The following is a 52,199-nucleotide window of genomic DNA, read 5'->3' as shown; positions in this document are numbered from 1 at the left end:
ACCACCATGCCACCATAAACATAATCATTTAAGGGTAATTAAATAATGAATGTAAACCATATTGGTGATTTCAAGTACACTCTAACACTGTACACTGCAACTATATACACTCACCTAAAGGATTATTAGGAACACCATACTAATACTGTGTTTGACCCCCTTTCGCCTTCTACCATCTGAATGTCTCAACAGAAATCGAGACTCATCAGACCAGGCAACATTTTTCCAGTCTTCAACTGTCCAATTTTGGTGAGCTTGTGCAAATTGTAGCCTCTTTTTCCTATTTGTAGTGGAGATGAGTGGTACCCGGTGGGGTCTTCTGCTGTTGTAGCCCATCCGCCTCAAGGTTGTACGTGTTGTGGCTTCACAAATGCTTTGCTGCATACTTCGGTTGTAAAGAGTGGTTATTTCAGTCAAAGTTGCTCTCCTATCAGCTTGAATCAGTCAGCCCATTCTCCTCTGACCTCTAGCATCAACAAGGCATTTTCGCCCACAGGACTGCCGCATACTGGATGTTTTTCCCTTTTCACACCATTCTTTGTAAACCCTAGAAATGGCTGTGTGTGAAAATCCCAGTAACTGAGCAGATTGTGAAATACTCAGACCGGCCCGTCTGGCACCAACAACCATGCCACGCTCAAAATTGCTTAAATCACCTTTCTTTCCCATTCAGACATTCAGTTTGGAGTTCAGGAGATTGTCTTGACCAGGACCACACCCCTAAATGCATTGAAGCAACTGCCATGTGATTGGTTGATTAGATAATTGCATTAATGAGAAATTGAACAGGTGTTCCTAATAATCCTTTAGGTGAGTGTATATCCCAGTACAGCAGGGATCCATTACTGCAGTTGAACCAGTGAGACTGGTAGAAAGATGAGATCTTGCAAAAGGTCAGTGTCATTTTTAGCATGTCAAGTTGGACAGTCCCTATGATGTCAATATTTTCTAGTGGTTGGGGCATTCTGTAACGTTGTGTCCCCTTGGTGAGATCAGTGTCTGACTGCATTAGACACAGTGAGACAGTGTTGAACACACAAACTGATGAACACACAAATACATCTTGACATACACTCATGCATACTTGACAAACAGATTCTGATGCACACTAATACACAAACATTAATGCACAGACATGCACACTGAAGCACAAACACACTAGTCCACACACACACACACACACACAGATGCACAAATGCAGACAGACCGGCGCCAATACACACACTCACTATAAACAGATGCTCCTGTCTGTTTAGAAGATTGTATTACCGCAGTGTGCATTACTTGTCTTGTGTGTGCCTGTGTTGTTGTGCGTGTCTGTGTGAGACTCTCTTTGTGCGTATGAGTCTGTGTGTGGGATTGTGTGTAACTTTGTGTGAGTGTGTGGTTCTCTCAGGGCTTTCATCACTTTCTGGTTCTCCCTGTCCATTTTCCTGAGAGAGAGAGAGCAAGAGGGGAGGGGGTGGGAGGGAGAGAGAGAGAGAGAGGCAATACTTGTGTGTAAACATTTCATGCCAATAAAGCTTGTTTTGAATTTGAATTTGAGAGAGGTTTTAAGAACACAGGCAGACAGAGAAGGAGAGAGATGGGAAAGAAAGGGGGAGAGAGAGAATTAGAGATGAGAGAGAGAATGAGATTGTTATTAGAGATTAAAAGATGAGAGAGAAGGGGGATAGATTGTTATTAGAGATTAGAGAGGAAAAGAGAGAGAGTTGAGTTTCAGAAGCAGAGAGTACAGAGGGAGAATCAGAGAGAGTCGGGAGAGGAAGCGAGAGAGAGGAAGAGATTGTACATGTGAAAATCAAAAAGGGAAAGGGTGGCAGAGAGGGGGACTGAGTAACTGGGCCTAATACATTTGATTGGGGAGAGACATAGAGAGGGCTGGCAGGGGGAGACGGGGGGGAGGGAGCAAGAAGGAGATGGTGAGAGAGAGAGGGAGAGGCAGGCTGAGCACTCTGGGTCCATGACACTAAGCATACATTGCATGCAACCATTAATATCTCAATACTGTTTGTATTGTCCCCCATTGCTCCTGTTCCTGAGCACTTGGCATGTCTGTCAATACTTATTGGTGCCAAAAAAGCTTTTCTAAATAAATCAGAGGAAACAGACTGACAGATACAGGAATCAGGCAAATGGATGCTAAGACAGGCAGACAGGAAAATGGACACACAGTCAGAGGTACAGACAGGTAGGCATACAGACAGAGTGGACAGACAGAAAGAAAATCAGACACACGGACACCCAGACAGAGGAACACTGAGTCAGGCAGACACACACACAGAGGATGGGACACACAAACCATCAGACAGATGCGGACAGTGGGCCTGACAGACAGACAGACACAAGTAAGACAAGCCATTCACAGGGACATACAACTTGGAAAGCCAGTCCAGGACCCTTGCCTCATCTGGGTGGACAACCAGCATCGCTTTCTATGTTCCTTCACGCATTGTAGCTTCTAGTTGGTCAGCCACAGATATCACAGTCCTATGGAAACTGACGCTTTTCTTGGCACCTTCAGAGACGGCTAGGGTGGGGGGGGGGCTGCTCAGGAGGTGAAAGTGTGAGAATCAATACTTGAGAGTCCTGGAGAGCTACTGTACAGCAGAGTCTCCAGCCCTGGTCCTGGAGTTTTAGCTCTAAATTCCAGTTCACTACAGTACAGACTGTGAAACACCATCTGCTCATTTAAAGACAGTTAGTCGAGTGCACTCTGCGATTTAATACAGAAAGCTAAGATTATTTCCTTTGTTTCTTCTCCATCTAGTGATGGACATTTGTAACTGCAATTGGGGAATCCATGTGGCTCAGTCCCTGGACTGGTGTGACTGAACTAGTTGAGGCAGTGGATTTTTGGGTGGAGTGCCCATAACCTTATATCCATGTCTCTGTGGACAAAAGCATCTGATGATATCAATAAAAACTAATAATTATAACAAAATAAGTGATAATGACGAGTAAGAAAATAGTTATGAAATAGTCTGGACAGTACCAAAAAATAGGCACCTGTGTCTCTGACTTTTCAGATGTGTTTGTATCTCTGAATCATCACTGGCATCCTATGAATGATTAATTTTCGCAGACCCTTGCAGTGACCAATCAGAGTCACACCTGTTGCCTGGGCACTGAGAATGAACAATAACAATGTGCAGAAATATCAATTAATACTGATTTGGGGATTTGTAAATAAAGAAGACTGATTTTAATTGGAAGATTTTTTTGTATTATTTATTTATTTATTATGAAGAGACATACAGAGACTTGCTTAAAATTAAATAAAATTACAAATAAAGCAAAACAAAACAAAAAAAATCTTTAGAACTCTATCCATATTTATATATGTACATAGTTGGTGGTCCCTCTCTCTCTCTCTCTCTCTCTCTCTCTCTCTCTCTCTCCCCCTTTCATCCCTCCATCTTCTAGTGCTGGCGTTTGGGTTTAAAGTGCACATGTGAACCATCAGCTCTATATGGGTGCAAACTTCTTGGCCTGAGCTCTGACTCTCTTCTCATACTCCATCCTGTTCTGACTGGAGGACAGAGAGAAATACAGTCAGTCAGTTGGTTGGTTTATTAGTGTGTCAGTCAGTTCATCAATGTGCCAGTCAGTGTTTCACTCAGCGTGTTCGTGTGTCAGTCAGTGCGTCGGTGTGTCTGACCAGGTCTCACCAGTATATAGTGTATGCCTCTGCCTGTGCTGGGTCCTGGATGTTTGGTTCATTCAGCAGCTCCTGGACTCCCAATAGGATCTGCAACAACAGCACACCATCTCACTGCAGTCCTGCACACTGTATACTGCACCCCCTCACTTTTTCTCTGCCACCCACCCTCTCCCTCTCTCACTCCCCCAAACTCCTCCCCCACTCCCTCCACACCTGTTTGATTGTGATGGCAGGTCTCCAGTCTTTGTCCTCCTCCAGGATGGACAGACAAACAGTGCCGGACGGATAGACGTTGGGGTGGAAGATGGGAGGCTCGAATTTACCTGCAAATCAACACAACGGCAAGAACTGTGCTGTAAGACACTGTAGCGAGACACACATTTAAACTGTAGTAGGAGCTATACTAACACATTGCAATACACATCCACACACACCTCACCACCACCCTAGACCAGCACTCACATTTGGGCGGTGACGAGGGGTAATCATCCTTAAACAGCATCCTGAGTTTGTACTGCCCTCCCTCCCACAGAGTCTGTGGAGACAAGAGACCATGAATGAGCCAGCACTGTATAGATTAAAGTGCAGTATAGTATGGGGGCCCAGTCTCGAGCCAGTGCTGTGTGGACTATAGTATTGTTTAGTATAGGGCCTAGTTGGACAGATACTCACCCCTTTCTTGCCTGGAATGGCACATTCCCAGTTCATAAGATTCAGGGTGCCATCAGCATTCTTGGTGGGCACTGCCACAAACCCCTAGGGTAGGTACACAACAAGTAATTACAGGGGCTCAGTTGGTCTCAGTGTTACAGTGTTACAGTATAGTCAGACACACAGAGATACAAAGCCTTAGAAAGACAAAGATACAGGCAGTGACAGAAAGAGAGAGAGACTCACAAAGGGATGGTCCTTGCGCCAGGCTTTGCGTTCCTGCGCCAGTCTGCTGAGAGCAATCCCGGACATTGCTGCTCATCCACACCCCCTGCTGGACAGACAAATACAGCACAGCAACACTTAAAAATGTGCTCTGTCTGAGGTAAAGGTAAAGCCTATGGGATTACAGCCCAGCATCAGTCAATGGGCCTGGACTGATAGGCATTGCTGTAGGTACTAATACACACTCACACATTATCATGGACACATACATATACACACATATACACACACACGTTGGTGCCGCTATCATTATGAGGACTCTCCCTAGACATAATGATTTTTATACTGTACAAACTATAGATTCTATCCCCTAACCCTAACATACATAAAAAGATTTCTGCATTTTTACATTTTCAAAAAAAACATAATTTAGTATGTTTTTTAAGCGATTTGATTTATGGGGACATTGGCAATGTCCTCATAAACCACCGTTTTTGCATAATAATCTTGTAATTACCAGATTGTAACCTCGTAAACCACATAACCCCGCCCACACACACACTTGGTATGTACCATTATTACATATTACTTAAATGTAATTAATATTTTAATCATGCATAATATTACTACTACCGTTAATAGTATTATTAGAATGCATGGTGTTAATATAACACTTTTATTATTATGGCTATTTTGAATTGAGCGCTTTTTCTGACGTCACACACCCCTCATTCTCCCCCTCTCTCTAATCACGAAGCTCAAAACGCTTTCGTGTGCCTTTACAACAGCGCTGACCATTCGCGTCCATCGACACTGGCGAGAAATATATAGATTTTTCGGCGTTTATTCACTGTACAGCTTCCCGTCACTTGAAAAGTATTTTAAAGCAGTGTTGATGGAGAATAAGGGAGAAGAAAATACATTTCACTTAAATTAGAGGGATACAGTCAATAAAAGTAAATACACGAGACGTGTTAATTAACAAAACGTAGACTAATAATAATGAAACCACGCGATTCATTTTAAGAATGCACTGCACTCGTAGGAACGGTTGCAGGCGTATTGTTACTTCGTATCTTAGCACTTACCTTAAAAATCCGAAATCTAATATTTAAGATAAATAAAAGTTAAACAGACAAGCTATACTGTCGCAAAGGTCTCCACCCTCCTTTGTTCCCTCTCTATGTCTTCTGGCCGATTCTCTATCTCTCTTTCACTCCCGCTCTCTTTCGTGTGACAGTACTGAAACTAGTTAAGAGCGATCGCTGCTGTCAAATTGCTCCGGGGCTGGAAAGGGGGGAAAGTGTTCATAACAATATGGCGTACGCTAGGACCTCCTCGGTTTGTTTTCCTCGAAGGACCTTCAGGCACTGGCCGTGGACAGCACCGGGGTGGATGCCTGGCGGCCATCTTGAGTGTGTCACAATTCAGGAAGCACTATTATTATTATTATTACTACTACTACTACTACTACTACTACTACTACTACTACTACTACTACTACTGTTATTGTTTATTAGCATTCATGTACAAAACATGAGAGCATTAGTATAGACGAGGTTAATGTGTGTATTTGATCGTTATTTAAGTCCCACTAAAACACTTTAAAAAAATAATTATTATGTGGTGTGCATGCGCCACACTCAAGATGGCGCAAGGTCTACCCCGCGCTCTCCCCCCGCTACCTGTACGACGGCCGCTGAGGCGAACGTCGATTCGCGCTAGATTTTAAACTTGTAAACAAGAGGAAGGCGAGAGTTTTCTCTGGTGTTTCTCACACATTTCACAATACAGACCACAATCACCGAACAAAACTCAAAATAGTAACCGGGGCGAGAGTGAGGACAATTCGAGAAATATCACTCTAACAATCCAATCAGGCTTCTTTTGGGCTTCCTAAAACCAACTCTCAAACTGGCCTGAACCGGTTTAGGGGTGGGGGCGGGGAGTACTCGGAAGTCGGTTTTCAATTAAATTCACACACGGAATCATTAGCAGAACACTGACTTATTACAGTTGCGTTGGGTTTTATGTTGATAGGTGGAGGATAGATTTATGCGGGGTAATAGACGTTGCCGTGTTCTGGAATGTTCTTGGAGTGACGTCATCGACGGTGCAGCCCAGTCTGTTAAAGCAGCAGGCGCGATGCTGTTACAGAAGAGGGGTTGAGTGGGTTTTGTAATGGGTGGTTGTGTAGTATCTCTTAATAATTACAATCACACAGAAGTCATGTTAGACACATGCCAAAATAACATATTACTATATACTATACAATACTACACTATACCATTCTACATTACACAACTATACTAAACTATAATCAATTACACTGCACTATACTATGCGTTCCATTCCCATCTATGTCAGTGGTTCTCAACCTTCTCAATTTGACAAATTAAGTAATTGAGGACTCCATTGGAACAAAAACCAGCATACACATGGCCCTCCAGGAATTGAGTTTGAGACCCCTGCAATAGAGCAACTTTTGAATCTGAATTGAATCGAGTGAGTATGTGTGAGAGAGTGAGAGTGTGAGAGGAGTGACTGGATGACTCTACATTACACTATAGTACAGTACACAGAAATGTACTACCACAATATTCTACCCCAAAAATAAAGATGTACAGGGTGATTTTCTTTCTTCTTTCCAGTCTCTTCCATCCTCCTCACCTTGGCAGTCTCCCTGAAGCCCTGTTTCTAGCAGACAGGAGGTACCTATGAGGACAGCCCCCCCCCCTCCCCCCTCCAACACAGATGGTAAAACAGGTGTGTGCAGACAGGTTTGTGTATTAGGAAGAGATGAACTGGTTCAATGTGTAAAAAGAGAATAACTCTTTCCAGGAATAGAGCCCTGCTTAATGCAAAGTGTACTTGTGGAGGTATGCACTGTGAGCAGCCCAGACCAAAATAAAAGCAACATTTTTGACAATACATTTTTTAAAACAATCTTTATTATACCATGAGAGGGCCAGAAATAAAAGACTGCCTTCTTCCACACACTCATACCAAAGACATAACCTAACACATCAGTTTCGGTGTTGATCTGGGGTTCTATTATCATGCTCCTTATTAATTTTGTTATTATCCTGGTTTAGAAGACCCAGAGAGAGAGAGAGAGAGAGAGAGTGTGTGTGAGTGAGAGTGTGAGTGTGTGTGCTGGAGCTACACCAGCAGACCTTTGCTGCTGAAAGTGATGCGATTGGGCATGCAGTTGCGATTGTGTGATCAGTGTTACAAAGCGGAGGCCTGTCGCTGCTCCTGACCCCCCAGCACAGCACTCATGCCTTCTTCATGCAGGCTTCAAATCCCATGGATCCCAACAGCCTAATTGTAATCACTCATAGCAGGGCAGGGGAGGCCACTCTGACCGGCCAAACCCTGGCGACCAAAGCTGACAGTCTCCCCTTTAAGATGTATCACATTCAGTTCTTCAGTCACACAAAACATTGATAATACTACATACAACATACATACAATTTTACAGTGGGTGTTTGCAGCTTTCCCTGCTAACTGACCAACTCTGAGAAGTGCCTTAACTGGGAGAATACAATGTGAGATGGGGGTGTGGGGAAGAATATTAGTGTTACACACACTGTGGCAAAGGGTTTGCAAGACTTTAAATGCCCCCCTCCCAACCAAAATACACACACACACTCTCGACTCACTCACTCACCCCCACCCCACATTCCTCTTCTCGGTACCTCCAGGAATTAATATGGAAAAAACTAAAAATCCTTTTACATTAGATCAGTCTGAATCCCTAACTGTCCTGCTACCACCCCCGCCTCCTAACCTACCCCAAACTAAAAACCTAATGTTGCAGCCCAGTCATCCACATTCTTAGGGAACATGCATACAGCTATGCAATAATCTTTCCCATACAGAACTGACCCCCCCCCTCAAACTAAATCTGATTAAAATAAGAGGTAATTTTGTAATACTGTACACAAAGGAAACACTCCTGTATTCCACACACAGGTGAGTGTGTACCAATAAGGTTGTGAGATGCAGGAGACATGGAGGCAGATGGCAATGATTCCAGGAGCTGCTCAAGGAGGGCCTCTCGCTCTCTCCTTCCCCCCCCTTCTCCCTCTTCCTCCATTCTCCTCAACCCCTATTTCCCCTGTGCCATCTCTCTTCTCCTCCCTCTCCCCCACCTTTCTCAGTTGTAAGACTAGGGTCTGGTCATCTAAGGGGGCAGTGGTTGAGAATGGGAGCGCTGGGGCAAATCAGTCAGGGGTGGGGGGACAGTGCAGGCCGGCTCAGTCAGCGTCCAGCAGGCTCTCGGGGTCGGACAAGGCGCAGTACAGGGTGTAGCCCAGCTCGTCCACCTCCTGGGCGGTGAGCTCCAAGAACAGGTCCACGGCAGGACGCAGGCAGCAGGGCAGCCGGCCGGCCTCCAGGTGGCCCACCAGCTCCCGCAGCAGCTGCTGGAAGCGCTCTGCCAGGCTCTCCTCGGCCCAGTCGCTCTCCCTCTGGCTCAGCAGCAGCACCACGTTGACCAGCTGCCCCGAGTCCAGCTGTGAGAGGGCAGGCCGCAGCCTGCACGCGGCCTTCAGCACCTTGAGGCACACTGTTCGGCAGCCCCCATCTTCCTGGTCCAGGCTACGCAGACGGGTCACCTGGGCGGCCCTCACGCTCTCCCGCCACAGGTGCTGGTGCTGCTCCGCCAGCCGGTGGGGCCGGGCGATCAGGGTGGAGCCGTCGGGGGTGGCAACCAGGGGCAGCAGGTCTAGGAACAGTGTGCGGTCCAGCCCATACTGCACCTCCAGGGAGAGGGAGAGGCTCCCCGGCACAGCGGGCCGGATTACATAGCCCAGCACGCTGCCAATTGCAGGCCAGTTGATTGAGCCACACAGCACCTGGGGATGCATACATTTCACTTCATTACAACAAGTCAAGGTAACAGACACTCACTAACTAACTGACAGACACTCTCACCGATACACTGACTGTGTTTGAAACACTGACACTGACCAAAACACTTAAAAACGTACATACTGACCGGCAAACAGACTGACTGAATGACTGATATACATTATATACATTATCCTTATACACCAACCCTGTCTCTCCCTCACCCCACCCCACCCCAAACACACATTCGCACACACCTTCTCAAAGGCATCCAGCACAGCATGGGGGGACAGGTACCCCCCCACTACGCAGCGGTCCCAGTAGCTGCCCCCCCGGGGAAAGTACTCCAGGTTCTCCCGGCGCAGGAGCCAGAACCCTGGCAGGTTGTGGATAGTATCCTCCCCTCTCACTGGGCCCCACAGGTTCCTCTCCAGCACTAGGGGCACCATCAGCTGGGCATGGTCTGCCCGCACCACCTAAGGCATTGGGGAGAGTGGGAAGGTGGAGGAGAGAGTGAAGAGGGGGAGCAGGGCTAAAAGCCTACTGAGCTCTCCATCTCAGTCTCCTCTTCCTTCCTGCCCAATCCCCCTCTCCAGGGGAGGGGGCACAAATATACATACACAATATATACATCATATTTTGGAATGGTATTATAATGTAGTTTATGGAAATACAGTACTGTGCAAAAGTTTTAGGCAGGTGTGATGCTGTTTTGAAGGCAAAGGGTGGTCACACCAAATATTTATTGATTTAGATTTTCATTCTCTTCACTCACTTTGCATTTAGTTAAATGATAAATATAATCTATTAAAATGTCTATTTTTGAAAGCATTCTTACTTTACAGCATTAAAAGTTATGCACAGTACTGTAGATTTTTTTTTTATGTTAATACTAGGGTTTGGAGCTTTAATCGCATATTCATCTGCAGATTTCAACAGACTCTCGATGTCCATTTCCAGATGCTTTTTCTTTTTTCTGAGCTCATCAAGTCCAATCAGTTTTGAGCTGCGCTTCTCCTGTACTTGTCACTCACTCCTCTCACTTTCAAGATGGGACATGTATCTTTCCCTCACACCAGACGCATACTGCACAAGTTCGTTTGTGATCTTTACATTGAGATATTTAATGTGACCAACAATAATTAATTGTGACATTAAAGATTCCTTACACACATTTTCAATTTCCATCTCCGTGTTGATGGAAGAACCACGCTCCAGTCGCGTGAGATATGAAAAATGCAAACTATCTGCATACGAGACATTACTAGTCATGCGATCATGTAAAAGCACATTGACCTGATCACTGGGAACAAAGTCTCTGAATTCGAAACATTGATTATCGTAATAAACCATAAGTGCTTTTGCACACTTTACTCACACTCAACAAAGGAAAGTTTCTCTACTCTTCAAAATATCACGCAGTTTGGCATTCTACTAGCACATAGTCGCACAACATCATTCAACGCTCTGACCGACCAATAACAGCTTACGAGTTGTGATGTTTTTTCAAAAGAATTTGTCAACGAAGTATTAATCAAATCCATCCATTTAAGTAAACCTGCACAACGCACACACCTTAGAATCTCATTCCGACCCTAGAGAGATTGAGCGATTACAGTATTTTACTTAACAATCTCACAATCAGAACGTGGGGGACATCGCATTAAGATATTGGATACATTTATATTCAAGGATTTTTCAAGCACTTAACCACAAAGGGGGTGTTTTTCCATGTATTTCAGTTATATTTCTGCGACCCAAATTCAAGCATTTTAAGCACTTCAAGGACCTTATGCGAACACTGCTCCCCTCCCGCAACCCATCTCACCTGCAGGTCGTCATACAGACTGCCACTCAGGTACATGTCCTTGAGGGGCATGTCTGGGAGGCGGTTGGTGAGATGGTGCCTGATCTCAGCGCAGACCTCCAGTGCGGCACGCCGGGCCAGGTCCTGCTCCTCGGGCGGCACCACTGCCCGGCGCCCGTAGAACCGCCACAGCCGTTGCTGCAGGGAGAAGCGGCGCCGTGTCTTCTGCAAGTCTGCCCCGGCCACCCCCCCTGCCCCTCCCTGTCGTCGGCCCCCAACCACAGCACCGGAGACAAGAGCGGAGCTACGCAGCGAGTCTGAGATAGAGACAGAGAGTGTGGGGGGGGGGGGGTAAGAGAATTTCCCCTCAATGAATTAAACTTTAGCACACTGCTACTCCAGGTGTAATCTGGACTGGTCTTATTCCACAACTGGAACAGACCACCATTAGGATATATATGGACACTCAGTAACCCACACAGACAACACACTGTCACAGAGACAGTACACACAACATTGACAACATACACACAATACCCCTCAAACACATGCTCCAGACTACACACTGGCACCACACACACCGGATTACATAAATGTACATACAATCTCACATATACTATAGACCCCACACGGACAACACACACACTGATCACACTGACACACTCATTGACACCAAAAACTACTGGGATCTTCCCAAGTCAGAACCCAGAGTGGTAATGACAGAGGGCTGATACACAAACAGGTGAGGGAGTGAAGGAGGAATGAGGGAGGGAGCGAGGCAAGAAGATGGCGGGGGGGCAAATAAACATCACAAGGAAACCAAATCTATCTATTGGTATTGGGGAGAAGGAACTGACACCAATTGAACTGTCACCCACTATAGAGCAGGAATAGCCAGCCAGGTGCCTGCGTGTCTGTGAACAGAGAGAGTGCAGTGTAAGACTAGGGGACAGCACAGGACAGTGCGTCTCAGGGGCACGTGGTATTAGAACACTGTGTGACTGTGTTGTGGTTTCCAAGGGGGAAGCCGAGTACATTGTATGTATTGCCTGAGTGTGTATGTATACATTGTGTGTTGTATGTTAAAAATAATAAAATTAATTTCATAGGGCCCTAGAAGCGGGCAGCATTGTGCGTGTTGTGTTACCTGGCTCGTTGCTGGAGGTGGGCAGTGTCTGCAGTGACCGGCTCACACTACTTTTCATGTCCCGGCTCAGTAACCGCGGAGACGATCCCAGCCAGCTAGGCTCCTCCCAGCTCCTCTTCCCCGATTGGTCCATCATCTTGGTGGGGCTGGTGGGGGCGCTGATGGCTCGGTCGTACATCTGCGAAGCGACTGGACAGTTGACAGGAACCCACACAAAAACAGTATCCCTTACACATCGAGCCACACACTGACACACACCCTGCCACCAACTCACAGCTCACTCACCCTCTTGACAGCCAGTGTGGCAATCCCCAGCATGGCGGCCCCGCCTACACCCAGCACCAGTTTAGCATTGGACAGCACAAAGTCGATGGCCCCACCCAGTCCATTGTCATCCTTCTTGCCCCTCCTCTCGCTGCCACCAACACCAGCCATGGCCCCACCTGAACTCAGCCCTGTGTACACACACAGATACAAACATAAAGATATACAGAAACAGAGAGAGAGAGAGAGAGAGAGAGAGAGAGAGAGAGAGAGAGAGAGAGAGAGAGAGATGCACAGATTAATAGGCTTGAAGGCTTTCAGACTTTCTGCTTGGCTTTAAACTTTATTAACCTGCTGATGAAAGGGGACCAGAAGACAGAGCAGCACACCTGTCATAGTATTAACTAGTAACTCTTACTGACAGACTGACTGACTGACAGACACACTGATTTTACTTTACCCCCTCAGCTTCCAAGTGCTCTGCAGTCCCGGTCAAAGGCGTTTCATCCTATGTCCCAAGGCTCAGTGCTGTCAGCATGTCAGTGTATCTGCAAACCTTAAAACACACCCAAATCCCAACCACAAGCTTGGGGGAGATGTGGGGTTCAAGAAGAATCCAGAGCAGGCTTCCTTGTTGAAAATGTCCCACGGAAAAAAAAAAAAAAAAATCAGAAAGTTGCCTCTGTAACTGTGTTCTGTTTCTATCTGTGGATGATCACCATTATCAGGACTTTTACTGGCACATTTCACTGGTTTCCAGGGTTAAGGGAGTAAGGGCTCCGGGGACTTACCAATGTGGACCAACAAAAAACAAATAATAATCAGCTATAGTAATGTGGCCCCTGTTCCACTCAAGAAAGAAGCATGTTCCCAAAAGCTCTATATGTTCAAGGAAAGTCTATGCGTTCCAGAAGACCCCCCAAGTTCCTGAAGACTCTGTGTTCCAGGAGAGAGCGTGGTATCAAGAAAGGTCTGTGTGTTGCCCCAAGACACTGTGCGTTCAGAAGACCCTGAGACTTCCCAGGGACTGTGTTCTAGAAGAGACTCGGGGGGGTGGAGGGTTAGAAGTGTCTGTGGGTCCTGGCAGACTATGTGTTCCAGAAGATCTCTAGTGCAGTCAGCTTGTGTTCTAGACCAGACCACCCAACCCACTGTTCAGGAAGAACTGGCCCCTTTGCAGCGCCCGCTCCTTGTCGCCAAGGGCACTGAGGCCCTGGCAACGACGGAACTCCCTGGCGATGGCACGGCGGTAGAAGTTGCGGTCGGTGTGCTGCAGGTGGCACCCGGCACGCAGCAGGGCTCGGTAGAGCTGGAGCACCGCACCCCGTGACCAGCCGCCCATCGAGGAATGCCACCAGAGAGAGAGAGAGATAGAGGAAGAGAGGAGGAGAGCAATCACAGCGACCTGCCAACACGCACAGAGACACAGGGAGAGAGGGGAAGAGATTAATTACTTCACTGTACTTCATTGGACTACACTACACTATACAACCATTTTCTCGATGGGTCCGGAGGGGTCTGAGTAGGTTGCCCATCTTTCCTGATGTCTAAACACATTTGTAGAGTAAGTTTAAAGTTAAAAAAACATGAACAGCACAAGTCGGCACTGTGCATTTGTATTATTGCATCCTGCCTGCACTGCTCACTCATTCCTGTTAACTGTCAGAAGACAAAATGGTGTCAAAATGGACCTTGCTATCTAGTTTCTTGAAACGAGGGTTTAATTTCATATTGATGAACATTGAAAGACTTGTCTCTAATTGTGACTAACAAGTCTTTCACTGTTCATTAATATGAAATATTAAATTAAACCCTCATTTCAAGATGACTTGTTAGTCACTAGAGTACAGAATAGAGCTTTACCATGCCTGGCCTGAAAACTGCAAGCTAAATCTCCAGTGTCAGTCTCCCACTCAACATTGTCATAAGGACATACAGGTCTTAAATACCAACAGTCAGGTTAAGATGAAGATATAAACTATAAGAAACCTTATTATTATGAACAAAAACAAAAAAAACAATATTCAATGCACAGGAGCATTTGCCGGAGGGATATTAAGTTCTTAGGAGACACCATTTTGCAGGTCGACTTTTCACAACATACACTAACCATACAGTGAAGTCCCAGGTATGTGCCAAAGGGAGTGATAGGCATACGAGAAGCTGCAATAAAACTATAGAAGTGCTAACAATACATAATTACACGGGAGCATAAGAAAGAATAGTTCAATTAAAAATAGTGCATAGGAGCGAGAGCGCCCAGCCCAGCATTCAAAGCAATAAATGCACAACGTAAAAAGCATGGGGTAGATAGAGCCACTGCGAAAGTTACTGTTCTGATGTGGGAAGGGTCCATTTACATTACAACACAGATTACATCACCGTGCTGCCAGTATGAGCAGAAATGGTGCCTTGACGTTACATTTAAATACATATGCATTAGTTAAATACGAAGACATCGAGCGGAAGATATAATCCATCTGCATGTGTGTTTAATGTAAACATAACTGACATTGTGCTTTTGCCAGTTCTAATGTAAATGTATGCAAAACTCTTAACGGGCGCCTGAAAGAGAGAACAGGACTTTGCTCTTTAACACCCCAAGCACACACTATCACGTACCGCGATTAAATGTATTAACATTTAATACACCCCTATCAAGTTCCATTAAAGGGGCAGAAAATATATGCGAAATATTCGTCAAAGACGTGAACACACCTACAGGGACATGTCTTTCAGTTTAAAGTTATTGATTTCATGATGAAAGTAATCACATATAATATAGTCACATAGTCGCAAAGCAAAAAGGGGAACTATCAGTTCAACACCAGAGTGACCTTAGGCAAGGCGAAACCATTTCCGAAATTATACACTCACTGGAGCGACACTGGCTAAAAAGTCTCGAAAATATTGTCGTCTGTAGGGATTAAATTGATGACACACACGTACCTGGAAAAACTAATCAAAAATCGTCCTTTTTCTCTCCCAACCCAGCATTAAAGCATTTTCCTCGTCTCGGGGTAGGGAGAGGGGGGTGGCGCTGGGTCAACGAAGAGAGAGGAAGTACATGCGTGGTTCCTTTCCGGAGGGGAAGAGCGTATCCGGGTCAATTTCCCTCGCCATAATAGATATCGAAACAAAAACTATTCAATTATACAAATATATCTATGGTTCGTCATCGGTATACACCCGTATCTTCTAGGGCTGCGTCCCAAACTGCACACTTGCTCCCTCGTTCCCTTCCCTTGCGGGGCGGACGTACTACGGTGGCCATCTTAAGGGGTGTCCCAGGCCCTTAGGTAGTGAGTGAAGTAGCCTAATCGAGCTGTTTGTATTCCTTCAGTGCTCCCTTCGGCGGAGTGTACAAAAGAGCGCACTTATGCGGAAGTGTTTTAGCGCTGAAGTCCCAGGACTCGTTGCGTTAAAGTAAATTGGGAAAATATGGCAGCGGCGGGTGCATATACATGTAATGTAATGCTAGGTAGACAGTTGTAGGAATTGTTAAATTATCAAGGAAATTATAATACATAGATAGATATATATATATATATATATATATATATATATATATATATATATATATATATATATATATATATATATATATATATATAAAATCATGATTTAAATATATGATTAGAAAGTTTCGGCACTTATCAATTAATTAATTACTGAAGTAGTATCCTATAAAACTAGGAAGTGAAATTAACGAACAATGTATTTCAAAATTATTATTATTATTATTATTATTATTATTATTATTATTATTTACTACTACTACTACTACTATTTTAATTAAATACAGAGACAAGAAAAGTCTGCGTAGGTACTTTTTCGGTCAAAGGCAAAGGCGCTGAATGCTGGCGCTGAAGTGCGTCCCATTGAGTGCTTTTAGCTTCACCTGCACCCTCCTCACTCAAGTGGACACTCTGTGACGTCAGCACAACGTCACGCGAAGTGTACACTTGTCGAAGTGTGCGATTTGGGATGCAGCCTAGGACTATAGTTCAGAGCAGTGTGAAGCCAGTATAGACATATAGAAGCCAGCATTTAAGCAACATTAGTGGCTTCCGGTGGTAAAACTAACTTCAGGAAGTGTAGATATTTATTTTAAATTAAAGTCCCATTAGTTTCCCTGGGTTCCAAAAGTGACTAATAGGCCTAATACAACTTGAATAATAATACTAATAGTTATTATGAATTATATCGTGATATGTAATTGCATACATGTTTATATTCATTATTCATGGGATAAGTTAAATAGGCCTATGTCCCTAAAGAATAGCATCTCTATGTTCAGATTAGTCACCTTGTTTTCTCTGTGTTCTTTAATAATAATAGGCCTATTGTAACATCCTGATGAATTTCAGCCTTAGCCATGCCAGATCCACAGGGGATCACCACAAGATGACACACCACTGTCCGTCTCTTCTGGTTGAAGACGTGACGTGTGACACTACACGACCATCGGTAGCGGGGAAGCTCCCCGACCAGGCTGCTTGTCGTGACGATCTGTGCCGATTTGTCGCGAGGGCCAAATCGGGCTCAAAGCGGCTTAACATCGTGTAGTGTGACCCCAGCATAAGACATTGCAGGACATTTATCTTCCTTTTTTAAAGCTGTTGCTTGGTTGATTTGACTGTGTGCTGTTAATAAAAAACGGTAACGATGGGACTACCTATTGACTAAATTGCATATAACCTCTTAGCAGCAGCGTTCGACTGAGTATAGCAATGCGCCAGTAGCACAAAACATCAGCTATTGTCTGTGTTACTGTCAAAGTACGACTGCGCCGGGTGCTATTGGCAATGTACGGCTCAATTATTAGATAAATTATACCTTGCAGACAGTACGAACGTTTATGCACAGATTCGGATACTTTGAGTTAGCCTGCGCTAGATCAGGTTTAAAATTAATGATGTGTTGCTATGGTAACTTACTCAGCTGGACTTGAACCTTGCTTCGAGGATCGAAAAAAGCCAGACTTCTGTCAAGTTATCCTGAAGTTATCAGTTAGCCAGCTACGAGCAACGGGGCCCAGAGCTATGGAGGATAATTAATGCAAAAATAAAAAATAAATACAGAGAGAAAATAATACATAAATACATAACTAAATTAAAACATGTTTAAATAAATAAATCAATGTTGAAATAAATGCATTAATAAATGTCGAAATAAATAAATACATGGACATTTATTGATGCATTTCTGTATTTATTTCAAAATTTATTTATTTATGTATTTATTCGTCTAGGGCGAATTGTGCTGTGCCCCCTCGGACCCACCCTCCGAGTGCCGTTGTTCTGCTCCATAATCCGGGGTGGGGGTGCCCTGCCCCTGCAGTGTCTCTGCACGTCCCTGGTATTGACAACTTTTGTAATTGAACTACTCATAACTCGATTCAAAAGCACACATCTTTTTACATATAAAATGCATTTAAGTTTTTGTTTTTGGCATTGACAACGTATTTGTAATTTATGAATAACGGTAAATGCTCTGGTGTATATTGATTAACTTAAAAAAAATTAATACAAACAAAAAGATAACCAATGTGCAAATTGTCGGTTGAAAGGTTTTAATAAATACTATGCAATAACAGAGAATATAGGGTATTGAAAGTTCTACAGGAATTATTATCCAGCTGGAATTGTAATGCAATATTATAGGAATCATGTGAAGTTATATATAATAGTGGGTATGTAACCTTTAGCCAACTTAGTATATTAGTATATTAGATCTGGATAAGAGCGTCAGCTAAATTACAATAATAATAATAATAATAATAATAATAATAATAATAATAATAATAATAATAATAATAATAATAATAATAATAATAATAATAATAATAATAATATGCCAATGTTGTAAGTATTATACCGCGGCAGCGCTGTGGCTCAGCGCTTAGAGCGCCAGCTCTGGACCGCAGCTATTGCGGCGGTGTGGGTGGTGCCGGGTCCGAACCTCCACCTTTCTCCGTTATTTTCTTTAAAATAATTCAGACCAATGTCGTATTAAATGTTTAGTGTGGATAATAGATTTGGGTCTGGTTTGCGAGAAAAAAGTGCAATGGGAAATAGCCAACTTAAATTCATAGCACTGCTGCCGTGTGAAAAACACGAAAACAAGCTCATTAGAATCCAGCTGATTGGATCTGAACTGAATTAAACCGGATGGAGCCTGAAAGAGGACAAAAGTGCAGTAAAAGTGAAGCTCCCATGCGCAGCGCGTGAGAATGACAAAGCCGCAAATGTAAAGTGGCTGCCCGATTGGATGGTTTTTCCCGGCTGCCAATCAGCTCAATAGTGCACGGTCTGTATATAAATCCTCAGGGGTACCCTTAATGGTCATTCCACTTATTGATTGTGAATGGTATTAATGATGGTGTTTAGAAAGTTGTATATGGAGAGCCTGGGCTTTTTGGTTGTGTGGCTGCTGTGTGGGTCAGTTCACACTCAGCTGACCGATGTTGATGAAAGTTATGTGGGTGGTGTTGGCCATGAGGATGAGGAATATGACTACAGGCCTGGTACACCTTCAGAAGTGGATGGAGAGGGAGGCTATGATTTTGATACAGATGGCTTCTGGAAAGTGCAAGATGGGGATGATTATGAAAATGGGGAGGGTAATGGTGGAAGGCGTATGGAGGGTGTTGATTATGGGGAGGATGTTGATGAGGATGAAAAGTGGTCTAGTCATGCATTTCTTCACAAGTATGGCTTCCCAGATGACTTTGAGACTGACACTGACTCAGTCTGGAGGGATCCGAGTCGAGGAAAGCGTGAGTCTGGCATCTGCCTGCTTTTCATTGTTTGGGGGGGGGGGCTCTAACACTGGAGCTGTCTCAAGGCCTCTTGGAAAGCACTGGGTTTCCTGAATCTGCCTGGAATTGTACTGTCCATTATGGGGATCTACTTCAATCTTGAATCCTGCAGTTTACGGCAGACTGGTAGTTCCAAAGGGGTCAACTCCATTGGCTGTCCAGATCAGAGCTGGAGAGCCTGTTTCAGATAATGGAGAATCCTCAGTGTACAGTACCCACACCAGGTTTGACTACTGGAAAGCAGCTGGGCTATAATTGGCTCTGCTACTGTGACCCTTTGGAAGACTTGTGGCCTGTCAGCATCCCAACAAGGTCCACTGGACACTGTCCTTACTTGTGTAACTTCTCTTGCAGCTGAGTCTGAGTGGGAGGAGCCAGAGAAACCAGAGGTAGATGTTGAAGATGCACAGGAGTTGGAGAACCCAGAATTGCAGTTGAAGTCATGGGGGGAGCAGTTGGAGAACACCAATGAGGGGGAGCTGGAAGAGGAGCAATCAGAAAATCCAGAGGTGGATTTGCAGGAGGAATCTAATGTAGAGGTGAATAAGATGACGTTGGAACGTGAGGATATGGAGGAGCCAGTAGAAGAGGATGGGTCAGAGGAGGTGGAGAGGGAGAAACTGGAGCAACTTGATCCTCCAGAGCATGTCAAGTTAGTGGAAGATGAGGAGGAGCACTCTCTCCCAGATGACTATGATAACATGTCCTTCTACCAGAAGGACAGCAGTGTCCCACCCACCTTAGTAGCCCGGCCTGCAGCCCACCCCCCCAGGGCTGACTGTGGCAATGATAGCATGCTGATTCACCTGCCCCTCAAGAGTTACAGCCAAGTGTTCCTGCAGAGAGGTGAGGCTTGACTGCTCACTCTAGTTGCACACTAGATGTTTCTGCATACCCTATAGTTAACTATAGTTTATGCCACTTGTGTACTTAATGGGGGTGGGGGGTGGGTTATTAGTTGCTCTCCAGATTTTGATGTACTTCTCTATTTGCTGCACTGCCTCTTCACTCTAACTGACTCTAGCCTTGGTAGGGTTATGGCTTCCTGCATGCTGCTTCCAGCTAAGCTGTAACTTGACTGAACCCTTAACTGTCATGTCTAACCACTTGCTCTGGTCCCGATTGCTCACTGCTCCAACTTTATTGCACCGACTCCTAGCTCTTACTAGGTTCTATTGCCCTGCCTGTCATTACTGTAACCTCTTGCAGCTTTTGTAGCTGTGCTGTGGCTGTAACATTTCAGTGGGGGGTGGGACTCTTGCCGACTTTTTTGCTCTTTCAGCCAAGATGGCACTGCTGCCAGTGTTGAAGCTGCCCAGGACCTGTCAGCACACAGTGAGAAGGATCCGGGGGAAGGTGCTCCTAATTGCATCCTTTCGTGGCTGCTACGTGTGGAAATTGGTGAGGAGGGAGTCCAGTAGGATTGTGGGGAGATGAGGGATGTTGAGAGGCATTGCAGTGGTGGGGATTTGAAGAGATGGGGTGGGCTGTGGGACTTGTCAGTGGAAAGGCACTGTAGTGGGATTGTGGAGGCCTGAAGAGCTAGATTGCTGTAGTCCCTACATTGCTATCTGAAGCTCAAGGCTTGACCCTCTGGGTCCTGATCCTGCAGCAGGACACCAAACTGAAGCTGTGGCCTATTTTTAATGAAATTGTGCAACTCTTGCCCCCTGTGCCCCTACAGGAGAAGGATGGCAGGCTGTATGCTGCCCTGACTATACGCTACTATGACCTTATCCTGAAGATGACCCAGGTGGCCACTGTGTCCTGCCCACTGAAAACAACCCAGCCACAGCTACCCAAGGGGCTGTCCATCTCATGCAGTGAAGTCTGCATGACTGTACACCTGCCCACTGGGCCCCTGTCTGCTGTCCAGATCCTGGGTGAGTGGGGGAAGTGCTGGGAGTCTGTAGACCATCCCAGAACTGAGTAGACGGGCTGTTTGTAATGCTATAGCTGTGTTGAACTTTTTTTGGGGGTTGACTTGGTAACCATTGCTAGTCTCATGGCTTTTGTCCCTCCCTCCCGCCAACTTCTAGACTCCTCCAAAGCACTGGTCCCAGTGCTGCAGATGCCCAAGTCCTGTGGCTACTCCCTGGTCAGGGGCCAGGGCAAGAATGTACTGACCATCCCCTACACTGCCTGTGACATCAAGATTATGGTGAGCCCCCCCCCCCCCTCCCCCAGTCTATATGCAACTTCTGGGGCCTGCCTACAGTAATGATACTTGGATTTAGTTGCCTATTCATTGCTTGGTTAATATGGTCCTAAATCCTGAAGTTCTTATTCAGTATGAAGTGCTTTAAATGCAAAACCTCTGGTTGCCTTCAGGCTCCTCCCCGAAGCCTGGTCCCCACTGGGACTCCAGAGGTGGCTCCTGGTTCAATCCCATCTGCCCAGAGCTGGGTGTCTGTCAGTGTCGCTCTAGGCATGTCTGGTATCATGTGGACTTGTCTTGGCCTCCTTGCAAACCCCAGGCATTGCTTTCCCTCCTGTTCCCCTTTCAAACTGCTTTCTCTTCCTCCCTCTGTGCTTTCAGGAGCAGCGGTACACAATCCAGGTGGTGTACATGACTGCAGCAGGGGAGAGAGCAGAGATCCAGGTGTCCTGCCCCTACCGCAAACTACAGCCCCGGCAGGGTGAGGCCTGTGCTGCTCAACCAAACCACTGTACTGCCCCTGTGCTTCTCCACTGAGGGATCACTTGCTCCTTACTGTCCCATCTCTGCTGTACTTGTAAAATCAAAAGATGTGTTGGTGATCCTGCTCAAACTTGTGGTCCCCTTTTGTAGAATGCTCATTGTCCTTTTGTTGTAGAATGGTTCTCTGAAGTATAGAGGGAGATCTTGCTCAGTTTTTTTTTTTTTTTTTTTTTTTTTTTTAATACTGCTTGATCCTCACTGACTGTCCACCCCCAACCCCTCTCCCCAGGTTGCCACATTCCCAAGAGCCAGCAAGTCTCCTGTGGGCCCAAAAGTGTTCGTGCGACAGCGTGTTTGGCCATTGGCTGCTGTGTGGACCCTGAGACTGCGCACTGCTACTACCCTCTGGAGGGTAAGGACCGCATCCCACCCCTTCCCAACTGCTTAACTGAATGGCTTCAATTAAGTGCTTAGGGATGGGGTGGACGCAATGCTTGATGTCTTGGCTTCAATGTCCTGCCAGTGTACTCTGCTGGGAATTGGATATGTCCAGTGTTTTATACTGGTATTACACCAAGCCAGACAAAATGGTCAAGGAAGATGGACTGATTTTGGACTGCCTAAGAGGCCTTGGTCAAGGTTTTCAGTTGGTCTGCTTCAATGCATTGTTCAGAGGTGGGCACAATGCTTTGGTATTTTGACTTTAATGTCCTGCCAGCCTACACTGCCAGTAATATGAAGTATCCAGTGTTAAAGGAGTGCTGTGTAATTTGGTATGGCAGCACAAATGCTCAATATTGCTAAACTTGAGGGATCTAGTGTAAATGGACACAATCTCCTGTCCATAGTCCCTGAGGTATGTACAGGGGGTCCTCACAATTTAAAGTTTGTAGTATTGCAGTCGTTGCTAATGAAAACATTCCCATGCTCAATTAATTGCTTTTCACCTGTCCTCACAGGGTTTGATGTCTGGTCGAAGCATCATCCCAGGATGGTGGCAAGCAGATTATAAAATGTATGCAATTACAGTATGAAGAAACTGGAGCAATTGATTTGAGCTGCTCCTCATTAAATCTTTTGAACTCCTTTTGGTCTCTCCAGTCTCTGTACTTGGAGAAAATAATGGGAAGGTACAATAACTATTTTACAGTCTTAACTGCTGGACTCCCACTCCAATTATCCCACAATGTTGTGTTCTAAGCCTGTAAACTGATCCTGTGTGGTTAATGAACTTTAAGTTTCACACCATCTTATTCTCTTAGATTTAATATGGAGATGGCCTAAGTGGTTTAGAAACTGTACAGTAAAGTTGGGTTAATTCACCTAAGGTCATACAGTATGGAAACTTGTCAAATTATTTCAAATTGGTTTATGGTAAGAAATTTGGATGTTTTTTGGAACACCCCTAGGGCTACTCCCACTATTTTATGCATATCAATTCCCCTTAATTTGTAGTTTCCCAATTTGTCAATCTTTAAGAACCCATCCCTGATTTGAGGACCCCCTGTACATGTATTCCATGGTTTCCAGTACAATGGAATATAAAATTACTGACCTAGTGCCTTGCTTGGCTTCAAACTAAAAATTAAGTGAAATTTAAACTAGTACAATTTATGGTTTTAATCCAGTTTTTGCTCTTTGCATTGAACTTGCACTTCAGCTGACATAATGGACATTTTAGGGTTTTTCCCGAAATGGTGTGGGTTTTCACTGCACTTTCTTCCTCCAGAATGTACATCTGACAAGCAGTTTGTCTTTGCTGTCCACCGTACCCTTACTGCCCCCCCTGTGGACCCATCCTCTCTGGCCATTGCTGGCAACAAGTCCTGCACCCCTGTCATCTGCACCCCTGATTTTGCGGTCTTCAAGTTCCCAGTGACTGGCTGTGGGACCCATGCCTTTGTGAGTTGGACCTGTGGAGTTGACCTAGTGGAGGAGCTGCTTAGTTGGGAGTGGTGGAATATATGGAGGGGTATATTAACTGCATTCCTGGTACACTATGCATAACCTATCCACTGCATACAAAACTGTGGTGGACACTGCACACCAATACAAAACTGCCCTCCAATAACATGCACCTACTCTCCTAACTGGAGTAGGGTTACATTGTGTGCTTTTGAGTTTCTACTGGGCTTAAGTGGATATTTTCTTGAATGGGCAGGGGGTGGTGTAGAACTGCTGCATCTGCAAGTGTTAAAGGTAGATGAGAAAAGTGGCTGCTGTTCCTGTCCTGCTTGCCTACTCTTCTGATCCCTCCCCTGCACCCAGGTGGTGGGCGAGACCACTATCTACTTGGCAGAGGTGATGGCCATGGCACGACGCAACCATCTGAACTATGGTGTGATCACCAGAGACAGCCCTTTCAGGTGAGGCCACTTGCATGCCTGATGCCCTTACCAGCAGTGCCATGATACCCACAAAGGGGCATATGGTCCTTCACCCCAAAACATCTTGCTCCACTGGCAGGTTCAGACCAATTATGCCTCTTGCACTATTAGTGTCAATTGATCTAATGGGCACCTAGGATTCTACAATGCCAGTACAATATGAGGTAACCATACAGAGGAGTGAACAGTAGATGTGACCTGTCTTCCTGTTTGGACTAATTTCTGTCCTATGTGCAGGTTGCTGGTTGAGTGTCGCTATGCAGAGGATAACCTGGTCAGCACTGGCTACCTGGTAAAGAGCCCCTACCTACCCAGCACTATCCTGTCCCCTGGGGTGTTTGGGGTGCAACTCAGAATTGCTACTGGTAAGTACTCAGGCCTTCCTGCTTCACCCTTGGCAAGAGCCTACAGGGTAGCTTGGAGTAGGTGGTGGTGGTCCTCTCCGGTTTTAGAATAGTTAAATGTGCCCCCTGCTGACTTGCAGCTTTAAAAGCAGGTAGAGCATAACTAAGAAAGAAAGGCGAGATCACAAACCTATACCAATGAACCAAGCTTAATTGCATTCATGGTTGCAGCCTTGAAGGTAGGTAGGTGAGGCAACAATCCAAATATATCAAGCATATTTTTATTAATCAGTCTACTGAACACCTACTCCTTTTAAAGTAATGGGCAGGTCTAAATTTGATTTTCACCCCCTTCGTCTTTCTCAGATGACAGCTACAGCCGCTTCTACCCTCAATACCACAGACCTCTGTGGCTGCTCCTGGGCCACCCTGTGTATCTGGAAGTGCGGTTGCTTAGCTCGCCAGACCCTAACCTGCTGCTGCTGGTGCACTACTGTGTCGCCTACCCCCGCTCTGCCCGTGCTGTCTGGGTGCTGCTGTATGAAGGGTGAGTCCTCCCTCCCTACTCAACTCTCTGGGAGTGCTGATTTTTAACCCTCACCCCTTTCTGCAGCTGCCCTAACCCCCTGGACTATGGCCATACCTCGACCCTGCATGTCAACAACCAGCTGCCCCTGCCCAGACAGCACCGCCGCTTCCACATCACCACCTTCCAATTCATGGATCGCACGGTGCAGGCGTACCTGGATGAGGAGGTGGATGAGGGAGGGGGAGTGGAAGGGATGCAGAAGAACGTGGGGAAGGGAGGATGGGGTAAAGGGTTGGAGACTGGGGTGGGAGTTGACAGGAGGTGGGGCAGCAAGGAGTCTGCTTATACCTCTGATCTTCCTGCAGATCTACTTCATGTGCTCCACTGAGGTGTGCTCTCCGACCATGAAGACCTGTGTGGAGGGCTGCTTTGATGGGCGCAGTGAGTTGGCCTTAACATGCAGCTGGGGGAGGGATGTTGCCCTTCTGGTGCCTACCATGAATTGAGGGGGGCTGAGAGATGGCAAAGTCTAGATAGGGGGGGGGGGGGGCGGGGAAACAATCTCTGCTCTGCTGTGTGGTAATTGAGCGAGTATTTCCAAGATGTGTATAATATGTAAATTTGTAGAATGCAGAAGCCTGACTGGTTTCCCACTCTCTCCCTGCAGAGATCCCAGTAGTACCAGACCCCAACACAGATGCCCGCTGTCTCAGGAAGCCCTGTCCAGGAGGCAAGACCAAGAGATCTGTGAGGCTGCCATTGCAGTGACTGGGGTCAGGTGAGAACTTGACCAGTGGCTGCCAGCCCTGGTCCCACAGAGTCACTCTGTCCTGGCTCTTGATCCAGCTGCACTCTGTAGCCTGAATTGAACTACTTGTTTTCAAAAGGATGCCATTTTAGGTCAAAAGGGTTTGGTTTGTTTGCCTGTGCCTTATTCTGTTCTGCTGGCTCTCGTTCAATTGGGAGCTCTGTGTGCCAGTTTTAAGGTCACCTCTTAGCTGGAACAAACCTGCAGGGCCCTGTGGCCCCAGGGTTAGGGCTGAGAACCTGGAACCTCTATTGTGCTCTGCATGCCTTCACATGCTGTGCCTTGGCATCAGTACCCAGCTTTCTTAAATCTATCCCACTCATTCACTTAACCTTTTTATAGATATGGCTGGTAACTATTTTTCTTTCTCTCAGGGCAGTGCTGGACCCTGGGGGTGTCCCTGCTCTCCACCCTCCTGCGGGCTTTGTGCTGTGGTCTCTAATCGCTGATGCCTGCTATTGACTGAATAAACTGCTTGTTGAAATGATCTCGTCTGTGCTGCCATCTTGACTCTCTCCTCTGAAACCTGTCTGCAGTGTGGCTTTAAAGCATTGCGTTTCGTCAGGGCAGAGGCTGCTGGGATGGGGGCAGTGTACTTTGCTTGTCAGCAGGTGGCTGTAGACTGCACTTACGGGTGTGGCATTAATGAGCTCCAGACTGTACTGGCTGAACTGAAGCCCTTGGCAGTGGAGTTGCCCTGTGCTCCTGCAGTGGGCAGTGCTAATGAGAGGGACCCTACTCCCCATTATGCATGGATGTAATGGCACAAGTCCTGTATGGCCCTGCTAAGACTCATAACCAGGCTAACGTATTGTTTAATTGTGGCAGGGGACTGATTTTTAAGCTTGGATTGCTGTGCTGCAGAATGAGGCAAGTGTGCCCTTGAGGCTACCTAGCAACCTTAACTGATAATCAGTTCCTAAATAATGAACACATTTGTCCAAACACTTCATTTTCAAAACCATTAACCCACAGCCCCAATATTAAACTTGGCATTTTGGCCAAGATGTCATTTGTGAAATGCATGAACCCAAGAACGATCATTTGTATATTGGCCATTTCACGATGCCACAAACCCTGAGCATCAGTATGGCATGGTCAGCCCTGAGTACATGCTCTTCATCTATCTTTCTGTTGATGAAAGAAGTGCAAGTTCTCTGTAAACATTTCACTGAAGCTATATTTGTTTTCCAAGTGGCTTGTATCAAGAAGATGGAGCATTTTACTCCACAAAATACTTTGACAAGATTTTGCTTTATTCGGTAGTGTTCCTGATGCATTCATTATATGCTGGCAATCCCTTCCAGTAAACTTAAAGGCCACTGCAGATCCGTGATGACCAAGCTGGTTGTTGCAACAATTTAAATAAGTTTGGAGTATCTGGCCCCAGCAGCTCTCTGCAGGGGGTACAATTCTATTGTACAAGTGGTTGAGGAATGTGATGAGCTGTGCCGTTTTATATGGGCCAACAGTGGGGATGTGGGAAAGGACCCCTTGAAATTGTGGCACACATGGCAATATTCCCAGTGATGTTCCTTCCATGTCTCCTCACTCTGACCAAATTGAATTCTGCTTCATGCCAGACATTCATATGTGGAACACACTTGCCTCAAAGTAATGGATTTCTTAGAAAGTCTACGGATGTTCTCTTTGGGTTTCTCTTGAGTCCTTACCTGTACATAGTGGAACCTCCTCTCCTTCACTCTCACCGTTTCTGTTAAAGGTACCTGCACAGCAGTTTCATCCTTAGTTGGTGTCAATTCAGGACATGGACAGTAGTTGCAAACTGTACATTTTGAAATATTTGATTGCTCTTATATATTTGTAGTCTGGATCTACCTCAAACATATGGAGTAGTTTGAAACCACTGTATCCACAATGGCAGCCTGCTGTTCAATGCTGAATAATCTTTCGTGGCCACCAGAGCAGGGTGGTCTTTCAGTTGTAAAAATTGATATAATTAAATGGTCAAGGAACATAACACATGAACACCTTATGTAGATCATATAGTACTGTACATGTAAATAGTAGATGGTCCCTTACCTATTCGGATTTCGGAAGATGTGTAGAGAGTTGTGTTCACTGTTGTGCAAAAATATGCTTGGCATTTGCTTTTTATGTAAAAGCAACCATAAATCTACTGTTTTGCAAAAATGTATACTGCTCTGCTCAGCTGGTCATGTGGAACACAGTTTCATTCACATTGACTCCGCAATTGATAAAAAAAAAAACCAACTGCCCTGCTGCCTGAATGTTCTGCACAGTGCTATCGACTGATGCTCACCTACCTGCCCTTTTCTGGGATACACTGCTCAATACATCAGCCCAAGCTCAGCATTCTCTCAGTGAGTTGGGTTTTAATCACGATAATGCAGGAGGTCAGAGGGTTGGTGTGCATGGGAAACACTAGAGAACAGTACACTACCAAAATCCAAAGTTTTTACAGCCAGACACCTACTGTTGTGCTGTCGGAACACCATACAATATGTACTGCACTGGGGGAGAGGAGGATCCTTTGATCTGTGCTTGTCTCACTGCCTGGGGGGGAAGCAATTCTAGGCCTGGGCCTAAAGCTCTGGAGCCCCAGAGATTGATTCTCTCCTATGCAGTCTGTCATCCTGCAGGAGTTCATGTTCCTCTCTCCTCTCTGCCCAGTGCTGTACTTCACTGCTTGTACTGAGAGCACTAGCTTGTGTTGAGGCAAAGGGGAAAATACAAAACGGATGACTTTGAGACTGACACTGACTCAGTCTGGAGGGATCCGAGTTGAGGAAAGAGTGAGTCTTGCATCTGCCTGCTTTTTTTCTTTGTCGGGGGGGGGGGTCTCTAGCACTGGAGCTGTCTGAAGGCCTCTTGGAAAGCACTGGGTTTCCTGGATCTGCCTGGAATTGTACTGTCCATTATGGGGACCTACTTCAATCTTGAATCCTGCAGTTTACGGCAGACTGGTAGTTAAAAAGGGGTCAACTCCATTGGCTGTCCAGATCAGAGCTGGAGAGCCTGTTTCAGATAATGGAGAATCCTCAGTGTACAGTACCCACACCAGGTTTGACTACTGGAATGCAGCTGGGCTATAATTGGCTCTGCTACTGTGACCCTTTGGAAGACTTGTGGCCTGTCAGCATCCCAACAAGGTCCACTGGACACTGTCCTTACTTGTGTAACTTCTCTTGCAGCTGAGTCTGAGTGGGAGGAGCCAGAGAAACCAGAGGTAGATGTTGAAGAGGCACAGGAGTTGGAGAACCCAGAATTGCAGTTGAAGTCATGGGGGGAACAGTTGGAGAACACCAATGAGGGGGAGCTGGAAGAGGAGCAATCAGAAAATCCAGAGGTGGATTTGCAGGAGGAGTCTTAATGTAGAGGAGTTGGTGAATAAGATGACGTTGGAACGTGAGGATATGGAGGAGCCAGTAGAAGAGGATGGGTCAGAGGAGGTGGAGAGGGAGAAACTGGAGCAACTTGATCCTCCAGAGCATGTCAAGTTAGTGGAAGATGAGGAGGAGCACTCTCTCCCAGATGACTATGATAACATGTCCTTCTACCAGAAGGACAGCAGTGTCCCACCCAACTTAGTGGCCCGGTGGGGGGGGGTTATTATTTGCTCTCCAGACTTAGTGGGACTTCACTACTGCACTGCCTCTTCACTCTAACTGACTCTAGCCTTGGTAGGGTTATGGCTTCCTGCATGCTGCTTCCAGCTAAGCTGTAACTTGACTGAACCCTTAACTGTCATGTCTAACCACTTGCTCTGGTCCTGATTGCTCACTGCTCCAACTTTATTGCACTGACTCCTAGCTCTTACTAGGTTCTAAGAGGAAAGAGGTGTTGAGGGCCATTGCAGTCATAAGGATTGTTGAAGGGATGGGTAAGTGGACCTACAGGTGGTAGGGGATGGGGAAGGGGGGTGTTGTAGGACCTACAAGTGTAGGGTCACTGGAGTAAGGGATTGTGGAGGACAGAAGAGATTGGTTGCTATAGTCGATGTATTACTGGGTTTGAGACACTGCTGCTTGGCCTACTCTCCTGAAGCTCAAGCCTTGGCCCTCTAGGTGCTGATTACACGTGATGTGAAACTGCTTTAAACTGAAGCTGTGGCCTATATGAGGTCTAGAAATGATGTAAATCTTGCCCCCTGTGCCTCTGCAGGAGAAAGGTGGCAGGCTGTATGCTGCCCTGACTCTGCGCTACTATGACCTCATCCTGAAGACGACCCAGTTGACCACTGTGTCCTGCCTACTGACCGCCACCCTCTCCCAGCCACAGCTGCCCAAAGGCCTGTCAATCTCCTGCAGTGAAGTCTGCATGACTGTCCACCTACCCACTGGGCCCCTGTCTGTGTAACAGGCCTTGGCTTGGATAAGCAAGACGCAGACGCAGACGCAGACGCAGAGAGTTCCAAACAGATGCTTTCGGTTTTAATTGTCTTCGTCACGCTGACAAAATAACATCTTGAGCACCTCAAGCACCGTGAAAACTATAGGAAGATACACAAAAAAATAAGAGACTAATGTTTGCGTATAGTCTCACAAACTTACACTAAACAATTACATAACAGCATTTGACAACGAAGTGCATTATACATTCACAAATCAATTTGCTTCTAATAAACAATGTCAGTAAAACGTATATTAAACATACATTTATTTTATACATTGAAATAATTCACTGCTGGTCAACTAAGCTAGCTAGCAATATTGCCGCTATAAACAAAATAAGAGTATTAAAACTTTACCTTTACAAATTTACTCGTGACCGTTACTGTAATAAAAGTAAATAATCAATATGAACATACCTCATTCCGCTTACCAAGGACGTTAACGTTAGGTCTTTTAAATATCAATAAAGTGCGTTTCTCTCTCTATGCGCATAATTCTCGTTCATAATGCAAATCATAATAAACACAAACCACACGAACCAGGAAGGGCTAGCTGACCCGTAAACAGTGTTTCCTACCGATATTTGCATAGACTGACAATAGCAGTAACACACCAGTAGAGGGCAGAATCCACTGTAAAATACTATAAACATACACACAGCCACATTGTCAAAACAAATAGATACTCTGTATAGTGTTCCCGATAAAATGAATGCAAGAGATTTATAAAGTAAACGGTAAAACATCAAATAATGATTTGGAATCTTTGGGCACTGCAACATGTGTTAACATTTCTTTATGAACAAACAGTTATATGAAAATAATTTGCATATATATATATATATATATATATAAACAAACAAAAGGATATCAAAGCAAACAAGTGGTCCTTTACAGTCTGATATCCACATTCTGGGTGAGACAGTGTGTGAACTTAGTGTCTTTAGCTAATGCTGTAGATGGGGCAGCAGAGTGTCTATAATTTCTGATGGAGGCAGGTGGGTTTAGGAAGTTTAGGCTGGTTTTCTATACCTTGCAGGGGGGCATGTCTGTAATGCTTTAGCTGGGGGAGAGGGCTCTCTAACTTATGCCATTTTCTTATGTGTCCCTAGACTGCTCCAAAGCACTGGTCCCAGTGCTGCAGATGCCCAAGTCCTGCGGATACTCCCTGGTCAAGGGCCAAGGCAAGAACATGCTGACCATCCCCTACCACCAGCTTATTGCCTTTCTACCTCCTCTTCCTCATTCTCTCCTAAATTGAGGTCTCCCTATCTAGATTGGAATCTTGTTAATGGAACAGGCTTTATGCAACTTCTGGGGCCTGCCTTCATTTAGTAACTGTATGCTTGGATTTAGTTGCTTTTAATGGACTTGCCAAATATTTTCTCCTTGTTAATGTAGTCCTAAATTCTGCAGTCCCTATTGTGTATGCAAAACACTTGTATTCAAAACTGCTGCTGTGGCCTTTGGGCTCCTCCCCCCATAGCCTGGTCGACACTGGGACTCCAGATGTGGCTCCTGGTTCAATCCCATCTGCCCTGAGCTGGGCGTCTGTGCCAGTGTTGCTCTAAGCAGTTCTAAGGTCTCTTGTTGCCCATTTTAGCTTCCCCTCAAACCCTTTGCTTTCTGTCCGGTTCCCCTTTAAACTCTTGCTTTCCCTTCCTCCCCAGCTTTGCTCTCTCAGGAGCAGCGGTACACCACCTGGATTGTGTGACTGCAGCAAGGGAGAGAGTGGAGATCCAAGTGTCCTCCCCCTATCACAAGCAGCAGCCCTGGCAGGGTGAGGCCTGTGTTGCTCAACTACAGGGATCACTTGCTCCTTACTGTCCCATCTCTCCTCTGTAATTGTGTTGGTGATCCTGCTCAATCTTACTGTCCCCTTCTCTGTAGCATGCTGCTTGTCCTTCTGTTGAAAACTTTCTCCTTACTGTTGCCCTTACTGTTCTCCCTCTATTGTAATACTGCTCAATCCTCACTGCTTGTTTTCTCCCCAGGCTGGCATCTTCCCAAGAGCCAGCAAGTCTCCTGTGGGCCCAAAAGTGTCCTAGCCACAGCCTGCTTGGCCAGTGGCTGCTGTGTGGATCCTGAGACTGCCCACTGCTACTACCCCCTGGCGGGTAAGAACTGCTACCCTTGCCCATGCACCCTTTCCAGACTGCTTAAAACTGAACCCCTTCAATTAAGTGCTTTGGGATGTGGTGCGCACAATGTTCTGTCTTGGCTTCAATGTCATGCCAGTGTACACAGCTAGGAATTGGATGAGTCAAATTGTAAACTGTAAACTCAAATTGTAAAAGAAATGGTCAAGGAAAATTGACTGATTTTGGACAGCCAAAGAGGTCTTGTGCAAACTTTCCACTCTCCTTGATAATCAATTCATGCAAGATTTGCATGGATGCCAATACAATGGAATGTCCAATACTGACCCAGTTCCTTGCATCACTTACTCATTAGTTTGAAGCCAAGCAATTAAATGAGATGGAAACATTTAAAATCAATTGATGTTTAATTGAATTTTTTTTTGCTTTTTGTATTGAACTTGTGCTCCAACTGCTATGTCTTTTCCTGAAATGGAGTGGGTTTTCAGTGCTCTCTCTACCTCTTCCTCCAGAATGTACCTCGGACAAGCACTCTGTCCTTGCCATCCACCGCACCCTCACGATCCCCGCAGTGGACCCATCCTCTCTGGTCATTGCTGGCAACAAGTCCTGCACCCCGGTCATCTGCACCTCTGACTTTGTGGTCTTCAAGTTCCCGTTGACTGGCTGTGGGACCCATGCCTTTGTGAGTTGGCCTGTGGAGATGACCTAGTGGGGTAACTGCTTAGTTGGGAGTGGTGGTATATTTGGTGTGGGGGGGTATAGATTATTTGTAATCCTGGTGCACTATACATAACCTATCCACTACATACAAAAGACAGTGGAGAACACTGCACACCAATACAAAACTGCCTTCAAATAACATGCACCCTGCTAAAGAATCACTTACCACTCTAATAACTGGGGTAGGGTTGCATTGTGTGCTTTTGACTTTCAACTGGGTATTTGAATGGGAGTGGGTTGGTGTAGAACTGCTGCATCTGCAAGTGTCTCCTTTAAAGGTAGAAAGCAATGAAAGCAAGGTGCTGCTGTGCCCAGCCTGCTTGTGCCTACCCTTTTGATATCTCCCCTGCGCACAGGTGGTGGGCAAGACCACCATCTACCTGGCGGAGGTGACAGCCCTGGCACAACACAACAGCCTGAACTATGGCGTAATCACCAGAGACAACCATTTCAGGTGAGCCAGTGTCGGCATATCCTATGTCTGCATGTGTGTAAATGGGACTTGACATTAACTTGCTCTACACCCATCTGTCCATTCTGACATGAATGCTCAACACATGCCCATTTGCCCTGACCAGCAGTGCCAGGACATGGTCTTTCACCAATGATCTTGCACAGCTGGTAGGTTGTCAGACTGAACATGCCTTACACACTTTTGTCTATGTTGTTAGTGTTGGCCAGTGTTCTGATTGGCAGTGCCAGTTTTCAGCTGTATAAAACAAGGTAACAGTGCAGAGGGGTGAGCAGTAGATGTGACCAGTCTTCCTGTTTGGTCTAATTTCTGTCCTGTGTGCAGGTTGCTGATTGAGTGTCAGTATGCAGAGGATAACGTGATGAGCACTGGCTACCTGGTAAAGAGCCCCAACCTACCCAGCATTATCCTGTCCCCTGGGGTGTTTGGGGTGCAGCTCAGAATTGCTACTGGTAAGTGCCCAGTCCATCATGCCTACTTGCATTCCCTTGCCAAGGGTGTAGCTTGCGGAGGGGGTGGATGGTGGTAGTTTCCAGTTCTAAAATAGTAGACTGCACCCTCCACTGGACAACTCAATTAAGAACCTTGCTTGCAGCTTGAAAAGCAGGAAGACATCAGGAAATCATGCCATTGCACCAGGTCTACTTATATTCATACCTGCAGCCAAGGGCAGATGGGCTTGATACATTTGGATTGCTTTTGCCTTCCTCCCCTTCATTCATACTTCAGCAAACCTAGATGCATACACTCACCTAAAGGATTATTAGGAACACCTGTTAAATTTCTCATTAATGCAATTATCTAACCAACCAATCACATGGCAGTTGCTTCAATGCATTTAGGGGTGTGGTCCTGGTCAAGACAATCTCCTGAACTCCAAACTGAATGTCTGAATGGGAAAGAAAGGTGATTTAAGCAATTTTGAGCGTGGCATGGTTGTTGGTGCCAGACGGGCCGGTCTGAGTATTTCACAATCTGCTCAGTTACTGGGATTTTCACGCACAACCATTTCTAGGGTTTACAAAGAATGGTGTGAAAAGGGAAAAACATCCAGTATGCGGCAGTCCTGTGAGCGAAAATGCCTTGTTGATGCTAGAGGTCAGAGGAGAATGGGCCGACTGATTCAAGCTGATAGAAGAGCAACTTTGACTGAAATAACCACTCATTACAACCGAGGTATACAGCAAAGCATTTGTGAAGCCACAACACGTACAACCTTGAGGCGGATGGGCTACAACAGCAGAAGACCCCACCGGGTACCACTCATCTCCACTACAAATAGGAAAAAGAGGCTACAATTTGCACAAGCTCACCAAAACTGGACAGTTGAAGACTGGAAAAATGTTGCCTGGTCTGATGAGTCTCGATTTCTGTTGAGACGTTCAGATGGTAGAGTCAGAATTTGGCGTAAACAGAATGAGAACATGGATCCATCATGCCTTGTTACCACTGTGCAGGCTGGTGGTGGTGGTGTAATGGTGTGGGGGATGTTTTCTTGGCACACTTTAGGCCCCTTAGTGCCAATTGGGCATCGTTTAAATGCCACGGCCTACCTGAGCATTGTTTCTGACCATGTCCATCCCTTTATGACCACCATGTACCCATCCTCTGATGGCTACTTCCAGCAGGATAATGCACCATGTCACAAAGGTCAAATCATTTCAAATTGGTTTCTTGAACATGACAATGAGTTCACTGTACTAAACTGGCCCCCACAGTCACCAGATCTCAACCCAATAGAGCATCTTTGGGATGTGGTGGAACGGGAGCTTCGTGCCCTGGATGTGCATCCCACAAATCTCCATCAACTGCAAGATGCTATCCTATAAATATGGGCCAACATTTCTAAAGAATGCTTTCAGCACCTTGTTGAATCAATGCCACGTAGAATTAAGGCAGTTCTGAAGGCGAAAGGGGGTCAAACACAGTATTAGTATGGTGTTCCTAATAATCCTTTAGGTGAGTGTATATCTACTGCTTTAAAGGAAAGTGGAGAAACCACCCTTGTGTTCCTGTACTCTCCTTTAAAGGAAGGTAGAGATCACATTTTGAGGCCTGCCCTTAATCTCCTTCTCAGATTATACCTACAGCCGCTTTTACCCTCAGTATCACAGACCTCTGTGGCTGCTCCTGGGCCACCCCATGTATCTGGAGGTGAGGTTGCTAAGCTCGCCAGACCCCAACTTTCTGCTGCTGGTGCACTACTGTGTCGCCTACCCCCACTCTGCCCGTGCTGTCTGTGTGCTGCTGGTTGAAGGGTGAGTGTCCTCACTTGGGGCAGTTCATTCAAGTCTACCTTGTACCCAACTCTAGGAATGTCGACTAACCCACCCCTCTTTCTGCAGCTGCCCCAACCCCCTGGACTACGGCCATATCTCCACCCTCCATGTGAACAACCAGCTGCCCCTGCCCAGACAGCACTGCCGCTACCACATCACCACCAGTTCATGGATCACTCGGTGCATGCATACCTGGATGAGGAGGTGAAATTGGAGGTGCAGGAGGAGTGGCCAGTGAAAGGGGTCCAAGGGGATCTGGAGGAGGAAGGGAGCATGGGAGAACAGGCGGGAGAACAGGCGGGAGAAGTGTTCTAGGAGGTAAACTAATTACAGGTATTGTCAACCTTTGCACTTGTATTCGACTAACTGGAAAGGTCATTTCATAGAAATTGCTAAAATGGCGTCCTCAAAATTTAAAAGCAAGAAACTAGGTTACATTCTTATAGGTCAGATTTCTATAGTTGTGCAGAATTTCACCGATGGCATGTGACCCTAATTTAATGTGGAAGTATTTTAAAAGACAAACCAGAAGTACAATGCAGTTTACAGTGTTTGTTCGCACCACAGAGGAAAACATTCCTTAAACCTGTCGGCTGAAAGTCAAACAAGTGGTAATGCAGTCCTGTAAGGGACACCTGAAAAAGGCAGTCAAAAATGTTTGAGTTTTCAAAGCATCCAATAAATGACCGACTACGTAAACTGGAAAAAACAAAACCTAATGGCATTTGCTGTGAAAGATGTACGTCTAGTTTTAGTAATTCATGGGCAGGGATTTGGGGATCTTATCCATTCTTTTGAACCAGAGTACACAATTACATCCCATGTCAAATGCCAGCTTACTGCAGAACCTAAACATGACCTCTCCACATCTGACAGTGGATGCTTTGTATTAGTGTAACGGTCTCAATCCTCTGCATGCTTTTCCACATTGTTTACTTTGGACTCACGTATTATGTATTTGCATTTCTCCCTGTATACTACAAAGCAGTTTTAATTGATTAATTGGCATTACTTTTTAAAGACCCAATGTCACCAGTTAAGGGGTGGCCACAACCGAAACCATTCAGGTGAGAGGATGGACAGTCAAGGCAGTAGGATGTGTGTGGGGAAAAATGTGGTGAGAATTTTAAAAATTCTCACTGCTTCCTGCACTGTTCATCGGTTCTGTGTAGGTCTGATTTTATGTATTATACACCTTTTAAATAATAATAATTAAAAAAATAATGTATGTGTGTGTTTGTGTATGTATATACAGTACTGTGGAAAGGTTTTAGGCAGGTATGAAAAAATGCTGTAAAGTAAGAATGTTTGGGCCAACGTACATGCTGAGTTCCTTCAAAAACTGCAAGTATACCTAGAAGAATTTGATGCTGTTTTGAAGGCAAAGATTGGTCACACCAAATATGGATTTAATTTCGATTTTTCTTCTGTTCACTCACTTTGCATTTAGTTAATTGATAAATATGATCTATTAACATGTATATTTTTGAAAGCATTCTTAATTTACAGCATTCTTATGCGCACACGCACATGCACAGAGAGAGAGAGAGAGAAAAACAAAACAAGAGAACACTCTGATCAACCGACAATATGGATACAGTGCAGCTCCTCCTGCCCCCCATCAAGCACAGCAACATTAAGTGTGGCCGGAGCTCTGGAGGGGATGGTGGTCTGACCTCATCTCCCCGGTGAAGAGAGGAGCCACACACCGGTTGTGAAACTCCACATAAAAATTTTCAAAAGCACATCAGACATCTACCTTTGTGTGACATACATCCCCCCAGCAGACTCGCCCTACTACAAGCAGGAGTACCTCCAAAACCTACAGGCAAGAATGGCCTGATCGGCCAGCATAGCCACCGCATGCAGAAAGGGAAGATATTTGCCTGCTTTGTCAACTTCAAAAAGACATTAAAATCAATCTGGCACCCCGGCCTGTATCTGAAGCTCCTGCAGAGTGGCATCGGGGGGAGGGTGTATGATGTGATAAAATCCATGTACACAGACAGTAAGATCAGCATGAAGGTGGACACCAGGAGGACTGAAGCCTTCCCCCAGGGCTGAGGGGTGAGGCAGGGCTGCAGTCTGAGCCCCACCCTGTTCAACATATACATCAACTAGCTGGCCACAGAGCTGCAGCAAGACCCCGGCCTGATGCTGGACGACACCCAGATCAAGTGCCTTCTGTACACAAACAAGCTGGTGCTCCCGTCACCCACAGAGCAAGGGCTCCAGCAGCAGCTGGACACACCACAGCACTACTGCAGAGCCTGGGCCCTGGAGGTCAACATGCACAAAACTAAAATCATGATCTTCCAGAAAAAAGCCAGGATCCAAAGCAGAAAATACAATAAACAGCACCACAATAGAGCACACAGCCAGCTACACCTACCTGGGCCTACTAATAAACTCCTCCGCCAACTTCACCCTCACTGTCAAGACCCTCGCAGACAAAGCATGCAGGGCATACTACCCCATCAAGATCATCAGCTACCTAAACCCCTCGGTGCCGCTGTGGACGAAGCTCTTTGACAGCGTGATCCTGCCCATCCTGCTGTACGGCAGTGAGGTCTGAGGCCCAGTTATCAGCACTGATTTCAAAAAATGGGAGAGGAGCCCCACAGTAGCTCTGCATGCTGAGTTCTGCAGGAACGTGCTGAAGCTCCACAGGAGCAGCCCTAACAACGGCTGCCGAGCCGAATTGGGGCACCTGCCTCTGGCTTGTGCAGTGCAGATGAGAGCTCTGAAATACTGGCTGCACCTGAAACACAGCAGGCCAGAGACCCTCCAGCACAGCACCCTGAGGCAGCAGGGATGCACACCCCACTCAGACATCCTCGGCCAGCTGGCCCTGAGGCTCTGTGCCCAGATCCACACCGACCGCACAGAGCTGCTGAGCAGCCGAGGCAGGAGACAGCACTCCCAGCTCCAGCACATCACTGAAATGCTGCTCCCCCCACATTCTCATCCTGTAGCACCCCTGTGAGCTACATTAGTGTAACTGCACACTGGGGCATTGTTTGACAGTACCAGCAATATGTTGTATGAAAAGCTTTGATTTGTTACCCAAGTAAAAAAAATTACCCTGGTATGCATTTAGGATTTTTCATGCTGTCCTATGCTATTGCACATTAGTTTGCTGTAAGGAATGAGCATATTTGAATGATTTGCTTTAACCTCTGCTATTCCTGCAGATGTACTTCATGTGCTCAACTGAGGTGTGCTCTCCAGCCATGAAGACCTGTGTGGAGGGCTGCTTCGAAGGCCGCAGTGAGTTGGCCTGACATTGCAGCAGGGGGGGAAGGATGTTGCCTGCTGATGAGGGGAGCAGCAGGTGGCAGCCTAGTTCGTGGGGACTGGGGGGGAGAATAAGCATTTTCAGTTACAATATAATGTAAATGAGAAACTCAGAAGGCAAAGCTGTCTCTCTCTCTGCAGAGATCCCAGTAGTACCAGACCCCAACATAGATGCCTGTTGTCTCCGGAAGCCCTGTCCAGGAGGTAAGACCAGGAGATCCATCTGTGGGGCTGCCAGCACATTGACTGGTACCTCAAGTGAGTGCTGACCACTACTGACCAGTGGCTGCCAGCCCTGGTTCTGTGGAGCCTCACTATCCTGCTGGCTCTTGATCCAGCTGCTTTCTCCATTACCTGCAACCTCAATTGAACTACCCAGCTTCCTTTTGACTTAAAATGGCTTGCAAGAAGGGAGAGTTCGGGGGGCCTGAACTTTTCTTTTCAAGTGGCTTCAAATGGAAGCTCTGACTGGGCCAGTTTCCTGAGCTCCTCTGGAACAAACATTTTAGTACATATGGGCATCGGGGTATGGCTAAGAACCAATACTGCCCCCTGCATGTCATTACCATGCAATGCCTTGGTACCAGAAGCCAGATTGTTTTAAATGTATCCTAGTGTAATTAACTCCAGATGTTAATAGATGTGGTTGGTAACAATTCTCTGTCTCTTTCAGGGCTGTGCTGGACCCTGTGGGTGTTCCTGCTCTCCACCCTCCTGCAGGCTTTGTGCTGCTGTCTCTGTAATGGCTGGCACCTGCTGTTGGCTGACTGAATAAATTCCTTCTTGAATTTACCCTGTCTGTGCTGTGGTCTTCTCTCCTCTGAAACCTAAGGGGGGGGCGGGGGGAGTGAAGTGGAGTCCAGCGGGAGGATTGTTGCCAAGTTCCCAATTGTGGATCGTGGCATGGGCACTACAAATTGGCACGTCCCTGCTGCATGATCTCCGCCAACAAGATTCTCAGGGCCCCCTGTATCGTCCTCCCCTTTCCCCACTTTACTAAGCTGCTGTATTGAGTACTGGGGGTGATCAAAACTGAATGTGAAGATCCAGTCAGGCCCAGACCCCTGCTGACATTGGGCTGTAGCAATAATAGATAATCTGTACTAGGCTTGGCAATGCTCTGGGTTCGGCTCCTGTGCAGCTCCAGCTCGGTTTGCTTTTAACCAGCTCCAGAGACACAAAAAAACATCATAAATTGCACAAGTTGTTTCTTTGCTATATTCTAATCTTGGATAGCATTCTGATATTAAAACTTCAGTGTTTTATTACCTTTTTTAAAATAAATTTAACAAAACCAAAATATTAATAACCTTTAAACCTCTCTTTAATAATTCAAATATGAAAAAGTAGTAAATTGTACAATAAACATGTCAATTAAGGTTGGGTATGGTAGGGTATTTTACTGGACTTTACTGGTCATTTTTTTTTTTTTTTTTTTTTTTTTTTTTATAACTACTTTGCCAAGTTTGTGGACACCCCTTTAGTGGATTTGGCTACACTCAATGCTGACAGATGTATGAAATCAAACCCAATCATGCAATCTCCATAAACAAACATTGGCAGTAGAATGGGAAGAGCTCAGTGACTTTCAATGTGGCACTGTCATAAGATGCCACTTTTCCAACAAGTCAGTCAAATGTCTTCCCTGCTAGAGCTGCCCCGGTCAACTGTAAGTGCTGTTATTGTGAAGTGGAAACGTATAGGAGCAACACCAGCTCAACTGCGAAGTGGTAGCCCACACAAGCTCACAGAACAGGACCGCCGAGTGCTGAAGCATGAAAGCAAGTGAAAATCATCTGTCCTCAGTTGCAACAATCATTACCGAGTTCCAAACTGCTGCTGGAAGCAACGTCAGGACAAGAACTGTTCATCGAGAGCATTGTGAAATGAGTTTTCATGGTGGAGCAGCTGAACACAAGCCTAAGATCACCATGCACAATCCCAAGCGTCGGATGGAGTGGTGTATTAGCTTGCCACCATTGTACTCTGGAGAAATGGACACGCATTCTCTGGAGTGATGAATCATGCTTCTCCATCTGGCAGTCCGAATCTGGGTTTGGCAGATGCCAGGAAAATGCAACCTGCCAGAATGCATAGTGTCAACTGTAAAGTTTGTTGGAGGAAGAATAATGGTCTGGGGCTGTTTTTCATGGTTTGCGATAGGCCCCTTAGTCCCACTGAAGGAAAATCTTAATGCTACAGCATACACCGATCAGCCATAACATTATGACCACTGACAGGTGAAGTGAATAACACTGATAATCTCGTTATCATGGCACCTGTCAGTGGGTGGGATATATTAGGCAGCAAGTGAACATTTTGTCCTCAAAGTTGATGTGTTAGAAGCAGGAAAAATGGGCAAACATAAGGATCTGAGCGACTTTGACGAGGGCCAAATTGTGATGGCTAGACAACTGGGTCAGAGCATCTCCAAAACTACAGTTCTTGTGGGGTGTTCCCGGTCTGCAGTGGTCAGTACCTATCAAAAGTGGTCCATAGAAGGAAAAGCGGTGAACCGGCGACAGGGTCATGGGAGCGGCTAAGGCTCATTGATGCACGTGGGGAGTGAAGGCTGGCCCGTGTGGTCCGATCCAACAGACGAGCTACTGTAGCTCAAATTGCTGAAAAAGTTAATGCTGGTTCTGATAGAAAGTTGTCAGAACACACAGTGCATCGCAGTTTATTGCGTATGGGGCTGCGTAGCCGCAGACCAGTCAGGGTGCCCATGCTGACCCATGTCCACTGCTGAAAGCACGTTAGCATCAGAAATGGACCACGGGGCAATGAATGAAGGTGGCCTGGTCTGATGAATCACGAGTTCAAGGTGTTGACTTGGCCTCCAAATTCCCCAGATCACAATCCAATTGAGCATCTGTGGGATGTGCTGGACAAACAAGTCCGATCCATGGAGGCCCCACCTCACAACTTACAGGACTTAAAGGATCTGCTGCTAACGTCTTGGTGCCAGATAGCACAGCACACCTTCAGAGGTCCATGCCTCAACGGGTTAGGGCTGTTATGGTGGCAAAAGTGGGACCTACACAATATTAGGCAGGTGGTCATAATGTTATGGTTGATCAGTGTACAATGACATTCTAGATTATTTTGTGCTTCCAACTTTGTGGCAACAGTTTGGGGAAGGCCCTTTCCTGTTTCAGCATGACAATGCCCCCGTGCACAAAGTGAGGTCCATACAGAAATAGTTTGTCAAGATCAGTGTGGATGAACTTGACTGGCCTGCACAGAGCCCTGACCACAACCCCATCGCCCAACATCAGTGCCCGACCTCACTAATGCTCTTGTGGTTGAATGGAAGCAAATCCCTGGAGCAATGTTCCAACGTCTAGTGGAAAGCCTTCCCAGAACAGTGGAAGCTGTTATAGCAGCAAAGGGGGGACAAACTCTATATTAATACCCTGATTTTGGAAATAAGATGTTCTACGAGCAGGTGTCCACCTACTTTTGGCCATGTAGTGTATGTAGTTTGACCCCTTGTCCAGTGTTTTTGGAAGATATCCGGTTATTTTAAATACTGTAATATATTGGATATGGTGTTATACAGTGTTGAATTTGCCCTCAACCTCCCCCTGTCATCATCAAATCACTAATGCCCCACCAGGTGTCCGGTATTTTCATATCTCAAAAGTGTGCATATCTCATAGTGGCAATCAAGGTGCAGGTGCCATGACTCTAGCACATGACCTTAACTCCCTGGCAACCAACTTTTGGACAATCTAAAGTCAGGACATTTCAGATAACAGATTGCTGTAAAATGAGGTGAATTTAAGCAGATGAAGAATTTAGATTAAATAATTTGGAGATTCTTACAGTTTTTCTGAATCGCTTTGGCACAATCGTTAAATGACTATCAAACTTTTTCAAATAGTGTATGAATACTCCATTTGGTCATTTGCTGACAAGACTATAGTCATTTCTCATTGCTTTCACACAAAATGCATTGAGTAAGCCTTGCTGAAGTCAAAGGCACAGAGCAATCTCAAATTATATACAGGCAAAGGTTACAGACCATGTAATCAACAATGTCCGAAGTATAACAGAGGCGGTTCGGAGAGTGCAGCCCAATGTGTGCCAGTCCACAGTGTCGTCAATAATCCAGACATTCAGAAGAGAAAACAGGTGTGTAATATGGACATAGCAAACAATGCTATCAGACTAACAGAAATTCAAAGTGCAGTCATACCCCTAGCGTGAACGAAACAGCCTAACCCTTAACCCACCCATAGCGTGAAGGAAACACCTTCAGCAGCTCCCGCCCCCCCAGGGCAGGGCCTTGTTAAGCCAATGGGCTACATGGGCTGAAGCCCAGGGCCTCACCTCCTAGGGGGGCCCACCGTCACTGTAAAGTCAAACTGATAACAGTTGGCTAATTAAAAAAAACATGGACTAAACTAAACAATTTGCCTTTTTTAAAACATTTTGTGTCCTTTTGGCATGACGTAGTTATTTGATGCAATAACAAAATCTTATGCTAGTTATACCCACTGGTGTTCAACTAAAATAAACTAAGCTGAGTAGCTAGGGGCAAACATGTCATGGAAATACAAGAGCGGTGCGAATAAAAGAAAAATCACTAAACTCAAACTAGCTAAAGCCGAGGAGGTTATAAATAGTACACCAAAACTAACTACATTCTTTAAAAGTCAGTGTCAGAAGAATGAAAGTGAGGAAGAGCCACATGAGCCAGAGGAGCATGTAGAGAGTGGCGAGTCGGTTAGCGCTGTAGCGTAAGGTACACTTATACATTTCAGTTCAAAGAAGTGAATTTAAGTATCACCTTATCAAGAATCCTAGAATCTTGTAGAACTCAATTTCTGCAATAATTGGACGTAGACACCAATTCCAAAGATATAAATTCTCAAATGTATTAAAAACAAAGATAAAATGTAGCACTACACTAGTTATACAAAAAGGGAAAAACTCATTAAAATTCACTCAAGATCAACAAATCAAAGACAAATCACTTCCGTGACCAAATCAAAGACCATGGAATCGCATATGATAACACACAAAATGTTACACAAAATTACAAACACATTGACTACAATACCGGTTAGTAAGAAGAAGGTGAGTCTCTCATTAGTATTGTTAGTTGGACATTAAATAACTAATGCAAATTAGTATTTAAGTCAAATAACTTAACTCGATATATATATATATATATCAGTCTCATTTATGTTTGGGTGCCGAGAAAGATTCTATAATTTCTTGTTACCACAATTTTCCCTAATTGATTACTGTTCAATGATTAAGGATAGGCAGGGCCACCTATAATCTAGTGTCTATTAACGTGTGTCAATTTCAGACTAAACAGTTAAACAGGAATGAGAAGATATTTCTCGGTGTTGACAGATTTTATTTCTAATATTGTCAAACAAATCAGTTTAATGCAGCACTCATTTATATTTAAGAAAATACTAAATGATATTACACATTCTAAAGTTTATGACTCACAGAATAACATTTCTAATTGATTTCTCAAATGTCATGAATAATAAACTCCAAACTGTTAAACTTATCTGAACTTCGTCTCAGAGAGGCCTCTCTGTCTTCGGGCTCAAATAAAACACACGGCACGAGGTCCGTGTGGTTTGGAACAAAGGCAGTCCGGTTCGGCTTTGTCCAATAACTTCCACTCAGTCGATGCACCTGGAAGTTGGGGTTTCACGAAAGTAGAGTCTTTTCCAAACAAAATCTTCTTTGCAAGCAGGGTTTCCACTGTAGTTACTTGAAGACAAAGTCTTTGAGGAAAACAGGGCCCTGTTAGTTTCCAAGGGTCAAGTTTCTTAAAACTCAATAGCTATATAAATGACTGAACACTTTCATATTGCAGTCGAATTGTCCAGCTGTAAAACTCCACTGATCAGATGGGTACAGGCAGGCAGGCGCAGTTTCTAAAGTTCTTTAACTGAATAAAGTTCTTTAAAGAATTCTTCTTATGGCTCAATCTCCTTCTCCCAGTTTAACTATTCTGTTGCCGGCAAAGACTTTGTTGGTTTCTGGTTCCGGTTCTGGCAACAGAGTTACCGGTTGAGCTGTGGCAGCGAGGTACTGGTTCAGGTGAGAGAGAGAGAGATAGATGCCGTGTGCTAGCTTTCATGCCCGTTAGATCAAAAGACAATTGGTTCTTGAGTTTGTGAGATTGAATTTTGGTTTCAGTCCCCAGTGTCCTATTGAAGGAGGCTTGATTTATGACTGATGTCAATCCATGTCATCTTTTGGAAATGCCGTTTGGCCTGGGTTCGTACAGTGGGGGAAAAAAGTATTTGATCCCCTGCTGATTTTGTACGTTTGCCCACTGACAAAGAAATGATCGGTCTATAATTTTAATGGTAGGTGTATTTTAGCAGTGAGAGACAGAATAACAACAACAAAATCCAGAAAAACGCATTTCAAAAAAGTTATAAATTGATTTGCATGTCAATGAGAGAAATAAGTATTTGATCCCCTATCAATCAGCAAGATTTCTGGCTCCCAGGTGTCTTTTATACAGGTAACGAGCTGAGATTAGGAGCACTCTCTTAAAGGGAGTGCTCCTAATCTCAGCTCATTACCTGTATAAAAGACACCTGTCCACAGAAGCAATCAATCAATCAGATTCCAAACTCTCCATCATGGCCAAGACCAAAGAGCTGTCCAAGGATGTCAGGGACAAGATTGTAGACCTACACAAGGCTGGAATGGGCTACAAGACCATCGCCAAGCAGCTTGGTGAGGAGGTGACAACAGTTGGTGCGATTATTCGCAAATGGAAGAAACACAAAATAACTGTCAGTCTCCCTCGGTCTGGGGCTCCATGCAAGATCTCACCTCGTTGAGTTTCAATGATCATGAGAACGGTGAGGAATCAGCCCAGAACTACACAGGAGGATCTTGTTAATGATCTCAAGGCAGCTGGGACCATAGTCACCAAGAAAACAATTGGTAACACACTGCGCCGCGAAGGACTGAAATCCTGCAGCGCCCGCAAGGTCCCCCTGCTCAAGAAAGCACATGTACAGGCCCGTCTGAAGTTTGCCAATGAACTGAATGATTCAGAGGAGAACTGGGTGAAAGTGTTGTGGTCAGATGAGACCAAAATTGAGCTCTTTGGCATCAACTCAACTTGCCGTGTTTGGAGGAGGAGGAATGACCCCAAGAACATAATCCCCACCGTCAAACATGGAGGTGGAAACATTATGCTTTGGGGGTGTTTTTCTGCTAAGGGGACAGGACAACTGCACCGCATCAAAGGGATGATGGACGGGGCCATGTACTGTCAAATCTTGGGTGAGAACCTCCTTCCCTCAGCCAGGGCATTGAAAATGGGTCGTGGATGGGTATTCCAGCATGACAATGACCCAAAACACACAGCCAAGGCAACAAAGGAGTGGCTCAAGAAGAAGCACATTAAGGTCCTGGAGTGGCCTAGCCAGTCTCCAGACCTTAATCCCATAGAAAATCTGTGGAGGGAGCTGAAGGTTCGAGTTGCCAAACGTCAGCCTCGAAACCTTAATGACTTGGAGAGGATCTGCAAAGAGGAGTGGGACAAAATCCCTCCTGAGATGTGTGCAAACCTGGTGGCCAACTACAAGAAATGTCTGACCTCTGTGATTGCCAACAAGGGTTTTTCCACCAAGTACTAAGTCGAAGGGGTCAAGTACTTATTTCCCTCATTAACATGCAAATCAATTTATAACTTTTTTGAAATGCGTTTTTCTGGATTTGTTTGTTGTTATTCTGTCTCTCACTGTTAAAATACACCTACCATTAAAATTATAGACTGATCATTTCTTTGTCAGTGGGCAAACGTACAAAATCAGCAGGGGATCAAATACTTTTTTCCCTCACTGTAGCTCTGTGTCGGGATTTCGGCTCTCGCCTGCTTCAAAGGGTTTTTATTACCTCTAGGCCCTATTCCCCAGACATTTCACAGCAGGGAATCCAAGCCATTTGGCTCATTCTCGGTGCCATCCCCCCAAGACTGCCACTTTGATATAGAACAGTTCATGTGCCGATGAGCTCAGCAAATCTGATAACTTTGGGGGAGAGGTCTTCTTTAGATCAGAGCTTCAGCTAAGGCTGTGAATGCTCTTATCAAAATACACCCCCCACCCCCCCTTAACGCTACAGCGCTGAGTGCACAGCCACCACAGCAGATGAGAAAAATGAGAGCAAGCCATTGAACTGCGAACTTAAGGTGGGAGAAACTTAGGAAACAGATAATGCTATTGCTAGTTCTGATAGAGTATGTTGGGGTTCGATAACTGAGTCGGTGAGATCACACTGGGTGAGCAAGGGCCCCCTTATTTGCTAGAATAAAGACTTAAAAAACTCAACACAGATGCCTCTCAAAAACTTTATGAACATTTCCTGAAATTTCTACCAATCCTTAGCCACACGGGTGAATCACTTTTTCAGTCAGTAACAAACGTTTTAGAGAGCATGAACATTGATCTTCAGAACTGTAGAGGACAGTGTTTTGTAAATGCCAGTAACATGTCTGGAACGTATAAGGGATTGAGATTGCGCATACAAGAGGTGAATCCTCTAGCAGACTGGGTTCCCTGTGCAGCTCACTCTCTTAATTTAGTGGGAATGAGCAGCGTGGATTGCTGCATGGAGGCAAACATTATTCAGTCACTCTTCAACTTCTGCTCTGCGTCACCCCGCCACTGGAAATTGATCAAAGATGGACTTGACCCAAACGAAAACAAGCGTGTGGAGACACTTAAAGACCTGTCTGACACACAATGGTCAGCTCAAGCACAGGCCACCAAAGCCCTTTTCCTGAATTATGCAAATATTCAGGAGTCCTTGAAAAACCTTTTAGATGATACAACACAGAATTCTAGCACACGCGCTGATGCGCAATCCCTTTTCAATAAAATGACAAAGCTAGAAATGGCCTTTCTATGCATATATTGTAATACAGTACTTCAACCCTTTCAGTCCACTAGCATTGCCCTCCAAGCTGTAGATCTAGACCTGGTAACGGCAGTGAACTTAGTAAGCTCACTCATTGATTTTGTTGAAGACCTACATATGCAATTTGACACATTTGAAGAAAAAGCAAAGGACATGTCAGATAATGTGTCACAAGAGTTCAAGGGCGAGAAGAGTCGACATATAAAGAGAAAAAACTTTTTGTCAGGAAGAGACCAATTTCGTGTCGAGGTGTTTTTTGCAATTGTTGACAAATTGAATACTGAGTTAAAACACAGGCACAATGCATAAAAGAAACATGCACCCACTTCAGCTTTTTGACAAACCTAATGTTTCTGTCTAAGGATGAACGGCTGCCTGCAAATTACAAGTGAGGTATCACAATGATCTACAGGACTTTGTTGACAAGTTGATACAGTTAATTCATTTCTCAAAGGACACAAGTGACACATCTCCAAGGAACTTGCTCCAAATGCTGTGGACGAAACAGCTGCAATTTGTATTTCCAAATGTGGATATTGCACTGAGGATTTTCCTCACCTTACCGGTCACAAACGCGGGGCAAAGTTGGCACTGACTAAGCACCGGCTTAGGTCCACTACGGGGCAACAGAGACTCAATCATTTAAATCTCATGTCAATTGTACATGACCTGCTTCGCCAACTGGACTTCATAGACATTATTATGGAATTCTCAAGGCAAGAAAGCATAAAATCTAGCAATGGTCAAATGTGTTTTTATACTTTGTAATGTTAAGGAGGCTTGAGAGTAGCACCAAATACTTGCCTACTGTAGGCCACACGATTAGTGTAGCACCGACTACAATTGTATGAGATTGTGCATGATCGCAGAGTGCAGGACTATCAGCTGATTGTACAGTATTATTGGGGTGGGGGGGCGGGGTGTCTCCAAGGGGGGGGTCCCTGAAATGTCAGTAGCCCTGGGCCTCCAAATACCTTAATATGGGCCTGCCCCCGGGCAGCGTGACTGAAACACCATCAGCATGGTGGAGTTTCTCCCGCCATACTCCCCATTCCTCAATCCCTCTGCATGGAGGTACAGTTTGGTACAGTTTGGTCCATAAATATTTGGACAGTAACACAATTGTATACTCTACCACAATGGATCTGAAAGGAAACAATCAAGATGTATATTTGTATATGTGGTCCCCCCAATTTTAGGGGCTCAAAAAGTATTTGGACAAACTAACAATCATTTGCAGAACATTCCACTTCTTCGCCTTAAAAAAGTATTGGGTTGCTTTCGCAGTATGCTTCGGGTCATTGTCCATCTGCACTGTGAAATGCCGTCCAATGAAATTTGAAGCATTTGGCTGAATCAGAGCAGATAATACAGTGCCTTGTGAAATTATTCACCCCCTTGGCATTTTTCCTATTTTGTTGCCTTACAACCTAGAATTAAAATTGATTTTGTGGGGGGTTTGTATCATTTGATTTACACAACATGCCTGCCACATTGAAGATGCCAAATATTTTTTATTGTAAAACAAACAAGAAATAAGACAAATAAACAAAAAACTTGAGCATGCATAACTATTCACTTCCCAAACTCAATACTTTGTAGAGCCACCTTTTGCAGCAATTACAGCTGCAAGTCTCTTGGGGTATGTCTCTATAAGCTTGGCACATCTAGCCACTGTGATTTTTGCCCATTCTTCAAGGCAAAACTGCTCCAGCTCCTTCAAGTTGGATGGGTTGTGCTGGTGTACACGAATCTTTAAGTCATACCACATATTCTCAAATGGATTGAGGTCTGGGCTTTGACTAGGCTATTCCAAGACATTTAAGTGTTTCCCCATAGACCACTTGAGTGTTGCTTTAGTAGTATGCTTAGGGTCATTGTCCTGCTGGAAGGTGTACCTCCGTCCCAGTCTAAAATCTCTGGAAGACTAAAACAGGTTTCCCTCATGAATTTCCCTGTATTAGCGTCATCTATAATTCCTTCAATTCTGACCAGTGTCCCAGTCCCTGCTGATGAAAAACATCCCCACAGCATGATGCTGCCACCACCATGCTTCACACCAGGATGGTGTTCTTGGGGTGAAGAGGTGTTGGGTTTACACCAGACATAGCATTTTCCTTGATGACCAAAAAGCTCAATTTCAGTCTTACATAGGTTTGAGGAGTCTCCCACATGCCTTTTGGCAAAAAGCAAATGTGTTTGCTTATTTTTGTAAGCAATGGCTTTTTTCTGGCCACTCTTCCATAAAGCCCAGCTCTATGAAGTGTATGGCTTAAAGTGGTCCTATGGACAGATACTCCAATCTCTGCCATGTAGCTTTGCAGCTCCTTCAGGGTTATGTTTGGTCTCTTTGTTGCCTCTCGGATTAATGCCCTCCTTGCCTGGTTCATGAGTTTTGGTGGGCAGCCCTCTCTTGGCAGGTTTGTTGTAGTGCCATATTCTTTCCATTTTTTTAATAATGTATTTAAGGGTGCTCTGTGGGATGTTCAAAGTTTTGAATATTTTTTTTATAACCCAACCCTGATCTGTACTTCTCCACAACTTTGTCCCTGACCTGTTTGATGAGCTCCTTGGTCTTCATGGTGCCGCTTGCTCGGTGGTGTTGCAGACTCTGGGGCCTTTCAGAACACATGTATATATATATGGAGATCATGTGATAGAACATGTGACACTTCGATTGCACATAGGTGGACTAATTAACTAATTATGTGACTTCTGAAGGTAATTGGTTGCACCAATTTTATTTAGGGGCTTCATAGCAAAGGGGTTGCATACATATGCATGCACCACTTTTCCATTTTTATATTTTAGATTTTTTTTTCATTTCACTTCACCAGTTTGGACTATTTTGTGTATGTCCATTACATGAAATCCAAATTAAAATCAATTTAAATTACAGGTTGTAATGCAACAAAATAGGAAAAACACCAAGGTGGATGAATACTTTTGCAAGGCACTGTATAGCCTTAAACACTTCAGAATTCATCCTGCTGTTTTTGTCAAGCAGTCACATCATAAATAAATGCAAGGGAACCAGATCCCTTAGCAGCCATACATGCCCATGCCATAACATGCTTCACAGATGAGGTGGTATGCTTCAGATCAAGAGCAGTTCCTGCCCTTCTCCATACTCTTCTCTGCCCATCATTCTGATACAAGTTGATCTTTGTCTCATCTGTCCATAGGATGTTGTTCTAGAACTGTACAGAGTTCTTTAGATGTTTTTTGGCAAACTCTAATCTGGTCTTCCAGTTTCCTGTTTACATCTTGAGGTAAACCTTATGTATTTACTCTGGTGAAGTCTTCTCTTGATTGTTGACTTTGACACAGTTATGCCTACCTCCTGGAGGGTGTTCTTGATCTGGTCAACTGTTGTGAAGGGGTTTTTCTTCACCAGGGAAATAATTCTTCTTGCATCCACTACAGTTGTTTTCCATGGTCTTCCGAGCCGTTTGACAATCCTGAGCTCACCAGTGCATTCTTTCTTTCATTGGCCACACCTAATGTTTTTGCTATATATCTGAAAACTGAAGCCAAATGCCCCAAGAACAAGCAGGAACTAAAGACAGCTGCAGTACAGGCCTGGCAGAGCATCACCAGGGAAGAAACCCAGCATCTGGTGATGTCCATGGATTCCAGACTTCAGGCAGTCATTGACTGCAAAGGATTTGCAACCAAGTATTGAGACTCACAATTTAATTAATGATTATGTTAGTTTGTCCAAATACTTTTGAGCCACTAAAATTGGGGGGACCACAAATACAAATGGGTGTAATTCCTACACCGTTCACCCAATTTGGATGTAAATTCCCTCAAATTAAAGACGAAAGTCTACACTTAAAGCACATCTTGATTGTTTATTTTCAAATCCATTGTGGTGGC

General features: G+C 45.1%; 4 protein-coding genes across 7 annotated transcripts; 2 read left to right on the top strand and 2 right to left on the bottom strand.

The window, feature by feature from the left end:
* Positions 1–3,215: 3,215 nt before the first annotated feature.
* On the bottom strand, positions 3,216–5,857 carry LOC136751488 (SUMO-conjugating enzyme UBC9). Of its 2 annotated transcripts, none has more exons than XM_066707143.1 (7): positions 5,629–5,857; positions 4,562–4,649; positions 4,337–4,420; positions 4,127–4,199; positions 3,878–3,987; positions 3,672–3,751; positions 3,216–3,532 (listed from the first exon to the last, which is right to left on the bottom strand). In XM_066707143.1, exons 2-7 carry the CDS (start codon positions 4,625–4,627, stop codon positions 3,469–3,471), a joined length of 477 nt encoding a protein of 158 aa, XP_066563240.1. In that variant the 5' UTR covers positions 4,628–4,649; positions 5,629–5,857; the 3' UTR covers positions 3,216–3,468. The 2 variants fall into 2 exon arrangements, with proteins under 2 accessions (XP_066563240.1, XP_066563241.1); XM_066707144.1 differs by having other exon boundaries at positions 4,562–4,646.
* A 1,614-nt stretch (positions 5,858–7,471) lies between these two features.
* On the bottom strand, positions 7,472–13,747 carry mief1 (mitochondrial elongation factor 1). The gene is made up of 6 exons (XM_066707142.1): positions 13,076–13,747; positions 12,637–12,806; positions 12,352–12,529; positions 11,226–11,521; positions 9,655–9,873; positions 7,472–9,402 (listed from the first exon to the last, which is right to left on the bottom strand). The coding sequence occupies exons 2-6, from the start codon at positions 12,784–12,786 to the stop codon at positions 8,803–8,805; spliced, it is 1,443 nt and encodes a 480-aa protein (XP_066563239.1). The 5' UTR covers positions 12,787–12,806; positions 13,076–13,747; the 3' UTR covers positions 7,472–8,802.
* Positions 13,748–18,478: 4,731 nt separating this feature from the next.
* Positions 18,479–26,635, top strand: LOC136751486 (zona pellucida sperm-binding protein 1). Of its 3 annotated transcripts, none has more exons than XM_066707140.1 (15): positions 18,480–19,396; positions 19,793–20,284; positions 20,721–20,839; positions 21,123–21,321; positions 21,478–21,599; positions 21,978–22,077; positions 22,369–22,491; positions 23,809–23,981; positions 24,348–24,445; positions 24,704–24,831; positions 25,177–25,357; positions 25,424–25,565; positions 25,705–25,780; positions 26,007–26,117; positions 26,527–26,635. In XM_066707140.1, the coding sequence occupies exons 1-14, from the start codon at positions 18,985–18,987 to the stop codon at positions 26,105–26,107; spliced, it is 2,466 nt and encodes an 821-aa protein (XP_066563237.1). In that variant the 5' UTR covers positions 18,480–18,984; the 3' UTR covers positions 26,108–26,117; positions 26,527–26,635. The 3 variants fall into 3 exon arrangements, with proteins under 3 accessions (XP_066563238.1, XP_066563237.1, XP_066563236.1); XM_066707139.1 differs by having other exon boundaries at positions 26,522–26,635; XM_066707141.1 differs by lacking the exons at positions 25,424–25,565; positions 26,527–26,635 and having other exon boundaries at positions 18,479–19,396; positions 26,007–26,097.
* Positions 26,636–29,524: 2,889 nt separating this feature from the next.
* LOC136751877 (zona pellucida sperm-binding protein 4) lies at positions 29,525–40,184 on the top strand. Its single transcript, XM_066707631.1, has 13 exons — positions 29,525–29,719; positions 30,294–30,438; positions 31,635–31,706; positions 32,105–32,302; positions 32,517–32,639; positions 33,134–33,306; positions 33,701–33,798; positions 34,141–34,268; positions 35,894–36,074; positions 36,162–36,428; positions 39,290–39,365; positions 39,534–39,596; positions 40,066–40,184. The coding sequence occupies exons 1-10, from the start codon at positions 29,525–29,527 to the stop codon at positions 36,301–36,303; spliced, it is 1,455 nt and encodes a 484-aa protein (XP_066563728.1). The 3' UTR covers positions 36,304–36,428; positions 39,290–39,365; positions 39,534–39,596; positions 40,066–40,184.
* The last annotated feature ends 12,015 nt before the right edge of the window (positions 40,185–52,199 follow it).

Source organism: Amia ocellicauda, chromosome 6 (assembly GCF_036373705.1).
Source record: "Amia ocellicauda isolate fAmiCal2 chromosome 6, fAmiCal2.hap1, whole genome shotgun sequence".
NCBI classification, from domain to species: domain Eukaryota; kingdom Metazoa; phylum Chordata; class Actinopteri; order Amiiformes; family Amiidae; genus Amia; species Amia ocellicauda.
The sequence above is the reverse complement of the archived record's forward strand: the minus strand, read 5'-3'. Positions and strand labels throughout refer to the sequence as shown.

Coding starts and splice junctions, on each gene's coding strand:
- LOC136751488 (XM_066707143.1), bottom strand. CDS start 4,627: ATGTCCGGGATTGCTCTCAGCAGACTGGCGCAGGAACGCAAAGCCTGG. Junction 4,421..4,561: donor GGCGCAAGGACCATCCCTTT/GTGAGTCTCTCT, acceptor TACCTACCCTAG/GGGTTTGTGGCAGTGCCCAC. Junction 3,533..3,671: donor GAGGCATACACTATATACTG/GTGAGACCTGGT, acceptor TCTGTCCTCCAG/TCAGAACAGGATGGAGTATG.
- mief1 (XM_066707142.1), bottom strand. CDS start 12,786: ATGGCTGGTGTTGGTGGCAGCGAGAGGAGGGGCAAGAAGGATGACAAT. Junction 11,522..12,351: donor CACCTCCAGCAACGAGCCAG/GTAACACAACAC, acceptor TCTCTATCTCAG/ACTCGCTGCGTAGCTCCGCT. Junction 9,403..9,654: donor TGCTGGATGCCTTTGAGAAG/GTGTGTGCGAAT, acceptor ATGCATCCCCAG/GTGCTGTGTGGCTCAATCAA.
- LOC136751486 (XM_066707140.1), top strand. CDS start 18,985: ATGGTATTAATGATGGTGTTTAGAAAGTTGTATATGGAGAGCCTGGGC. Junction 21,322..21,477: donor GTCTGCTGTCCAGATCCTGG/GTGAGTGGGGGA, acceptor GCCAACTTCTAG/ACTCCTCCAAAGCACTGGTC. Junction 22,492..23,808: donor CTGCTACTACCCTCTGGAGG/GTAAGGACCGCA, acceptor TTCTTCCTCCAG/AATGTACATCTGACAAGCAG.
- LOC136751877 (XM_066707631.1), top strand. CDS start 29,525: ATGACGTTGGAACGTGAGGATATGGAGGAGCCAGTAGAAGAGGATGGG. Junction 32,303..32,516: donor CAAGCAGCAGCCCTGGCAGG/GTGAGGCCTGTG, acceptor TTTTCTCCCCAG/GCTGGCATCTTCCCAAGAGC. Junction 33,307..33,700: donor GCTGTGGGACCCATGCCTTT/GTGAGTTGGCCT, acceptor CCCTGCGCACAG/GTGGTGGGCAAGACCACCAT.